The sequence below is a fragment of the Silene latifolia genome, chromosome 3 (assembly GCF_048544455.1).
Source record: "Silene latifolia isolate original U9 population chromosome 3, ASM4854445v1, whole genome shotgun sequence".
Taxonomy (NCBI): domain Eukaryota; kingdom Viridiplantae; phylum Streptophyta; class Magnoliopsida; order Caryophyllales; family Caryophyllaceae; genus Silene; species Silene latifolia.
In genome coordinates this window covers 8,458,246-8,530,034 of record NC_133528.1, presented here as the reverse complement: position 1 = coordinate 8,530,034, position 71,789 = coordinate 8,458,246, and the positions used below count along the sequence as shown (strand labels likewise).

The 71,789-nt window shown below is 42.8% G+C and overlaps 2 protein-coding genes and 2 pseudogenes across 2 annotated transcripts; all 4 read left to right on the top strand.

Moving 5' to 3' along the window:
• The first annotated feature begins 20,775 nt into the window (after positions 1 to 20,775).
• On the top strand, positions 20,776 to 25,126 carry LOC141647064 (cytochrome P450 72A397-like). Its single transcript, XM_074455096.1, has 5 exons — positions 20,776 to 21,167; positions 22,977 to 23,194; positions 23,277 to 23,521; positions 23,617 to 24,013; positions 24,400 to 25,126. Exons 1-5 carry the CDS (start codon positions 20,888 to 20,890, stop codon positions 24,829 to 24,831), a joined length of 1,572 nt encoding a protein of 523 aa, XP_074311197.1. The 5' UTR covers positions 20,776 to 20,887; the 3' UTR covers positions 24,832 to 25,126.
• Positions 25,127 to 28,936: 3,810 nt separating this feature from the next.
• On the top strand, positions 28,937 to 30,505 carry LOC141647063 (cytochrome P450 72A397-like; annotated as a pseudogene).
• Positions 30,506 to 53,136: 22,631 nt separating this feature from the next.
• LOC141647059 (cytochrome P450 72A397-like) lies at positions 53,137 to 57,039 on the top strand. The gene is made up of 5 exons (XM_074455094.1): positions 53,137 to 53,531; positions 55,255 to 55,472; positions 55,556 to 55,800; positions 55,892 to 56,279; positions 56,484 to 57,039. Exons 1-5 carry the CDS (start codon positions 53,249 to 53,251, stop codon positions 56,910 to 56,912), a joined length of 1,563 nt encoding a protein of 520 aa, XP_074311195.1. The 5' UTR covers positions 53,137 to 53,248; the 3' UTR covers positions 56,913 to 57,039.
• Positions 57,040 to 57,719: 680 nt separating this feature from the next.
• On the top strand, positions 57,720 to 61,834 carry LOC141647056 (cytochrome P450 72A397-like; annotated as a pseudogene).
• Positions 61,835 to 71,789: the final 9,955 nt, after the last annotated feature.

Below are 71,789 nucleotides of genomic sequence, written 5' to 3'. Positions count from 1 at the left end.
TACTGCTTCAATCTTTGCCGGATCCACAGCTACTCCATCTTTAGAGATCACATACCCCAGAAAAGCAACTTTCTCTAACCAGAACTCACACTTAGATAGCTTAGCATATAGCTCATGCTCCCTCAAAGTTTGTAACACGATTCTCAGATGCTCCTCATGCTCCTCCTTAGTCTTGGAGTAGACTAAGATATCGTCGATAAACACCACTACAAACTTATCCAAAAACTGTCTAAAGATCCTATTCATCAAATCCATAAACACTGCCGGTGCATTAGATAACCCAAACGGCATCACTACATACTCATAATGGCCATACCTCGACGTGAAAGCTGTCTTTGGTATGTCCACTTCTCTAATCTTCACCTGATGATACCCCGACCTCAAATCAATCTTAGAAAAGACTGATGCACCACTCAACTGATCAAACAAGTCATCTATCCTTGGCAAAGGATACTTGTTCTTCATTGTCACTCGGTTCAACTCTCTATAGTCTATGCACAACCTCAAACTCCCATCCTTCTTCTTCACAAAAAGAACTGGTGCTCCCCACGGCGATACACTAGGTCTAATGTATCCCTTCTCTATCAGATCATCCAACTGTTTCCTAAGTTCCTCCATCTCCTTAGGACCCATACGGTACGGTGCTTTAGAGATTAGCCCCGTCCCTGGTTTCAACTCTACTGTGAAGTCTATCTCTCTTCTCGGTGGCAACCCCGGAATCTCCTCTGGAAACACATCCTCAAACTCTCCCACCACTGGTATCTGATCAACTGTCGGACCCTCGATCCGGTCATCTCTCACATGGCACAATATCAAAGGACATCCCTTCCTCAGATATGACTTCAAAGTAACAGCTGCAATCAACTTAACTCTGGGTTTGACTAGAAACCCACGATAAGACACACTAATACCCTTAGAACCTCTTAAAGACACTTTCTTTTGATGACAGTCTATCTTAGCTTTATACTTTCCCAGCCAATCCATCCCAACTATCACCTCAAAACCGTCAAAAGGAAACTCTAGCAAGTCTACAGAGAAATCAACCTGCCCAACTATCATAGGTACATCCCTATATAACCTCCCACAAGATACCGACTCACCCGAAGGTATAAAAACTTGCTCACTTACAGACTCATATACCCTCAAACCCAACCGTTTAACATGACTCGAAGATACAAACGACTGAGAAGCCCCCAAATCGAACAAAACAAAGGTATGAATACCATTAACAAGAAAAGTACCGGTGATAACGTGTGCATCCTCCTCAGCTGCTTTCTTCTCTATCATGAATAACTTTCCACTGGTCTTCTGTCCACCTCCCCGGACAAGATCTTGGTGAGGTGGTCGGCTTAGCACCCGACCCTTGATTGTTGTTGTTGTTCGTTGGTGGTTTCTGATAAGAATTACCGCCGTTGCGGTTGCCTCCACTCTGGTAGCTCTGACTTCCCCGGTTTGGCCATGACCCAGCCGACCTATTGCTCGCATAGCTCTGCGCAGGTCTCTGGAAAGTTCCCGGTGCACTTGTGCACTCATGTCTCTTGTGGCCTACACCACCACAACTATAGCAGGTCACTCCCCAACTACCACTCACACTTCCACGGCCACGCCCAAAGGAATCCCCAGCACTGAACCCTGACCCAGAAGAAAACCCTTTAGACTGATTGTGGTTGCCTTTCTTGTGATTAGATTGGCCACCACCTTCGCTCTCAGACTTTCTTTTCTCACCACCTAACCTCTCCTGAGCCATCTCCACCAACCTCTCAGCTCTCCCAGCCCTCTCATAAGCTTCCTTAACATCAGTAAGGACTCCCACGGGTAACTTATCCATAATCTTAGGGGTCAACCCCCTCTCAAACCTCGCTAAAATTCTCCTCACTCAAACCCATATCCTCGGCATACCTAGACTTGTCATTGAACTGCCTGTAGTACTCGGCCACCGACATCTCAGCGGTCATCTTAAAACTGTCAAACTCTTCCCTCAACTTACTCCTCACATGTTCCGTTACGAACTCCTTTCTCACAGCCCTACGAAACTCCTCCCAAGGTATAGCAGGTAAACCTTGGTTTGTATATATCTCCTTAGCACTCACTTTCACCGTATCCCACCACTTGCCAGCTGTCTCCCTCAGATAGAACGCAGCCTGTTCCACTCTCATCTCATCAGGACAGTGAACCAAATCTAATATGTTCTCCATCTCTCTAAGCCAGCTATCAAGAAGGTTAGGCTCCCCAACTCCCTTGTACTCTTTCGGGTTAAACCTCGCTATATAGAGGTTGATTTTAGAGTGATCAACCTCCTTCTCCTTACCCTTATCCTTATCTTTCCCCACATTCTTTAAAGCCTCAGTAAGAGCATCCTGATGCTCCAACATCTTAACAATGTCATCTATGTTCATAAGCTCAGCTCTCGCATACAACGCATTCTTCTTAGGCGGCATCTTGAAACTATAACAGAAAAAGGGGTGGATATAAACATACGCGCCAAACCTCAAAACACGAAAACAAACTGTTCAGACCCTACTCGATCGAGTTCCCAAACATACTCGATCGAGTACCGGGCTACTCGATCGAGTGCCCAACCTACTCGATCGAGTGCCCCAACTCCAGACCCCAAACAGACCTTCTGATCTCTGACATACTCGACCGAGTAGCTAGGGTACTCGATCGAGTGACCCCCTACTCGATCGAGTACCCCTAGTTACTCGATCGAGTGCCCAAAAACACGATTCTGGACTCAAAATCGTCAAAAACCCACCCGATCAAGTCAGTCCCACTCGATCGAGTCATGCTAACTCAGAAACGCTACCCGCATGCTATATCATATTCTAACATGCTAAAAACTTTATAAAATCAACATTATATCATATCTAAGCATATAATGTTACGCATCCTTTCATACGATCTACGAAATCATTATATCATGTTATTAAACGCCACATTTTAAACATCCAACATGTTTTCATTCCAACAACGAATCTACATATATCATCCACCTTTCTTTCACATTCTCAGCTTTTACTTCTCCAACAGTTACGCACACATCATCACATTCACACACAAGTTAACCAAACAACACATACGACCTGACATACACCCCCCATGTGACCGGTTCAAAATTGTAGGGCGAGTTCGCGACTTCAGGACGTCTCCCAAGCCTTTGCATTAGCTCCTACAACCTTTACCCCGGGTTCATTTTTATTGACTCCCTATGTTCATTAGGTTCATTGGTTACAGGTTTCAGGATCGTCGCTCTGATACCATTTGTAATACCCCCATACTCCAAGTGCCTTACCAGGACCACTCAGGTATGAAGATATTACCATCTCGGTTACCCGAGGCAATGATAATCAAATAAACAATAAAGAAACAGTGTTTAAATAGAAATACTTAGTGAAGGGTTACAATTCTCAAAACCAAACCAAAAGTATAATACATGTTCTCAAACTGACTGTTTACTGTTCTAAACAAAATGTAAAGAAACTACTAAGCTACAGCGGAAGACTTCTATCATCATATCGTGGCAATCCCAACTATCCCAGTACTCATCTCATACCTGCTCAATATCTGCTCACCATCCCCGAATGGATCACCGCAGGTTTACAAAACAACAACCGGGGTCAGTACTAATCACACAATTCAATATATCAACAATAAGATAAACAGACAGCTTAACTGTCACATACACACAACCACACCAATTCCAACAATCTCAATCACTGACTGTCCACTGGACCAGCCCTACCAGTGGGGGACCGCAGCCGTACCCACCAAATCCCCGCTCCTCATAATGAGCGATAACCCTGTCCATTAATGTGCACATCCTTTCGGTGGCGGGTTCCACAGAAGGCGAAACTAGGGCGTGAAGTCACTCCCGCAAGTGACCCCACTCAGCCGAGGACACGCCTCGAGGACCATAGACAACAATCACAATCACTATCACAACCGTCACAATATAATTACTACATCAAACAATCAATCTCAACACAACAACAATCATCCCATTATGGGACTAATACTGAGTAGGAAATCCTACCTGGAAAGCACACTATCAGACGGTCTCTACTGCTGTATCAAAAAGCTTCCTCTACGAAACCTCCTCCTATCATACAACATACAAATGCTACTGAATCACATACTACTCAAAAACCCCCAAATCCCTATATTAGGGTTTAACCAAATCAAAGGAAAGACAACAAAAAGGGTACATAGATCTTACCCTCGACGCAAGGATCTCAACGGTATAACCAACGATGAGAACTGACCTTCCAAACTCCGGGATTTGCTAATGATGCGATTAGGATTAAGAACGTACTTGCTTTCTCTCTTTATCAGTAATTTAGGTTTTGCAAAAGTGTTTAGAATAGTGACGACGAAGTTTATATATCTTAATCGCATAATTAACAAAACCCGAAAAAAACTCCCCGTAAACCGGCTACTCGATCGAGTACCCAAGGCTACTCGATCGAGTACCCCCTTACTCGACAAAGTAAGGCCTACTCGATAGAGTACCCGAATACTCATAAATACGGAGTATTACAAATATTTTTTAATTTGGACGAAATTTAATTAAATTAGTCCATTTTAATTATTGAAGTCCGAGTCCGATTCATTAAAATGGTAAAGCCCGACAAAATGGGTCAAATCCACCTGAATGTGTTCCGGACAATAAAATGGACCAAAATGACTACCAAGTCCAAGCCCACCAAAGCTTAGGTTTTAAGAGGCTCTTCTCTATAAATATGAGATTTCTCTTCATTTTACAGGGATAGAAAAAATAGAGGAGAAAAGGAGAAGACTAGAAAATTCATTCTCTCTGCAAATCAAATCCTTCTAAGTTCCATCAAGAAAGAAGATCAAAGCATTGTCTACAAGGATCGACATCGAAGCACTTCAAATCTCGTGCCATCGTCGTTTTCACCAAGGAGTCAAATCATCAAAGGAGAGCAAGTCCAACGACCCTCCATCAACTCATCTGCGGAGATCAAGTCAAGCGACCCTCCTCCATCAAATCGTTCTTCTCCTCAAATCCCGACGTCAAGCACTCGAAATCGTGCAGTCAAAGGTGAAGAAAACAACATCCCGTCAAAGGAGAATTAAAGTCATCGCGACCCTCCTTCAAACGCCGTCATTCAAGTATAGTGGAGATCGAATCAGCGGATTACATTAGAGATTGTACTCAAAACATTTAAATCTAATAAAATTATTTTGTTACCATTTTTGTGTTTGTTATTTATTTTACAGATCACAAAATTTGTGTATACAAATTTGGCACGCCCGGTGGGACCATCTCTACCGCTCATCTCTTTCTCCACATCAAAATCGGCAAACTCATCTCAATGGCTTCAGTGAAGAATTCCGCTGAAAAGACGATAGGCGCGCCATCTGATTCTTATGTTGAAAGATCCACCACCCTTGGTGACAACTTCGGCGATCTACTCACCGATGCGAACACAAGAAGTGTTGAAGTGCCCTCGACGACGCAAACCGACATCGTTGCTTCCGTGATGGTGATTAGAGCATTATCATTCGATGAAGAACTGGCGAAAATGAAGATTATCGTCGAACTGCTCCAAAAAGAAAGTCAGGAAAAAGATGCTCAAATTGCCGCTCTCAAAAGAAAGTTGGAGAAGCGACCGATCAATGAAAAATCCGATTTCTCGAAGGCCAGCGGTGAGAGTGAAAAATCGAAGCATGATGACCACTCCATGCATGATGATGGTGATGGCAATCAAAAAATTAACTCTCTTTCTACCCAACAAATCCAAGAGGTGATCGAACGACTCGTCAAAGGAAAGTTCGGCGGAAGTCCAAAAGATAATCACCTCTACATGAAACCGTATACTAGGAGGGTTGATAACTTGATGATGCCTCTCGGATACAAGCCGCCAAAGTTTCAGCAATTCGACGGAAAAGGCAACCCGAAACAGCATGTTGCCTGATGAGTAGTATTTTAGTCGCTTTTTTCCCCGCATTTATACCTAATTCCGACTCGATTTTGTGTGCTTAAACGATTAAATAAGCTCATTTAATTACTAATTTATAATAATTAGCTGTCTTAGTTTTATTTATTAATTAGTCGGATGTTTACTCAATGTTAATATTATTATTACTTTATACAATAACATGTAGGTAAGGAGGCAAATTGACACGGAAATTGAGGAGCAAATTGGGTCGAGACGGAAATAAGACGGATAATGGACGAGTTAATTGAGGAAAATGAAATACGGAGTAACTTGTATAAGGCAAAGTCAAGCTTGGCAGTTGACTTGACCAACACTCGTCCCCTCACAATGAGTTCATCCCTGCATTTCCATTTTTTCCATAACCAAACACCACCATCATCAACTCACCATCCATTATCATGTCTTCATCACCTTCACTACCATTTCTCTACTTTGTTGATCACCATCTTACCACAATACCACCATTCTATCACTATCATTCATCCATATGTATCGCCATTCATGCTCAGACATTCCTGCGTTCGCATACACTGAAAACCCGAATTGGAGCTCCATCGTCCTCCACGACAAACCACAAATTCAGCCACCATTCACACCATCTCGTTTCACCATTACCACGCACCCATTCATTCCGCATCAACAACCCAGAAACCCGACTCCATTGTTGTCCCCTGCATCTCCACCTGAACCGTCACCATCATCATCACCCAATTCACCATTATTCATTCTCACCTCCATTAATAACCACCTTTAACCCGTCATCACCTTGCACCATCGCTGAAATGTTCAAAGTCGAATTCGAACTCGGGATCGAAACCGAGCTTTTATGAAGCTTGGTGCTCCATGCCGGTGCCCCGGCAGCCGACTCCTCAACCGGCAGGAACACACCCATTTTTCCTCCTTTTTGTGAAGACCTCGCTACCGGTATAGGGACCGGCAGCCGTCATACCGGCAAAACGCACCAATTCAACTCCCCCGCATCATTTTTTGTGCTCCATGCCGGTGCCCCGGCAGCCGACTAGCCGGCACAACACACTTCAAGCTTATTTCTCCCCTTTGCTTCATTGACCTCGCTGCCGGCACAAGCCCCGGCCGCCGGCGTGCCGGCAGGACACCCCTTTTGCTGCGTTTTGTTCACGCGTCCCCCTTTTCCCCCTTTTTGTCCTTGCTTTTCTTTGTTTTTGTCTTTGAACCGTGTAATTGTTTTTTGAAGCATTAGGATTAGTATTATCATTAATATTAGTTTAGCATTATTATTATTATTATTATTATTATTATTATTATTATTATTATTATTATTATGATTATGATTATTAGTAATTAGTAGATTAGTAGAAGTGGTATATAAAGACCACAACCTATACACTACCTAATTATTAGACATTACCCATTACTTTACCTTAGAAATTAGACTAGTTCATCTTATTCTCTCTCAATATTGTAAAACCCTCATATTTCCTCTCTTATTTACATTCAATAAAAAGTTGTTATCTTTCTTTAATTATTAGTTTAATTCTTCTTTTGTTCATTCAAGTTCTTCCCTTTTCATTAGTTTACAATTAGTAATTTTGGGTTGTATTTGGGGAATTAAAGAATCCTTTCATTCTTCCAATCCAAGTTTTCACCTTTTGCAATTAAGTGGTATAATTTCTCTTCCTATTTTCATTTGTTTACATTTTGTTTTTCTCTTAATTCTTGTTTAGTTGTTCATGTTAGAATACTATTTCTTGTTGTTTAATTGATGCTAATCTCTCTCTTGTTCATCTTTTCTTTGTTTTCCATTGTTGTTGCTCTCAAAGATTGAATCTTTGAGTTGCTATTGTTAAAGATTGTGTCTTTTTGCATTAATCTTTTTCCATCTTAGATTAATTTGTCTTTCCTCATAATTTTGTTGATTAATTGCATGATTAGTAGTAGAATTTATTCTCCCACCATGTTCATGATTAAAGAATCCATCTTTATTGTCTCCTTTGTCTTAAGAAACATGATTAGTGAGTAGTCTTCCACTAGGACTCGGTTTGACCCAATATGAGTAATTTCACTAATTGAATCTCATAAAGGCAAATTATTTGGGGAAATTGGTGAGGGTAGTTTAGAGGAATGACTTGACTTATGGATTGATTTTGGGTAGTGTCGACTTGTGACCCTTGTCCACCAACGAGAGTTGGTTAGGTTGTGAGTTGGGTACCCGGAATTCGACCTTATTGCTAACCTTGGTTGAGACCGAAAGGGAGAACCGGGTAGGGCACCTCTAAATTAGCGTTTGAAATCGACCCTTGAGAGAGGGAGTGGGATGACCCGGAAAACGATGGGTACTTAATGACCTTGACCGATTTCTTGACCTCCTCGGAATTGTGCATGATTTTTGGATTGTTGAGTGTTGAGTTAGGGATTCCTACCTTCGAACCCGAGAGAGGGGTTGGTGGGTAGTGCTAGTGTCCTACTTCGAACCCGAGAGGGGGGTCTTAGGCGAATTAGAGCCATCTCCTCCTTGCTTGTCTACCCGAGTGATTAGCCTAGGGAATTAGTATGTGGAATTACGAAATGTTGAGGGAGAACCGAGTTCTAGGCCTTTTATTCATTTGATTTACAACTTTATTCCTCTCTTACTCATTTATCATCTTTAGTTAATTTGCATTTTATTTCATTTATGTTAGTTGTTTAGTTTAACAACCTCATCTTATATTGCCGACTTAGCTAAGCACGAGAATTTAGACGATTAGTAATCACCCATGCTCCCTGTGGATTCGACCTCGACTACCCTACTACATTAGTTGAGTTATTTGTTTGATCGGGGGAGTGCGACAAACCCCGCTTATCATTGCCCACTTTGTCGAAACATGTAACAATGCAGGCACCGATGGTGATCTTCTGGTGAAGCAATTCATCCGCATCCTCAAAGGAATGGCGTTCGACTGGTACAACGATTTGGCTCACCAATCCATCGACAGTTGGAAGCAAATGGAAGAAGAGTTTTTAAACCGCTTTTACTGCATCCGCCGAATTGTTAGTGATGGGGCATATTCTGCACCGCTGACCAAGTCAACATATTGAGCAAGGTCAAAGATATCCACAGCAAGTCAACGACTTAGACAGCCTAGCCGATGCAGCCCATCGGCCTGTCAGCCTGGGTCTCGGCATGACAACCTGCCAGCCGGGACACATACCCGCGTACTCACATCCAAGACCCCTCGGCGGTGAGTCAACAGGGCCCGCCGGCCTGCCATAGGTCCCTCGGCCGAGGGGTAGATCAGTCTTTCCACCTGCTAGCCACTTGGCCACTTGGCCACTACGTGACAAAAGGTGAAAGCCTATAAATACTCCTCAACCTTCATTGAGGAAAGGATCCAACTAATCCACAACTAAACCTAAATACACTATTCATCTGGTAATATCCTCCTTATCTCTCTACAATACACATTCAGCCAAGTAACAACTTATCTCTTAAGTTTACTGACTTGAGCGTCGGAGTGAGTACGCTTGGCACAAAGCCAAGCCCTCAGTTCGTTCATTGTTGCAGGAGAGGCCGTGAGGAACGATTAAGACCAAAGGAGAATCCAACTCAAGACATCATTCAACAAGCCACGGGTGGTAACTATACTTGCTCTGGAATTACACCCGGAACAATTGGCGCCGTCTGTGGGGAAGATACTAGAAGCTAGTCAAATTCATTCCCAAAAAAAAAAAAAAACAACAAAAACCCACCCCAAAAAGCTAAGAAGATGTCGAAACAACAAGACGCAGTCGTAACCGACGAAACCGCATTCTACCAGGATGACACCTTCAACAATTCTGGAGTCGTGCAGCCCTCCACCGGCGGGGTAATCCAACCGGAGTTCGGCATGCCAATAATGCCGGACACGCCGCTGCCAGCCAACCAGGTCACCATCATGGGACATGTGGTTGACATAGCAAAACTGAAAATGGTCCTGGACTTAATTAGTAATACGCCCGCTCACACTGTCACGCCGACAAGAGCGGCGGAAACCGTCCAGGAGACCAGGGCCCAAAACGTGACTCCGAGAAATTTGAACGGAGCACTGGGAGAAGCTGACCCAGCCAAGTCGCCGGGGGAGCCCAAAGTGGGCGTGGTAGACCTAAGTCCTTCCCGCACTCATGGGAGGACAGCGTCCCCGCAACACGAACGAGGCTTACCCCGGGAGGAACCGAGGAGTCCGACTCAGCAGAGTTGGAGAAGAAGTCCGAGTCGAAGAAGGAGTCCTTCCCGCTACGAGGAGAGGAGCCGGAGTAGGAATGCGAGGAGCCGATCGCCGCGTGTCGTTCGACACATGGTCGACGACCCCTCAACGCCTACGTCCTAGAAGTCCAGGTGCCAACTAAGCTCAAGTTGCCACCCCTATCGTACAAAGGAGATAGTGATCCAGCCGACCACGCTGAGGCTTTCGAGTCTTACATGTCGGTATGGGAGCAACCCGATGAGGTCTGGTGCCGAGTCTTCCCAACAACTTTGCATGGGATGGCTCAAAGTTGGTACAAGGGGCTTCCCGACGGCTCGGTATACTATTACGCCGACCTAAGAGACGCCTTTCTAGCCCAGTACTCTTGCAACAAGAGAAGGGCCGTGGAGACATCGGACCTCCTAACTATCAAACAGGAGGGGGGCGAGTCTCTACGAAGCTATGTGAAGAGGTTCGACGGAAAGGTCCAGCAGATTCGAGAAATTAATCCCGAATTGGCGGCCTTCGCGCTGATGAAGGGCCTCCCAAGGGGAGACTTAAAAAATGAGCTCATCAAGTGCGGAGGACTGAACTTGGACGCCGCTAGAAAGATGGCCGACCAGGCCATCAAGGTAGAAGACTATCACAAGACCTGGGTAGGCCCCAGCGAGGCCGAGCACTCAGAGAAGAAGAGTCGCCGAGAGGACAACCCGGATGAAAGACGCCGTGATAACAACGGGTCACGGTCCGATGAAAGACGCCGTGACAATAATAGGTCACGGCCGACAAATCGCCAGAAACGGACTCGGCGGGCGCCGGTGGAGTTCGGAACGTATCACCAGAGGCGGTATAACGATAAAACCCCTCTCGTCGTATCAGCCGCCGAGGTCTTCGCCCTGAGCAAAAACGAGGGCCAGAAGTGGGAGAGACCCCCCAAGCCAAAAAGTGACGGTGACACGAGCCGATCTTTGTGAGTACCACGGCCACACCGCCATTTAACCAACGATCACGGCATCCGAAGAATGCCATTGAAGAGCGATCCGGAAGGAAGCCTCGGCAAGTACGTTGCCAAAGGCCAAAAGACTGACGCCGGCAGTTCAGAGAAGAAGTCCGTCTTCGAACGGATAGGAGTGATCCATGTTGTCATCGGGGGCAACGAAAACGGAGGGTCCGCTCATGGGCACAAAAGACACCTGAACGAGCTATATCAAGCCATCAACTTTGTGCCCAACTCAGCGGTTCCCTCTTCCAACATCCCAAACATGACTATTGGAAGGAAGGACTACGAAGGAATCATCGCTCCTCACAGCGACCCACTTGTAGTCAATTTGGACATATCCAACCACCTGTCAAGAGGTGCCCGATTGACACAAAGCGCATACACGAACATCATGTTCGGGAGTGCTTCCTCGCCTCGGCTACCGAAGGTCAAGGACTTAAGCCCCTGCACCCACCCACTATACAGCTTCTCTGGGGCCGGCTTGGTACCACCGGGGTCAATCGACTCCGGTGACGTTCGCGAAAAGAATGCGGCTAAGAATGTCCTAGCCGAGTTCGTGGTCATCGACGGCTCGTCCGCCTACAACGTCCTCATAGGCCGAGTCACCCTGAGTGAGGCTGACGCAGTGATGTCCATCCGGGCCCTAACACTGATGTATGTCTCGGACAGGGAGGAAGCGCATAAGCTCGTCTCCAAAGACGAGAATGACGAGGTGGTCAACGTCCAGATAGCCGCCAGAGGATGCAACATGCAATCCCTCAAAGTGGCAAAGAAATCAGAGAAAGGGAAAAGTCTATCCTTACAACAGGAGGGCGACCTCATGGATGTAACTAGCGGCTGACTAGGACGGTGTGCCTTTGATAGGCCATTAGGACGCTGGTAATCTCGGGAATACTCTATGTAGCGGCGGAGGTGTCCGAAACAGTTGTGGGCACCCCGACGCATGTTTTTACCTAATGAAAAACCGTCCCAAGTCTTCCATCAAAACGTTCATTTTCCCCCTAGTCACTAGGAAGCAAAGCAGACGACCACACTCACACCGTCATACCGACAAGAGCGGTAGTCTTTATCGATAGCGAGATGTCGGCTCACACTGTCATACCGACAAGAGCGGCAATCTCCATGAAGAAATAGGCGCCGTCGCAGTCACCCCAAGTAGTAGACGCCACGGCAGTCACCCCAAGAGGTTTGACGCCGTCGCGGTCACTCCAAGTGGTAGACGCCACGCGCTCCATGAAGAAATAGGCGCCGTCGCAGTCACCCCAAGTAGTAGACGCCACGGCATTCACCCCAAGAGGTTTGACGCCGTCGCAGTCACTCCAAGTGGTAGACGCCACGGCAGTCTCCATGAAGAAATAGGCGCCGTCGCAGTCACCCCAAGTAGTAGACGCCACGGCAGTCACCCCAAGAGGTTTGACGCCGTCGCAGTCACTCCAAGTGGTAGACGCCACGGCGAGCTCCATGAAGAAATAGGCGCCGTCGCAGTCACCCCAAGTAGTAGACGCCACGGCAGTCACCCCAAGAGGTTTGACGCCGTCGCAGTCACTCCAAGTGGAAGACGCCACGGCAGTCAATAACAAGAAGCAAATGCTGGCTCACACTGTCACACGCCGACAAGAGCGGCAATCACCACCAGGAAGCAGACACCTCGATGGTAACGACCAGCGCAGGTGATACTCGCAAAGCGTTCAAAATGCCTCAGAAGCGTTAACACGATTGAGATACGCACTCTAGACCGCCTCGGCCAAGCCGGGGCGGAAACAAAAGAGACACTCAATTAATAATGTAAGGAGACAACCCAGACGAAGACAAAGACGCTAAAGTACGGTTGAGGCTCAAATACTAGCGCAAGAAAAAGAAGTGAGATAAAAACCTCGGCAAGGCCGGAGGCAGAAGAAACGAACTCTTATTAAAAATGTTCAATGAATTACAAGAAATTACAAGGATAAGCCAAAAGACAAAAGGTTACAGATATCATCTCCCTATGTCCGTTGTTGCCATCCATCGCCATGCAGCAGAAGACCTTCTTCCTCGATGGGTAACCCGGCGGCTTCCCTAAGCGACCTCGGCAGCCCCGACCTTAGCCTCGGCGACCTCGGCCCTTGCTCGCTCGGCTTCCTCCTTGGCCGCTTTAGCCTTCTCAGCAAAAGCTGCTTTCTCTGCGGCCGCCTCCTTCTTTATCTTCGCCCTTACCGCCTCCTTGGCCTTCTCCGCCACGGCTTTCTCCTTGGCTTCAAGCTTGTCATCCAGCAGCTTGTCATATCTGCCCCACGGAAAGGAACCATCAAGAGGGAAGAGCTCCCCAATCACTTCCCTAGCAGCTCCTTCGGCCAAATCTCGGAATTCAAAGACACATGTTAGGGAGCATGACGGTTTGGAGCATCTCGATGTCCTTCTCCTTTTGCCGATGACGGCCTCTTTGCCCCGAATCACCTCCGCCCGGGTCTTAAAAAGGTCCCTGGATTCGGTCCTCTTGCTGGAGGTAGAGGTCGGCGTGCCTCCGAACAAGTTTACACTTCTCCAGGAGCTTCGCAGCCTTCGGCCGCCGCGCCTCGGCCTTGGCTCTCTCAAAGAAGACCTCCTTTTCGATGTCCCGCCTGAGTTTTCTTTCAGCCAAGAGCGCCTTCTCAGCATCTCCCCTAAGCCTCTGCTCATTGAGAAGTTCCAGCTTCGCCTTCGCGGCCACCTTCTTAGTGGCATTAAGCTCAAAAGCGGATTGAGCCACGGTTTTCTCCTGCTCTACGATACGAGCACCGGTAAGATCGTTCCACCTCGCCGCCTCCTTGATCGACTCCGTGCCTTCCTCTATAAGCGGGAGACGGAAACCTTCGGGATGAGGAAACAAAGGTGACATTTTGATCACCTACTGTAGGGAGAGGAAGCCTTACGGGATGAGGAGACAGTGGTGACATTTTGATCACCGCCCAGTAGGCCGGGAGAGGGAAGCCTTCTGGGACAGAGGGTTCACGGCGACGTCTTGAGCACCAGCCTGCACAGGATTCCCCTCCACTTGTTGCCCAACCAGAGCGGCGGACGACTACGGCTGATCTACAAAATTTAAAGCAAGCATCAGTATCAACACACACAGACATGCCGGAGAGCCTGTCACCGGCAGCGCCTAAGGAACCGGCTAAGTCTGAGCCACAGGATAGATCAATACCATGCTTGGCCTTTTTGGCCGAAGGGCGCATTTCCTCGTCGGCCAGCGAAGCAACGCGCGGCGTAAAAGCCGTCCGCTTTTTACGGACAAGGGGCGACCCCTCCTCTTCATCGGAGTCATCCCCATTGGAGATATAAACGATCTCCACCGTCTCCTTCTGAACAGGGGGGGTGGAAGGCGGAGCCGATGTCGACGCCATCACCGCCGAGGGCTTTGTTTTTCGCGTGCGGCGCGGCATGTTACTTACAACCCTCGCCTGGGCCTCCACCACATTCAAGCTTTTCAGCTGCTGATCCATAAGATCATTCGGCGACGTCCTGCGGTCATGGGGTAGAGCCTTGGGATGCAAGTTAGCAACAGTTTTATCTTTGTGCAGCCCCATTCTCCGGAGGAAATCCTCAGACAAATCCCGTCCAAAGTGGTCTGCAAAAGAGAGAAAAACAAGAGTTAAGTAGAAGAAATGAATCAAAGTTCGAGACACAATGAGAACGGTGATGGGCCTCACACCGGCCCCACTCACCCTGCGCTAGGGCCGGTATGAGGCCGACATGGCAAAGCGGCTCATCCCGAAGAATGATCTCGCGTTGGGGGATCCATCTTTTCGGCACCCACTCTTGTCCACCTCAAAAAGCCTCATCGCCAACCTCTCGTCCTCCTTAAGAAGGACCTTGCTGACATCCATTTTAAGCTTCTTCCGGCTGACCCATCTGTCATGCTCCGCCTTAGTCTCACACCACAAATTCACTTGGTGTTGAAAGGAGAGGGGCAGCGGATAGTCATCCGGCACCTTAACATACACCCACCGATCTCTCCAGTCTTTGCAAGAAGTAAGTTTGTCAACAGAGACATAACCTTTCTCCGTGTGCACACTGTACCAACCGACGCGGCCAGAAATTGACGGCTGGAGATAATGAAGCCGGCGGAATAAATTTACCGTCGGGGCCTCCCCCTTGAAGAGACAAAGCCACACAAAGCCGACTATCGTCCTCATGGCCAACGGATGCAGTTGGGCCACAGCGACGTTCATAGCCTTAATGATGGCCATGACATACTCATTCAGCGGAAACCGAAGCCCGTACTCCAAATGTCGCATGTATACGCCGGTATGGCCCGGCGGAGGGCAACAGACGGCCTGGCCCTCCTCAGGGATAACAATCTTGTATCCCCTGCCAAAGAAGAAGTGACCCTCGAAAAATTTCTCACCAGAACAACTGGCAAACTTATGTGTCCAAGCTCGGTCAACGCGTAACTTGCAGACCTCACCGTGATCCATAACGTACCGCCTCACCTCTTTGGGGCGAGCCTCTTCAGCATCATCACCAAAGTCGTCTGCGTCATCATCGACATCAGAATCATCCTCCCATGCCTCCAAAATCCGAGGGTCGACTTCAGGAGAAGGAGACCTAGGGCCCCCAGGCACATCAAGACGCGACGGGGAACTCTCCGGCACAGAAGTGCTAGTCCCGGCGTCAGCAGAAGACATAATAGCAATAATTGTTTAACAAAATAAAGAGAAGAAGTTTGTTTGTTTACCTTGAAGAAAAACACTCGCCGGAGTAACAACTGATAAAATTAGAAGACAAAGAAACCTTTGAAAGTTTAGAGAGGAAAAATTTTGGAGAATGAAATTGGTGACCAATTTCACGGAGTAACTGCCCTATTTATAGGGAAAAGCCCATGAAGAAGGACCAATCGAGAGAATGACCCATGAAGCGTCAACCAATCAGCGTGCAGACACGTGTCGGACATGCAACCACGGGATGTCAATCGTTGCAACAGTTAGACGTCAATCAATGCAACAGTGACCAAGCGTCTTCAACACGCCTATTCATATCTCCTTGCCTATTCACCTTCCTCAACAAATTCCCAAGCATCTGCTCTCCGCCGGCCACATAATCAACCAAGCAACGAGCGCGGCGGGGCAATCAAAAACAACCGCACACTTAATCCTGGTCGGCCGCGTCACTTTCTTTTCCACATCGGATGCCCTTTACACATCCATGTGGAGGGGGATATGGTACGGCCTAAGAAAGACCAGGCCGAGGTAAAAGAAGCCGCCGCAGAAGAAGCCGATCTGAAAAAATTTTCCGCAAATTACTTACGCAGAATATACGCTCAAGCATACATCGAGCCCATACCACGGCATGACTACGGCTGGGGCAAATTGATGGGGCATATTCTGCACCGCCGACCAAGTCAACATATTGAGCAAGGTCAAAGATATCCACAAAGTCAACGACTTAGACCCTAGCCGATCGACCCATCGGCTGTCGGGGTCTCGGCATGACAACTGCCGCCAAATGGACACATACCCGCGTACTCACATCCAAGACCCCTCGGCGGTGAGTCAACAGGGCCCGCCGGCCTGCCATAGGTCCCTCGGCCGAGGGGTAGATCAGTCTTTCCACCTGCTAGCCACTTGGCCACTACGTGACAAAAGGTGAAAGCCTATAAATACTCCTCAACCTTCATTGAGGAAAGGATCCAACTAATCCACAACTAAACCTAAATACACTATTCATCTGGTAATATCCTCCTTATCTCTCTACAATACACATTCAGCCAAGTAACAACTTATCTCTTAAGTTTACTGACTTGAGCGTCGGAGTGAGTACGCTTGACACAAAGCCAAGCCCTCAGTTCGTTCATTGTTGCAGGAGAGGCCGTGAGGAACGATTAAGACCAAAGGAGAATCCAACTCAAGACATCATTCAACAAGCCACGAGTGGTAACTATACTTGCTCTGGAATTACACCCGGAACAGTTAGCATGGTCGAACTAACTAACGCCAAGCAAGAGGAAGAAGAGCCCGTCATCGACTTCATAAACCCCTGGCGAGCACTAAGCTTAGAATGCAAGGATCGTCTCTCGGAAATTTCAGCAGTGGAGATATGCATCCAAGGCATGAACTTGGACTTGGTTTATATTCTTCAAGGAAATAAACCAAGGACATTTCAAGAATTGGCGACTCGAGCTCATGATATGGAGATCACAGTTGCAGGTCATGGGGGCAAACTTTTCCGCCACTAAAAATCAATGCAAGAAATGGAGGATTCCCAATAAACTACGACCCCCATCACAACTACACCTTGGTGATGCAGAAACTCAAGGTCAATCCTCCAATCCAAGATAAAGCCTTCATCAAATAATGGGGGCAAAGAAGAAGTCCGAGCTCCTAAGCACGAGCCTAAACTGCGCAAAAAAAAATTCAACAAAAAAAAACAAATTGAGTTTAGTTTTAGAAATTGTTAATTTGATAGTTAATTCTAGCATTTACGACACCTAGTTTTCGCGCATCAGCATCTCGTCATCATTTACCCGTCAACGAGCTAAGATTAGTCAGTTAGTTTTGTTATAGACGGATATATCCGTATATAGCTAAAGACGGGTCAAATAGTTTGAAAGTGGTGACATTTTTTGTCCCCACTACCTCACTTTTTGCTTATTCTATTAGGAATGTGGTATTATATTTGTTCCGTTTTTAGACGAATATATATGTGCCGTCTATAATGAGATTTTGTGAAGATTATTTAAACCATATGCAAAAGTAGAAAAGCATGCATTTACGTAACTCGTGACATGTATAGCATCCATCCACATCATAATTCATGGGCTCATGGCCCCATGCAGATAAAATGTGTGGATAACATACTAGATTTTTGGAAAGAGAATAATAGACCAAATGATATCACTGCTGACGTTAACAACAACCAGTCCACCCTATCACACATCACATATTTTGCCAACAGACCATCTTACTTGTGAGTTACTCTCTCCATTCAACTCCATTTTGCAAATTTCTATTTTGCGCAAACGTGATAAAAAAAACTTATAAAGTGGAGTTGAATGGAGGGAGTATGAGTTATTACCGGCAGAAGCTTGTCCACCATCCTCTTATAGCCTTTCTTCAAGTTATAGCTTAGGAGAAGTAACAAACTTGTGATGAAATAGTGTCATTATAGCTGAAAATTTCCATTTTGCCAATTAAGGCACCAACGACTCTACGAGTATAATCCTATATAACATGGTATGTTAAACTAGTACGTATCAAAATTAATAATCCAACCCTACTCTTGGACACAATGTCAACAAAATTGAATTACAATTATATTTGAATTATAATTATGTGAACTGAGCTGATTTACAATTATGTAACAACTAAATTTTATGAACTTAAATTTAACTAAATTGGACGTAAATTAAATCTTATAAAACATGACTTTATTTCAACCAGGTCACTTGTTTATCGTTTCATTTTCCTTACATAAGAGATACTTTGAATATTTTAAGAATTGGGATTGCTAGTCGATATCCTATATATATAATATGTCTAGCAAAAAAGTTGTATGTTAATCTCTTGACAAAAATTTAATCAGGCCACTGAAATATTCAAAAACTAAATATATATGACATAATTATTGAATTTTGTTCAGATAAAAGATTGTACGTGTGCCGTGCCTAGACTACTTTGATCATTGAAATAACGCAAAGCGCAATTGATTCATGTTGTGTACGCGTGTTAGAGTATAAAAGCTTAGTTGGTCTTACTTAAGATAATTATATGATCTAGCGATCTTATTTACATTTATCGAAACGTTACTTATATTTATGATTGACCTGATAATTTATGGTAAAATTAATGGAATTTATCAATGTCATATACTCATATGGGTCCAATATTTAAATGTTATAGAGTACTCTCTTCGTCTCAATGAATAGTTTACGTTTACTTTATTTTCTGTATTGCGATATGGGTCATGGGATTCTAAATTGTACCAATCAACCCAAACTAATTAAGCTTGTGATTTGTGGATAATGGAAGTTTTCTAGAATGCCAATGTCTTTTTCAGTACTATCCGTCTATCGAATTGGGATCCTCTCCATTTCCTAAAAGAAATGGAGGGTCCATTTCTCTCTCACAAAACCATTTTATATTGGTTTTCTCATTTTATATGCTTTTTCCTTTATTTTCCGTACTAAAAGATGAACCGTTGGATCGCGGCGAAATAGAATCTACACCGTTTAAAGGAAATGGCCCCTCCATTTCTTTTAGGAAATGGAGAGAATCCCAACTCCCGTCTATCCATGCAATTACGTGCGAAAAAAAAATAATACTTGATGTATGACTTCTTATGGTTGAATGCCTTTAATTGATGATGTGAACACAAGGACAATTGAAATTGAACTACACCTAAAAATTTCTAACTTTCCCTTGGATGATCCTACAAAAATAAAGGTCCATCTACAAAATCATTGGAAATTGAAAATAAAAAAATTCAATATGTTTTAGATTGACCTTGACATCTAACTATACCTTAAAATGTTTCAAAATGTCATTTTACATTGTTCTACAATATTACATTTGACTTATTAGCCATCGACTGAAGATGAAAAAGAAAAAGAAAAACTCATTTAGATATGTTTTGTGTTATGTATTTTACATATTGATCAAGGCATTCCATTAATTAATTAATAATAGGAAAATGATAAATACCTCTAAGAGCTGTATTTATCGAGTTAAAAGAGGAAATAAATCCTTAATATATATATATATATATATATATATATATATATATATATATATATTACATTGATTAATACCAAGGATGTCTTAGTCTAGTGGTTAAGACGGAGGTATTGTGGACAATAGGTCCCAGGTTCGAATCCCCCCTCCCCCTTATTGTAATGCGACCATGTGCGCGCTTCGTGAGACCAAAAAAAAAAAAAAAAAAAAAATATTACATTGATTAATGTGTAATCAAACCTCAATTCCTAAATTAATACCATCCTAAATTAATACCAAATTTGGAAGGTATTAAATGCGTAAATACAACCCTAATAATATGATTTATCTAAAAGTATTAAGATCTTACCTAAGATATTTATAAGGAGTATAATTGTCTCAAATGAGAACTTAAAAGTAAGTGTACTTATCGCATGTTATGATTATATCAATTTATGTTATGTTTGGTCTTTCTTAAAATGTTTTAAAACTTTTCAAACTTCCTATTATTTCTAGAAACTGGTTTCTCTTTTCCATTTTATATTTCATCTTATATCCTATTATCCCTCTTTGTGAGTTGTGAGTTGTGACACATCATTAGTTTAATAAAAATGACCGAGTACAATTTTATTTTATGAGAAATGATAATAGATACAAGATGAGATACGTAAACAACAAATAATCTGAATTCTGATTTCCACCTCGATCTATATTAATTCAGTTGTATAAACCGTCAGAAGTTAAGACAATCGTCTTAGATTATGGATTGTCCTAACAAGCCATAGGCATAAAATTCTAGAATATCGACACTAGCTAACAAAAATATAAACTTCACACAAAAAGATAACAAGTGTCAAGTGGGGGACATATATAATAAGAGGAAACAGGACTAATAAATACGTTCAATTGATCGATTATTATTGCCTTCATTCCCTTCACTATATAAAGGCCACGTTTCTCCATTAATCCACAACACCAAAATAATAGTACTCCGTATTCAACTCTATCACCTTACTTGCCTCTTCCACAATTTTTCATAAAACTCATCTTTTAATTAAAAAAATTATAAAAAACCCAATAAATATGATGAAAATATATTGTGGTAGTGCGATAATAATATCATTTGTTGGATTAATTTTGATATGGGCATGGAAATTACTAAATTGGGCATGGTTAAAGCCCAAAAAGCTTGAGAAACAACTTAGAGAACAAGGGCTTAATGGTAATTCATATAGGCCTTTGTATGGTGATTTGAAGGATAACTTCAAAATGCGTGATGAAGCAAGAGAAAAACCAATACCTTTTACTAATGATTATATTACTCGTGTTCTTCCTTTTCTTCATCAACATGTTGCCAAATATGGTTAGTGTTTTTTAAATCTTTATTTTGGTTAATAAAGCGTCACCGAATAGTATGGACTGAATTTAAATATCTGCCTCTCATATGCCATGCATTTGTGTAGGGTCCATTAATTTAGCTGTATGTTTTATTGGTGTAGTTAATCCGGTTTAGTCCGGATTCAATCCGATTAGGACCAACCACTAGGGCAGTAAAGCTCTTTCTCAAGAGCCGTGTTTTAACACTGCTGCATTTCCCCAGTACGTGCTCGAACACGAGATTTCTTATAGAGCTAGAACAACATCTTGCTAGTTGATTAAAGTGCTCGTAAAAAGCGGACATATTGTATGTATGAGTGTGGTACCATGATTATTTATTATCAATTGGTAGCGTCATTTCATTTTCAATTTCATAATTGTCCTTTATTTATCTTCTTCGTGTTGATGGTCACAATCTTATGACCTCTCAGAGCCTCCTCCCAAGTGTCCCTCCCACTTGCTCCTTGTGAGAGGTCATAAGTTTGTGACGGAATAGTGCTGTCCGTATTAGGTATTGGGTTGCAGAGTTTTTAGTGAAGAATTGAGCAACACCGTGCCTTTTAAACTACTACTATTAAGTTGACGTAAGCTATGATGTCATGTAATATCTCATAAATTATCAGGTAAACTACATACCATGGCCTTATAATAGTTGTACGACTAAAACTTAGGAGAGACGGTCTTTCAATAAGTTACTGAGAGACCAACTTTTCGTACTCTTTTATTTGTATTTCGTGACCCTTTTGTTGTTGATCGTAACATAGTAATTTCGTACCTATTTTCATAATAAATGTACCCATTTTATCTATAATACAGAGTAATGATTTGTACCTATTTTATTACCTTTCGTATCACTTTCTCTTAAAATTGTAAAATAGTCTCTCAATAAGTTTATTGAAAGACCGTGTCTCGGTAGACTTACTACTTACTCTAGTTGTACAAGGCATATAGAACTATCATCATCATCAAATAAGGTGTAAAATATACGGTATTATAAGGTTGTTTTACACTAGCGGTCTTATAGGATAATTAGAATTCTAATACATAAATATGCTAGTACGAGTAGTAACAAATCCGTATTCATATGTTTAATTTAGAGAATTTAGCGTTCATTAGATGTACAATTATTACACAAATTCTCTATTATGATCTTGATGCATTATCTATTGATTTAATGTTATCAATTATCATGAAGAGTATGTATGAAGAATTGTAATTGGAAGCATCTCAACATCTACTCATTAGTGTTATTTGACCTATTCATTAATTTCTAAATGTTTATTGATTCTAGTGTTTGTTGACCTTGTTTGTATGCTTTAATCATTGATGTTGTGGTAACCAAAGGGTTATAGCTATCTTACTCACGTACCTGTGTTCGACACTTAATATTCGGATATTAGGGAACTCTTCAAGTTAAAAACATATTTTTGATATTTCATAAAATTGTGGCACTTTTCTAGTCAAAACCATCCAAATTTTTCAGAAAATAGTTGAATGGTGGTCCTTTACTAGATCTTTAGGTTGTATGTAAAATGGTGGAGCTAGGGAGGGGCTAGCAGGGGCAGTTGCCTCTGTTGGAGAACGGATATTCAAAGGCTTTAGTAATAAGAAAACTTAACTTTTTTTGAGTTTCTGTTATACCATTACACGTTTGCTCCCGTTGAAATTTTTTGCCCCCTCCGAGTCCAAATCTTAACTCTGCCACTGTGTATGTTCTTCGCTAATCATATTAATTAGAGAATACGGAGTATTATGCAAAGGTCGGCCAAGTGAACATTGACTTACATGGTTGCAGGTCAAAATTGCTTTACATGGCTGGGCCCTGTTCCGACTATAAACATTACTCAACCGGAGCTAATAAGAGAGGTCTTTACTAGGATAAACGAGTTTCAGAAGGCGAGAACAAACCCGCTTATCCGATTACTTGTCCCTGGTCTTGTTAGTCTTGAGGGCGAGAAATGGGCAATGCATAGGAAGCTTATTAACCCTGCATTCCATATGGAGAAGTTAAAGGTATACCTTATTCCCCTGATTTTGTATAGCTGTTTTTCCAGCGGTTTTTGATTCTAAAATGCTTCGTCAATTTCCGTTGCAGCTTATGCTACCAGCTTTCCGTGCTAGTGTTACAGAATTGACCGATAAATGGGAAAATTCAATGTCTGAAACCGGTTCTAGTGAGTTAGATGTCTGGCCGGATATTACGAACCTAACTGCAGATGTTATTTCTCGAGCTGCGTTTGGTAGTAGCTTTGAGGAGGGAAGACGGATATTTGAACTTCTCAAGGAACAAACTCAGATGACTATACGCCTCTTTCAATCTTTTTATATACCCGGATGGAAGTAAGTTAAAACGAATCATCACATTCTATTCTTCTCGTCATATTGTCGTTTGTAAATTACGCTAAAATTGATATGGTGTTTACATGTGGTTTTAGATATGTGCCAACAAAGAATAACAGGCAAATGAAAAAGATCAATGAGGACATCCAAGGTTTACTAAAAGGAATAATCGACAAGAGGAAGAAGGCGATGGATGCCGGGGAAGCGGCTAAAAATGACTTGTTGGGGATATTAATGGAATCGAATATCAAGGAGACTCGATTAAGCCAAAGCCATGGGAATAACAAGCGTCTTTTAATGAGTTTCAGGGATATGATCGATGAGTGTAAGTTATTCTACTTTGCGGGTCAGGAGACCACTTCTGTGTTGCTTGTGTGGACGATGATTTTGTTGAGCAAGCATCAAGATTGGCAAATGAAAGCTCGAGAAGAAATTTTGTCTGTATTTGGACAAAACCTACCGGATGTTGATGGCGTAAACCATCTGAAATCGGTGAGTTATGGTTCAAAATTCCCCCTTTTTGATATCCCTATTGTGATGGCGTAAACCATCTGAAATCGGTGATTTTGTTGAGCAAGCATCAAGCTTGTCTCATTGAAGACGGGCATGCGTCACAAGCTGTAGACGGATAGTGCCCCTCTCACAGTATCACAAGTGGGAGGGTAAGTGGGGTGCTCCATTTAATTCCCACCTGATTTGCCACTTGCATATTGTGAGAGATGCATTATCCGTCTTCAGCTTCTGACGATAGTAAACGTCTTCAATGAGAATTTGTGTTACCCTATACCCATGCTGTCGTAAACACTTTGGCGCCTCATTTTAGCATAACGATCGAGTTTGACTTACTAATTACTGAAATATTCTGTTGTTTGACATAGGTGACGATGATACTATACGAAGTGTTGAGATTATATCCTCCATTGCTCGCAGTTTCTCGAAGAATATATGATCAAGATACAATGCTTTGTAATAACCTCTGTGTGCCAGAAGGTGCTATGGTGAGCCTGTCGATATACCAAGTACATCACGATCCCAAACTTTGGGGTGACGATGTGAATGAATTCAAACCAGATAGATTTTCAGAAGGTATTTTGAAAGCGACCAAGGGAAACCTATCATTCTTCCCATTTATAGGAGGGCCAAGAATATGCATTGGCCAAAATTTTGCCCTGGTTGAAGCTAAGATAGCTCTGGCAATGCTTTTGCAGCGGTTTTCATTCGAGCTTTCACCATCTTACACTCATGCTCCTACCACTTCTGTGACTCTCCAACCCCAGTATGGAGCTCATCTCATTGTTCGCCGTCTTTGAAGACTGTGCAACTCAGCTTATTCTACGTCGTGTTTGAGGATATGCAGTACTGCGATTAGTATTACATAGTTCGGACTTGTTCGGAGTACTAGAAATTACAGGGTACGGAGTAATGGAGTATTATATAGTTGGGAGTACTAGTCATTTGTTTACTTGTATTATTGTAGAATGTATTAGTCATTTGTTTATCTATCCATTTGTACTTGTTAGTTATTTACCTTTGATTCCAATACTCTTTACAAATAATTAACAAAACGTAGATAAATGATCGAGACGGAGGGAGTAATTGGAAGCATCTCAAGTCTCAACATCTATTATGTGACCTCTTCATTCATTTGAGTTTTCCCAATATATATTTATAAGATGTTAACGGGAGTGTTTGGTAAACGGCATATTGACCGATTTTTAGCATATTTAAGGGTTTTAGCATGTTGACCAGTCAATATGATAATTTTAGTGTTTGGCAAAAAGCATATTGAAACAACATATTTGGGGTCAATATGCTGTTTTACAATATGCTGCTTACCCGAGCATATTTGTTAGCATATTGTAAAATAAGAAAGTTTACTTCATTTTAAAAGAAAACTAACAATCTACTAATCATAATCCGACAATTACCAAACACTCAAATAAATTAATTATGCTAATTGTTATATGCTAGTCAAACCTTCTGATAAAATTTGTTATTTATAATCTGCTTTTACAATCTGCTTATACTAAAATTAATCCGCTGTTTACCAAACATGACCTAATGTTTGTTGACTTTATTGCATAAGACTTCCTTAAAAAAATACTCTGTTATTGCTATTTTTCTATTTCTAGTATTAAACTCATGTAAAATTGCACGGTTATATTGTTATGTGATAATTTTATAGAAAAATTTATAACATGTTATATTTAGAATTTTGGTTATAAATTACATGACAATTAAGAACTTAGAAATCTCGTTTTCTAATCTTTTTTTTTAAGTTTCACGGTTTATTATAAATCCTCGTCTTGTAATCTTCTTTTTGCTTTCCCAAAAAAAAAAAAAAAAAAACCTCAGGTTTTCGACTTATATATATATAAATAAAAAAGCGTTTTTCTAAATTTTTCAACAATTGTCCAAGTGAAAGTGTAATAGAGCTGATCAAATGGCTCAAGTCCAAAGCCCGGCCCGGCCCACCCCGCTTTTAAAAGGGCTTGAACCTTTTATTTTGGCCTAAAAAGCCCATGGGTCGCCGGCCCAAAAAAGCCTGAAGTAATTTAGGGCTGAGTTTTGGGCCAAGCGCGTTTTTTTTTTTCAAAAATGGGGTCAACACAAACAAATTAACGAAATGAGTTTGAAAGTATTTACCCAAAATGAGTCCACGTCATCACCGAAGCTAGGCTCGGATTCAAGTCACTCTCCCGCTCAACGACCTTACCCAAAGTGTCACTTAAATTCCACCCAAACCTTAGTATGCTACTTCAAGGCAAGTCGCTTAGGGAGTGAGCGATTTCAGCTCAAATCGCCCTCCCCCACAGCGACTTAGGTCTGTGCAAAAAAAAAAAAAAAAAAACTGTTAAGCGGAATCGAACCCATAATCTTCAACAAAATAAACACTTATCTTGTAGAAGCTAACCACTAGAACAAACAAATTAACATGTTAAAGTTCAGTGCTTAAACTTTATAATTAGTAAGTAATAACTATTCAAATCCCAAACACCTACTCCCTCCTATTCACTATATTCTTCCCTATTTCCTTATTCGGATTATTCGGGGTTTCTTCCCTATTTCCTTTTTTGGGTTGATTTGTGTGGTCCAAATTAAATTGTATGTGGGGTAGTGTGTTTTGTGTGGTCCAAATTAACTTTCTTATTTCTTGTGTAAAAAGGAAAGGGGAAGAATATAGTGAATAGGAGAGAGTATTAAATACTCTTAGCATTAAATATGTATTTTAATTACCATAATGAGTAAGCATTAAATATGTATTTTAATTACCGTAATGAATCAATACATTATGCTTGGCATTATGGTTAGGGGTGTGAAGTCTAGGAATTCAAATTGCGGGTTCAATTCTTATCAACTTCTCCTTCTGTATTTTTTTTTCATTTTATAATTAGTTTTAAAGTTACCCCATTTCGTTAAATTGTTTGTTATTAACCCCCATTTTGGAAAAAAATTCAAGTTTCGGCCCGGCCCACTTTAATTAATAAATGGATATTTTTTTCTCATAAAGTTTGTGAAAATAGCGTTTTCTCATAAAGTTTGTGAAAGTAGCGTTAAAGTTCAAAATAACTCTTTAAAAACTCATGTATATTTATTGAAATTTTAGAATGGTGTTTACATAACATAGAATCATATTTACTAGTACATGATTTATGATTCTAGTGTGACGATGGTTCTCTTTTATTATACTTTTCTAGTATAATTATATACTTTTCATCAAATTTTATACGATTTTAAAACCTAAAACGGTTTTTAAAATATTAATTGAATGTATTAGGCTACTTAAGTCTTTCAGTATGTCGTAAATTTTACGGCTGGAAAGCTCATTTAGGCCCAAAAACCCGATTTAGCCATAAGGGACGAGTTTGGACTCGCTAAATAGGACCACCCATTTGGCCCGATTTGGCCTAACCCACACATATGGGCCGTTTTCTCATTCAAACCTGGCCCAAGTCCGTATGGGCCTAGCCCATGATCACCTCTAAAGTGTAACTGGAAGTTATCAATTTCTGAAATTTATTCTTTTAATTTTCAAATGATTGTAAGTTGGAAGTCCGTCCATTCATAATTTAGGAACCGCACGCAGTTAATTAGAAGTGTGATCACCCTGCTGAAACTTCTATATTTTGTTCGACAAAAGAAAATAATATACACGGAGTAGATGGAAAATACCGTCAAAAATATGTCTTGAAGACCGCGATAAATCAAAAAGAAAAATATAAAAATTAGAGGAAGTTTGGTGTTGGAAACCAGATTAATTATTGCCTTTATGTTCATCACTAATAATGCCACACGTTTCTCCTTCCCTTCACAACAATATAATAATCAAGTCAAAATAATATAATTATTGCCAAATATGGTTAGTGTTTTCTTATCTTTATTTTGGTTGATACTTAATAAGCACAGTCGAGTAGTACTGAATCTCGATACCAACCTCTTATATGCACTTATGAAGAGATCTAACTTTACATATATTTGATAGATGTTTCACTTATGTTAAGCAACCAAAGCAATTAAGGTTCGTTCGTTGTATCATGTCTTGTAAGCGAGCAAACGTCTTAGTGTAGTCAATATGGTACTGTTGAGACTTGAGAATAACCTTTTACAACAAAGTTTTGCTTTGTATTTTTGATCTGAACCATTTGGATTGAATCTAGTTCTAAAGACCCACTTGACTTTGACCATCCGTATGTCTTGGTCTTTGTGTGAGATCCCAAGTATTATTATTTTTTTCAATCAGGCATCTTAAGCTCCTTTGTCATTGCATGTCTCCATTCTTAATGTTTAGAGGTTTCATGATAGTTGTTAGGTTCATAAACCGCAACATAACATGAATTTTCTTAGATTGTGACATTATTGTCGTACAAATCTTTTACCTTTTGGCCCGGTAGCATTTTGAGAGAATCTGGAGAAGATTCAATTTCATTGCTGGAAGAATTTGCTTAAACTCTCAAAGATAAAGTTTGTGGTGTTTTAGGAGAAGTTGTTGGGGACACACACATTGAAAAACATCCTTATTTTCTCTATTAATGACCGACTTTGGAGTCTTCAGGTTAAGAAGACGATAACTTTTAGATTGGGAGCTATAACCCAAAAAGATGTCATGTTGAACCTTATCTTGCAACTTGTGCCTATTTACTGGATGAACATAGGAACATCAAACATGTATGTAACACAAAGAGCGGAATACTTGTTCACACTAGGCTTGTGATTTGTCCACACTTTAAAAGGAGTTTTATCTCTCACCGACCGATGCCTTTGTTGGACACCGTTAAGAAGATATACTACTGTATTTACAACCTTAGCATATTTTATGCATTTTCTTCTCAAAAAGCTTACACCGCGCCATCTTCATATAACGATTATTTTTATTTTCAGACGCACCATTTTTTGTTGTGATACATTCATCTTCGCAAAATTTATCTAAAAACTGGAAAATAAAATGAAAGTGGTGATGTGGGCCCATTGGTCCCAAATAGTTTGAAATGGACCCTAAATCCCTAATTAGTTTGCTTAATAATCCCCATTATCCAAAAAAAATCGGTAGGCAAAGTGAAGGTTGTGTTACATGGTTGTAGGTCAAAATTGCTTTACATGGTTGGGCCCTGTTCCGGTTATAAACATTACTCAACCGGAGCTAATAAGGAAGGTTTTCTCTAGGATAAATGAGTTTCCAAAGGTGAAAAAGAACCCGCTTGCTCGATTACTAATTGGATGGAAGTAAGTCAAAACGAATCATCGCATTATGTATTTATAGTCGTATTTTAGTTTGTAAATTACGATAATTAAAATTGATGTTCATGTGTGGTTTTAGATATGTGCCAACAAAGAATAACAGGCAAATGAAAAAGATCAATGAGGAAATCCAAGGTTTACTAATAGGAATAATCAACAAGAGGAAGAAAGCGATGGATGGCGGAGAAGCTGCTAAGAATGACTTGTTGGGGATATTAATGGAGTCAAATTTCAAGGAGACTCAAAGCCATGAGTTTCAGGGATATGATTGATGAGTGTAAGTTATTCTACTTTGCGCTGGTCAGGAGACTACTTCCGTGTTGCTAGTGTGGACGATGATTTTGTTGAGTAAGCACCAAGATTGGCAAATGAAAGCTCAAGAAGAAATTTTGTCGGCATTTGGACAGAACCTACCAGATGTTGATGGCGTGAACCATCTAAAAACGGTGAGTTTATGGTTCAAAATTCCGTCTTTTTTATATCCCTATGCCATGCTGTCGTCAGACACTTTGGCACCTCATTTTAGCATAACGATCGAGTTTGAGTTACTAATTACTGAAATGTTCTGTTGATTTACATAGGTGACGATGATACTATACGAAGTGTTGAGATTATATCCTCCAGTGCTCCCAGTTTCTCGAAGAATAAATGACCAAGATACAATCCTCGGTAACTTGTGTGTGCCAGAAGGCGCTATGGTGAGCCTGTCGATATACCAAGTACATCACGATCCCAAACTTTGGGGTGACGATGTGAATGAATTCAAACCAGATAGATTTTCGGAAGGCATTTTGAAAGCGACCAAGGGGAACCTGTCGTTTTTTCCCCTTTATAGGAGGACCAAGAATATGCATTGGCCAAAATTTTGCCCTGGTTGAAGCTAAGATAGCTCTGGCTATGCTTTTGCAGCGGTTCTCTTTCGAGCTTTCACCATCTTACACTCATGCTCCTACCACTTCTTTGATTCTCCAACCCCAGTATGGAGCTCATCTCATTGTTCACCGTCTTTGAAGTATGGCCTAGAAATTACAGGATACGGTGTAGTTCGGAGTAGTCGGACAAATACATGTATAGAAAAATTATCGATTTTGAAATATGTCGAATGTGTTGGCTAAATATGTGTGTTTTGTATTACGGAGTAACTTATATGTACAAGCTCGTTTCAACATTTTACATTTGTTTACCTGTATTATTATAAAATGTATTAGTCATCTGTTTATCTATCCATTTGTGCTCGTTAGTTGTTTACCTTTGATTCCAATACTCTTTACAAACAATTAACAAAACGTAGATAAATGATCGAGACGGAGAGAGTAATTAAAAGCATCTCAAGTCTCAACATCTATAATGTGACCTCTTCATTCATTTGAGTTTTCCCAATATATGTAATGTTTGTTGACTTTGTCTGCATAAGACTTCCTAAAAAAATATATACTCTGTTATTGCTATTTTTCTATTTTTAGTTTTAAACTTGTGTAAAATTACATAGTTATATTGTTATATATGATAATTTTATAAAACAATTTATAACATGTTATATTTAGAATTTTGGTTTATAAATTAAACGACAATTAAGAACTTAGAAATCTCGTTTTCTAATCTTTTTTTCTTTTAAAAGTTTCACGGTTTATTGTAAATCTCGCCTTCTAATCTTCTTTTTGCTTTCCCAAGTTAAAGTTAAAAATTTGTAGATCTATAGTTATGTAAAAAAAAAAAAAATACTCCTGTTTTCGACTTATATAAGTAAAAAAAGCGAATTTCTAAATTTTTCAACAATTATCCAAGTGTACTTATATAAGTAAAAAAAGCGAATTTCTAAATTTTTCAACAATTATCCAAGTGTAAGTGTAATAGTGCTAATCAAATGATCCAAGCCTAAAAGTACGGCCCGGCCCAACTCGTTTTTAAAAAGGGCTTGGGCTTTTTATTTAGCCCCAAAAAAGCTCAAAGTAATTTTGGGCTGAGTTTGGGCCAAGGGCATGGCCCAAGTTTTGACCCGGCCCGCTTTAATTAATAAATGGATAATTTTTTCTCATAAAGTTTGTGAAAATAGCGTTAAAGTTAAAAATAACTCTTTAAAAACTAATGTGTATTTATTGAAATTTTAAAACGATGTTTGCATAACATGAATCATATTTACTAGCACTTGATTAATGATTTTAGTGTGGCGATGATTCTCTTTTATTATGTTTTTCTAGTACTCCGTATAATTATATCAGCTAGTCTTGCTTGTGACGGGCTAATCCCGTCACAAGCTTGTGACCTCTCACAAAAAGGGAGAGGGACAAGGTGGGGCACCCCACGTGTCTTCCCACTCACTTCCCAATGGGTATTTTGTGAAAGGAAACGTATCCGTCACAAGCTTGTGACGGATGCCGATCACAAATGAGAATTTGTGTAATTATATACATTTCAATATTTCATCATATTTTACACGATTTTAAAACCTAAAAAAAATTAATTGAATGCATTAGGCTACTTATGTCTTTCTGTATGTCGTCGTTTTTATGGTTGAAAAGCCCATTTAGGTTCAAAAGCTTGATTTAACCGTAAGGGACGGGTTTGGACTCGCTAAATAGGACCATTCATTTCGCCCGGTTTGGCTCAGCCCACACATATGGGCCGTTTTTCTCATCCATGCCCGGCCAAAGCCTGTATGGGCTCACCCCATAATCACCTCTAAAGTGTATTTGGAAGTGAACATTTTTCTGAATTTTTTTTTTTAAATTTTCAAATGATTGTAAGTTGTAAGTTCGTCCATTTCATAATTTAGGAACCGCACGCAGGTAATCAGAAGTGTGATCACCCTGCTAAAACTATTACTTCCTTCTATTCACTATATTCTTTTCATTTTCTTTTTTGTACAAGAAATAAGAAAATGAATTTGGACCACACAAAACATACTACCTCACATGCAATTTAATTTGGACTACACAAATCAACCCAAAAAAGAAAATAGGGAAGAAAACCCGCATAATCCAAATAAGGAAATATGGAAGAATCTCTATCTCTATATCTATCTATATTATTAAAGGAAGCTTTTTTCTAGTGATTACAGAGAGTCCAACTTTTACGAACTACCAGAAAATAATTAATTAATTTAATTAAGATTAAGATATAATTTAAAGCATCATCCTCTTATCTATTAGTCTATTAGGTAATTGAATTATTCACTAACTAGAATTTTATAGGAATAACAACACTAGAAAAACCCAAGTACCTAAACATGCATATATAATTCCTTATGGCCTCATCGTTTACCAAAACCATTATAAACCTGCATGTTTTTTTTTCCTTATTATTTCTGGTTCTCTAATTGCGTACCATTTGATTTGTTTTGTAGATACTATGAAGTATGCACAATCTATATCCAATATACATCTACCAAGTTTAAACGTAATGTCGTAATGTCGTAATGGAGGTAATAACCAGTTATTATGATAAGTAATGCATGTTTCGTTTGTTGTACTCCGTAGCTTTCACCGTAAACGGGGAGATTTTTTCTTTTTGGTGCAAAGAAAGCGTGAAAAGGAACGACTCGGGGCCAAGAAACACCCCCTGTATCTTGCTCTATCAACTGAAACAATCGACTCGGCCGTAAAAAAGGAACCGTAAACGGGGAAGTTTCAATACTTATTTTGTTGTTTTCTTTATATTCTCCTAAAACTTGCGGATATGACCGTCATAATTATTATCCCGGTTGTTTTTATACTGTTTATAAACGTTCTTCTGAGCTTTGCTAATCATATTTTCAAACTGTGTTTGTAGGATGCAGAATAAAGGCAATGCATGTCACCGAAATCGCGAGCTTGATGGATTGAAAGTAACGGAGACGAAATAAAGAAGTTTGCTAAGCTAACTTATATGTGTTAAGAATATTACTTGATAGATTTTATTCATTGTAATTATCTAGTAAATATTCTTCATATTATTATCTTCCTAACTTAGTTAGTTTGTTCCTATTTTGTAGTTAGATTTTATTCATTGTATCTTTCTTGTTATTCTAGGGTTAGCTTCCATTAGCCTTGTAATCACATATAAATACTTGTATCTTCTTCATTAATAATATCAAGCAATTCACAAATCTTCATGGTATCAGGAAAGTCGATCTAAACTCCACGACTTCCTCCGCGCTACTCCCGGCCTCACGCCACCTTCATCATGTCGAAAGAACTCACCATTCCAAACAAAAACGACCCTACTAACCCGCTTACCTTCCTCAACTTTACCAATTGCATCCAACTAAAGGATGCTCAAACGTATCGTCAATGGGAATTTCAAATCCGCTCCATTCTTAACGGTCTCGAACTGTTCTCGTATCTCGACGGCACACTCACTCCTCCGTCCAAAACCATAACCGCCGAACCCATCCCTCCTGCCACCACGTCCACCATCTCACCCAACCCAGCCTACTCCACTTGGTACCGACAAGATCAACTCCTTATCGGTGCCTTAATCGGTACGTTGTCCTCGAGTGTTGCCTCCCTTATCACCGATGCCAAAACTTCTCGCGAAGCATGGCAAATTCTAGCCCGCACCTACGCTAATCCGTCTAGAGGACATATCCTTCAACTTAAGGCTCGCCTAGACTCTATTACCCATACCGACACCATCACCGACTACATCCATGCCATTAAAACCTGTTCCGACTCCCTTCGCCAACTAGGTAAACCCGTTGACCCCGAGGACATCACTGATAAAGTCCTCCGCGGCCTTGACCCCGACCTTTACAAATCCATTATTGATGTTGTACGCGCCCGTGACTCACCCATCACTCTCGACGACCTCCATGAGAAGCTCATTCAACATGAGCTCTCTCTCACCCACAAGAAATCCTCCACCACCACTGCCTTCCCCCCCTCTGCCAACCCCGCCTACCCTCGCTACAACAACACCAACAACAACTATCGCCACAACAACAACAACTACAACCAAAACAACAACAACAATAATAACTACCAACGTCAATCCTATACACCCCGCTCCTCCAACACCGACAATACCAACACCTCCCAAAAGAAACCCTATAAGGGTCGTTGTCACTACTGTGACATCGTGGGGCATGTCGCCCCGATTGCCCTGATCTTAAACGCGACCATCCCACTATTGTCTTCCCTACCCGTAACCGCCCACCCCGTTCCCAAGCCCCACAAGCCAACTTCGCCACCTACCAACCCGCCCCTTCATCGAAACCCTGGCTAGTCGACACTGGTGCTTCCCACCACATTACCAACGACCTAAACACGCTTGCCCTACACTCCCCCTATGAAGGTCCCGATGACCTTGTCATTGGGGATGGGTCTTCTCTTCCGATCTCTCATATAGGTTCCTTTTCACTCACTTCTAACCCCTCTTCTTTATCCTTCACTAATGTTTTACATGTTCCGTCCATTTCCCGTAATTTATTTTCCGTTTCGCAATTTTGTTATGACAATAATGTTATTGCTTCTTTCTCACACGATTCTTTTGTTATTAAGGAAATCTCCACGGGGTCGATTCTCCTTCAAGGCCGTCGCACTAACGGCACCTACGAGTGGTGTCCGGTCAACCCGCACCCCCCCCCGCCATCTCCTCCGACACTCAACACTGGCACCACATGCTCGGCCATCCGAATGAGGCCGCTCTCAAGATTTTAAACTCGCAATTTCAATTCCGTATTTCCCGTTTTTCTTCATGTCAAGCGTGCTTAATTAATAAGAGCCACAAGCTCCCCTTTCATGTTTCAACATTAAAATCTACTGCTCCCCTCGAATTAATTTATTCTGATGTTTGGTGTGCTCCTATTCCATCTCATGATTCCTACAATTATTATGTTATTTTTATTGACCACTTTACTCACTACATTTGGTTATACCCAATTAAACGAAAATCCGACAATATTACTGTCTTTACACAATTTCAAGCTATTGTCGAAAAATACTTCAATTTACCTATTAAAACCTTTTACTCCGACAATGGGGGTGAGTTGAAGAAACTCACTCCCTCCCTCCTCGACAACGGTGTCATGCACCTCACCTCACCTCCGCATACGCCCGAACATAATGGCTTTGCGGAGCGTCGTCATCGCCACATAGTTGAAACCGGCCTTTCACTTCTCAGCCACGCACACATGCCCATCGCATATTGGTCTCACGCATTCACCACAGCTGCATATTTAATCAATCGACTCCCCACCGTTACTCTCCAAAACGACACTCCTTATCATCGCCTATTCTCACAATATCCCAATTACAACAAACTCCGTTGCTTCGGCTGTCTGTGCTTCCCTTGGCTCCGTCCTTACACCCAACACAAGCTCGATCCCCGTTCCCTTCCTTGTGTTTTCCTAGGTTACTCTACCACCCAGTCCGCCTATCTTTGCCTCGACCCCACCACAAGCCGCATCTATGTCTCTCGCCATGTCCGCTTTGTGGAATCCGAGTTCCCCTTCTCCAAGCTGTCACCCACAACCCCGATGACCCCTGAAACATGGTGTACGCTCACCCTCCCTCTCCTTGGTCCATCCCCTCCTCCACCCTCTACCTCGATCCCACCCGCTGATGCTCCTCCCTCACCCCCTCCCCAGCCTCCTCCCACGACCCAACCCTCCCCAACAACACCTGCTGCTGCCTCCCCCCCCATCTCCTCCCCCACCCCCCCCCCCACCACCACCACCTCCACCTCACCCTCATGCTACTCGTTTATCCCATAACATCCGCAAGCCAAACCCCAAGTACGTTAAAACTGCCAAAACAACTATAGCCCAAGCCTCCCCTAGCCCTTACATCACGCCCAATACCATTAAACAAGCGCTCGTCGATCCTCAATGGCGGGCTGCCATGATCGCTGAACACGATGCACTACTTAAGAATGGCACGTGGTCCTTAGTTCCCAAAGAAGATAATCAAAACGCGAGTCAAATATAATCCGGATGGTACCCTCAAGCAACACAAGGCCCGCCTTGTGGCTAAAGGGTTTCATCAAAGACCGGGGATTGACAACTCCGAAACGTTTAGTCCCGTAGTCAAGCCCACAACGATTCGCCTAATTCTCTCTATCGCGGTCAATCAAGGTTGGCCCCTCCGACAAATTGATATAAATAACGCTTTTCTGCAGGGCTCTCTTTCGGATACGATCTTCATGGCCCAACCTCCTGGGTTTGTGGACCCCGTGATATACGATTAATTTACTCCTATTTTCCTTCTTTCTTTTATGCATACCGACTCGTATCGAGTCGGTTTCGGGTGTCTTTCCTTGCATTTTGTGCCCAATCCCCGTACTTGTTACCTTGTGTCCCCTTTTGTAGGAGACGATCCAAGTATAGAGGAATTGGGGCAAGAAAGGCACCCCATTGCCTTTACATGAAGAAGAGGTGAAGAAATGGTGAACATTGTGTTCTGCCGGCAGACCGGCAGCCGGTCTGGCCACCGGCAGAACACACCCCAAAGTATTGCCAAAGATTTTGAAGAAATGCTGAGTGCTGTGTTTTGCCGGCAGGCCGGCAGCCGGCCCACCGGTAGAACACAGCAAGAGGAATTAATTGAAGATTTTGAGGAAAAACAAGCTTGACCTCGCTGTCGGTAGGAGCACCGGCAGCCGGTCAACCGGCATTACACACTCTAACAAAGAAGAAGAAGTCCTGAAGGTGGTGTTTTGCCGGCAGGCCGGCAGCCGGCCCACCGGCAAAACACAGTTACCAGATATTTTATTTGATTGCACGGTTTTGCCGGTAGGAGAGCCGGCAGCCGGTCCACCGGCAAAACGCAGCAGCTGCGGATTTGGGCTTTTCTCTCTTTTCTTCCTCTTTTCTTCTTAATCTTGTACAAGCCTATAAATACCCCTCCTTAAACCCTTTTGGACACCCAACCCTAGATCCAATTTATTTCCCCTTTCAAGTTTCAAACTTTGCTAATCTTATTGTTAATCTTTCCTTAATTAGAGAATTTCTTCAATTAATTAGTAATTGAATTTGGGTTTGTAAGAAGATTGAAGGTTCTCCTTCTTTATTATTTCTATCCAAATTCATCTTTTGCTATTGAGTTGGTATTAATTCTCTCCCTATTTTCATTTGTTTACATTTTGTTCTTCCTTCAAGTTTGTTTGATTGTTTATGTTAAATTTGTTGTTGTTGTTGGTTTGTTGTTGTTGGTTTCATCATTGTTCATCTTTTCATTGTTCATCTTCTCTTTGATTCTCTTTCCTTTGTTCATCTTTTACTAGTTGTCCTCAAAGACTTAATCTTTGAGTTGATTGGGTTAAAGATTGTGTCTTTTAGTTTAACCAACCTTGTTAGTAGATTAAATTATCTTTCTTTACAACTATTGTTGGATTGTTGCATGTTTAGTAGTAAAATTCATCTTTCTACCATGTTTATAACCAAAGTTTCCATCTTTATTGTTTCTCTTGCTATTAGGAACATGATTAGTGAGTAGTCTCCTTCTAGGACTCGGTTTGACTCGGTATGGGTAATTTCACTAATTAATTATCATTAAGGCCAATTAGTTGGGGGAAATTGGTGAGGGTAGTTTAGAGGAATTGCATGCTTAAGGTTTGGTCCTTGGGTATTGTCGACTTTTGACCCTTGCCCACCAACGAGAGTTGGTTAGGTCGTTAGTTGGATATTTGGGAACCGACCCTTGTCACCGACTAAGGTTGAGACCGAAAGGGAGAACCGCGGGAGGGTGCCTCTAAATTAGTGTTTGAAATCGACCCTCGAGAGAGGGAGTGGGATGACCCGGAATACGATGAGGGTTTAATGACCTTGACCATTTACTTGACCTCCTTGGGAAAATGCATGTTCATGGGGTTGTCGGGTTTTGAATTAGGGATACCGGCTTTCGAACCCGAGAGGGGGGTTAGTCGGGGTAGCTAGTGTCCTATTTCGAACCCGAGAGGGGGTCTTAGGCGAATTAGAGCCATCTCCCCCTCGCCTACCTCCCCCTCTTGATTAGCCGAGACAATTAGTATGTGGAGTTACCCATATTCATGGTCGAACCGAGTTCTAGTCCTTCTCTTTACTTGATCTATCCCTTATCTTTTAGATTGGTCTTGTCTTGTCTAGTTTATAGTCTTTAATTTTGTTAGTCTAGTGTTAGTTCGTTACCGCCATCTTTGTTTCTTATCGACTTAGCTAAGCTCAAGAATATAGACAATTAGTAATCACCCCTACTCCTTGTGGATCGACCCTCTAGAGTGTACAACGATAAAATCGTGCACTTGCGAGGTTTAACTTGAGACCATCACCGCGCCAAACCCGATCACGCTTGTAAGTTAGTTAAAGCTATCTATGGTTTAAAACAAGCCCCCCGGGCTTGGTACGTTGAGTTAAACACTTACCTGTTAACCTATGGTTTTCGAAATTCTATCTCGGACTCGTCATTGTTTATATACACTAATGGGTCAGTTCATATTTATGTCTTAGTTTATGTCGATGACATCATTATTACCGTGTCGAGTCCACCTGAGATAGAACGATTTGTCACTACTATATCCTCTCGGTTCTCGCTCAAGGACCTCAGCCCACTCTCTTATTTTTTAGGTATCGAAGTGACACCCACCTTATCCGGTCTTCACCTAAATCAGTCCAAATATTTATCCGACCTTTTAACCCGATACAATATGGCCGATTCCCGCCCCGTATCTACCCCGATGTCTACTGAAACTTTGCTTTGCAAACAACCCGACAAACCCATCGAGGATGAGTCCAACTATGGAGCCATTGTTGGTAGTTTACAATACCTGTCTTTAACAAGGCCTGACATTGCGTATCCTACCAACCGCCTAGCTCAGTTCATCACTCATCCCACCTCCGACCATTGGACGGCCCTTAAACGTTTACTCCGATATCTAAACGGTACACTGCATCACGGTATCCAACTCCACCGCGCCACTCCGTTGTGTCTTCATGCTTATTGTGATGCGGACCTTGGCGGTGACAATGTCGACTATGTTTCAACATCCGGGTTCATTGTCTATCTGGGTCGTAATCCGGTTTCATGGTCGTCCAAGAAACAGCGAGCCCTCTCCCGGTCCTCCACCGAAGCTGAGTTTAGGGTCGTAGCCGACACGACAGCCGAGGTGTTGTGGCTTCGCAACCTACTGTTAGAACTCGGCATCAAGGTCTCCACTGCCCCTACCATTTATTCGGATAATCTTGGTGCCACATCCTACTCCGCTAACCCTATCTTTTATTCCCGTATGAAGCACCTTGCCCTATCTTTTCATTTTGTCCGTGAACAGGTCCAGCTCGGTACCATTCGCGTTCGCCACATATCCGGCAATGATCAGCTCGCTGATGTACTTACGAAGCCCCTTCCTAAAGCTCGGTTTCGTCTACTTGCTTCCAAGATTGGCCTATCTCTTCGACCGTCCATCTTGAGGGAGCCTGTTAAGAATATTACTTGATAGATTTTATTCATTGTAATTATCTAGTAAATATTCTTCATATTATTATCTTCCTAACTTAGTTAGTTTGTTCCTATTTTGTAGTTAGATTTTATTCATTGTATCTTTCTTGTTATTCTAGGGTTAGCTTCCATTAGCCTTGTAATTACATATAAATACTTGTATCTTCTTCATTAATAATATCAAGCAATTCACAAATCTTCAATATGTTCGTTCGGTTTACCCTTCATGGAATTTATTTTGTTTGACATACATTGCATCAAAACCAAACAAGTCCATTATTTTCTGCGTAAAGCATATCATGGCATTCATGCTATAAAATGTTTTAAGGCATAGTGCTCCAAAAATAAGCAAAAAGAGAAGTCTTTGGATTTGTGTTCTTTCGTCATTATTCCTTTAGTTTGACTAAACGACGTGTATGTAAATTGCTAAGAAGGAATCTATTGTTTACAAACTTTGTGTCAAGTGTAAAGTTAATATTTTATTAATATTCTAACCGTTACAAATCTTACCCTTACATAGATAGTATAGAAGATTCGTTATTCTATTTTTTTATTCAGGGTATGAACAAGCCAGGACGTTGTATTGAGTTTTTCACAAAAAGAACACACTTTTATAAGGATACAAAACTGGTTGAGCACAGAAAAACATCAAATAGTGCACTTCAAATACTAATCTCCTACCATTACTCAATAGTCATTACGGAGTTATCAATAGATTATAAATGTATAATCCGAAAAACCATTAATTAATAGTGTACTTTAAAACATACTCCACCACCGAATATAATGCTAAAACAAAACATCACAATAATAAAGGATTTAATGTCACCTAGGTAGGTTAAGTAATCTAGCTTGGAAGAATAGCGTGTTGGAATTGGACGTAAAATACAAGTAACAATGTTTTGACAATGTTAGAACATTGGAAACACACAAGGAATGTTATGGATTATGAATTACTTCCTCCGATCCAGACAAATGGTAATATAAGGAAAAAGAGGTTATTTAAGAAAGTTGGAAAAGTGAGAGGTAAAGTTGAAAGCTAAATAAAGGTGGAAAAGTAAGGGGTAAAGTTGGAAGCTTTGAATGGGACCACAAGAATCCTCCTTAAACTAAAAGAATAAGAAAATCAAAATTTTCCCGCCTAAAATGCTTTTAACTAGAAATTGGGCCTAACTTTATCTAGATATGTATTGGACCTAATATATGGTCTTTATGTGCCAAAGTATCTTATCAAACACCGCAACTTTTATAGTTGGGCCAAATTTATTTTATTCATTATTATCTCATTAGTCAAATATATGTATTTTAAATGTCGTAATTTTTCTATTTAAAACATATGCAGATTTTACTCATATTATTAAAATCAGTGTGTGGTTTTCATTTTTTTATTCTTTAAATTTTTTACTCCGTTTAAACGGTTACACCGTATATTGTAACAAAAATTACAAAAATAGTATATGCTTCAAATGCGTAAAAATAAACATAAGTTTTTATAATTAAACTAACAATCTTCTTTTTTTAATCATAAACTTATTCCGAGTAAAAAAATGTAAAATTCGTTTTATTTTAATTCTTACTCCCTCCAATTTCATTTATTGTTCCTCTTTCCCTTTCTATCCATTTTCCTTATTATTCTCTCTTTCCTTTTTTGGACAACTTTGTGTAGTTCAAAATCAATTTGATGTGGGGTCATGTGTATTGTGTGGTCCAAATTGATTCCCTTATTTCTTATGCCAAAAAGAAAGGGGAACAATAAATGAAATTGGAGGGAGTAGTATTTTTGGACATTAACAATTGTAGATAATTACAAATAAAATTCAAAGTTCATTTATATATTATTATTATTATTATTATTATTATTATTATTAGCTCTAATTGTTAAGTTCTCTTAACATGACATTCTAAAATACCGTGCATTCGCACGGGCTCTATACTAGTAATGTATTGTGTAATTAAACATTGAGTGAGTGGGTAAATGCCCATTCGATGACAAACATGTAAATAGACAGTGGGGTATAAGGGTAACTTAGTCATTTTTAGGCCAAATAAGGTATGTTACCATTGGTGTGGATCGTCCGTTTTAGGTAAGTGTTACCATTTGTCTAGATCGGAGGGAGTAATAACGAGCAGTCATGAAACCCAGAGGTTTTTGATGATATTGATAATCCAATATACACCTATAATTTTTTTTGCACCGGGCCTCCACATTTTTTGAGATGGCCCTGGTAGTTTTGAATCCGAGCATATATATATGTTGACTACGACTATCAGCCTTAAACAAAATTTAAATAACACGATATTACTACTAGGCCCGTGCATCGCACGGGCATTAAATCTAGTATATATATAAAAGAAAGTTTTTTCGAGCGATCTGAGAGCGTCCACATCATCAAAAATCAATTTAGGAAAGTATAATTTTTGATGTAAAAAATAAAGTGGAAAATCTTTTAATTATTATAATATGTATATTTCCTAAATTATATTCAAGTGATATTTCCAATTTTTATATCAAACTTTTACATTTTATTTGGCAAAAAAATATCGTTAAAAAAATTATGAAAATAATAAAATTAGCTTTGTGGTAAAAAATGTTATCATTAGAATATAGATTTCATATTATTTGCACATATTAAAGATGGTGTACTTCTTAATATGTAAAATTGTGTACTTTTTAGTATTTTTGTCCCATATTGAAAAATAATATAAGTAGGTGTGGTTAATATACTACATATATATAGTAGAATTGTCCCATATCGAAAGATTAATATAAGGTGATGTGATCCTATAATTATAAATAGGAGACATATTTGGAACTTATGTATCCACCCAAAATCTTTTGAGTCTCTTAAGTATTGTCTTGGAGAGCTCTTAAAAGTTTATATCATTATATTTTCTGCCTATAGATTTTATATGTCCCACATTGAAAAATAATATAGGTGTAGTAAATGTACTACGTTTAAATAATATAATTAGAATTGTGTTAAAAAAAATTCTATCATTAGAGTATAGGTTCATATCATTTGCACATATTTTAATTATGATAAAAAAAAATAAAAAACAAACATATGAATATTAATAGATAATATAGTATTTGCTTATTATTAAATCGGGTTGGATTTCGAATTAGGTTCAAAAAATATGGTGTACTTTTAAATATGTTATTCGTCTCACATTGAAAAATAATGTTGGTGTGATAAATATATACTACGTATAAATAGTTGAATTGTCCCACATCATAAGTGATGGGGCATATTCTGCACCGCTGACCAAGTCAACACACTGAGCAAGGTCAAGGATATCCACAGCAAGTCAACGGCTTAGACTGCCCATCGGCCTGATAGCCAGGGTCTCGGCCAGACAGCTCGCCAGCCGGGACACATGTCCGCGTACTCACATCCAAGACCCTCCGCCGGCCTGCCGTAGGTCCATCGGCCGAGGGTAGAACGGTCTTTCCACCTGATAAGCCACTTGGCCACTTGGCCACTACGTGCCAAAAGGTGAAAGCCTATAAATACTCCTCAACCTTCATTGAGGAAAGGATCCCACAACATAACCTAAAATACACTATTCATCTGGTAATATCTCCCTTATCTCTCTACAATACATTCCTAGCCAATTAGTATACAACTTATACCTATAAGTTCACTGACTTGGGCGTCGGAGTGGGTACGCTTGGCACAAAGCCAAGCCCTCAGTTCGTTCATTGTTGCAGGAAAGGCCGAGAGAGGCGATAAGAGCGAGAAGGGTTCAACCAAAGACATTATTCTACAAGCCACGGGTGGTAACGATACTTGCTCTGGAATTACACCCGGAACAATTGGCGTCGTCTGTGGGGAGAGACACTAGAAGCTAGTCACATTCATTCCCAAACAAAAAAAAAAAAAAAAAAAAAAAAAAAAAAACCCACCCAAAAAGCTAAGAAAATGTCTAAACAACAAGATGCAGTCGTAACCGACGAAACTGCATTTTACCAAGATGATACTTTCAACAATTCTGGAGTCATACAGCCCTCCACCGGTGGAGTAATCCAACCGGAGTTCGGGATGCCATCAATACCCGACACGCCGCTGCCATAACCAGTCACCATCATGGGACATGTGGTTGACGTAGCCAGTGAAAATGCTCCTAGACCTAATTAGTAACACGCCCGCTCACACCGTCACGCCGACAAGAGCAATGAAACTGTCCGGGAGACCGGGACCCAAAACGTGACTCCGAGAAACTTGAACGGAGCACTAGGAGAAGCTAACCCAGCCAAGTCGCCGGGGGAGCCCAAAGTGGGCGCGGTAGACCTAAGTCCTTCCCGCACTCGTGGGAGGACAGCGTCCCCGCCGCACGAACGAGGCTCACCCCGAAGGAGCCGAGAGGAGTCCGACTCGGCGAGTTGGAGAAGAAGTCCGAGCCGAAGAAGGAGCCCCTCCCGCTACGGGGAGGAGCCGAGTTAGGGACGCAAGGAGCCGATCGCCGCGTGTCGTTCGGCACGTGGTCGGCGACCCCTTAACGCCTACGTCCTAGAAGTCCCGTGCCAAATAAGCTCAAGCCGCCACCCCGTCATACAAGGGGATGGTGATCCGATCGATCACGCCGAGGCCTTCGAGTCTTACATGTCGGTATGGGAGCGGCCCCGATGAGGTGCAGTGCCGAATTTTCCCAACAACTTTGCATGGGATGGCTCGTAGCCGGTATAAAGGGCTTCCGATGGCTCGGTGTACTACTACGCCGACCAAGGGCGCCTTCCTAGCCCAAGACTCTGCGCAATAAGAGAAGGGCCGTAGAGACGTCCGACCTCCCGACTATCGACAGAGGGGGCGGGCGAGTCTCTCCGGTGCTACGTGAAGAGGTTCGATGGAAAGGTCCAGCAGATTCGAGAAATTAATCCCGAGCCGGCGGCCTTCGCATTGATGAAGGGCCTCCCAAGGGGGCCTTAAAAACGAGCTCATCAAGAGCGGAGGCACGGGCCGGACGCCGCCGAAAAGTTGGCCGACCAAGCCATCAAGGTGGAAGACTACCACAAGACACAGGAAGATCCCCGCGGCCGAACAATCGGGAAAGAAGGGTCACGAGCGGGACGATCGGACGAAGGACGCCGCGACAACTTAGGCTCGCGGTCCGACGATGAGACGCCGTGAGAATAACGAGATCACGGTCGGACGATCCGACCGAAGCAAGACTCGGCGGCGCCGGGTGGAATTCGAACGTACCACCGGAGGCGGTATAGTGAAAAAACCCCTCTCGTCGTATCGCCGCCGAAGTCTTCGCCCCGAGCAAAACGAGGGCCAGAAGTGGGAAAGACCTCCCAAGCCAAAAAGCGACGGTGACACGAGCCAATACTGTGAGTACCACGGCCACACCGGCCATTCAACCAACGACTGCCGCCATCTGAAGAATGCCATAGAGGAGCTGATCCGAAAGGGAAGCCTCGGCAAGTACGTTGCAAAAGGCCAAAAGACTGACGCCGGCAGTTCAGATAGGAAGTCCGTCTTCGAGCGGATAGGCGTGATTCATGTTGTCATCGGGGGCAACGAAAACGGAGGGTCCGCTCATGGGCACAAGCGGCACCTAAACGAGCTATATCAGGCCATCAACTTTGTGCCCAACTCAAGGATCCCCTCTGCAAGCATCCCCGATATAACTATCGGAAGAAAGGACTACGAAGGGGTCATCGCCCCTCACAGCGACCCGCTTGTAGTCAATTTGGACATATCCAACCACCTGGTCAAGAGGTGCCTGATTGACACAGGTGCATACACGAACATCATGTTTAGAGAGTGCTTTCTCGGCCTCGGCCTGAGGATCAAGGACTTAAGCCCCTGCACCAACCCCCTATACAGCTTCTCTGGGGCCGGCCTGGTGCCGCTGGGATCAATTAAACTCCCGGTGACGTTCGGCGAGAAGAACGCGGCTAAAAACATCCTAGCTGAGTTCGTCGTCATCGACGGCTCGTCTGCCTACAACGTTCTCATAGGCCGAGTCACCCTGAGCGAGGCTGACGCAGTGATGTCCATCCGGGCCCTAACACTGATGTATGTCTCGGACCGGGGGGAAGCGCATAAGCTCGTCTCCAAAGACGAGAAGGATGAGGTGGTCAACGTCCAGATAGCCGCCCGAGGTTGCAACATGCAATCCCTCAAAGAGGCGAAGAAGTCCGAAAAAGGAAAAAGCCCGTCCTTACAGCAGGGGGGCGACCTCATGGATACGACTAGTGGCTGATTTGGGGGATGTACCTGTGATGGGCCGTTAGGGCATTGGTAGTCTTGTAAAATTTTATGTAGCTACGGAGGTGTCCAAGATGGTCAGGACACCCCAACGCATGTTTTTACCTAGTGAAAAACCATCCATGCCTTCCATCAAAGCAAAGTTCTTCCCATCAGTTATCTATCGAGAAATAGACGCCGGCTCACACTGTCATACCGACAAGAGCGGCAGTCTCCATCAAGAGCCTAGCGCCGTCGCAGTCACCCCAAGTAGTAGACGCCACGCGCCACCCCAAGAGGTTTGATGCCGTCGCATCCTCCAAGTGGTAGACGCCACGTAACACGCTATCGAGAAATAGACGCCGCTCACACTGTCATACCGACAAGAGCGGCGCTCCATCAAGAGCCTAGCGCCGTCGCATCACCCCAGTAGTAGACGCCACGGCAGTCACCCCAAGAGGTTTGATGCCGTCGCAGTCACTCCAAGTGGTAGACGCCACGTAACACGCTATCAAGAAACAGACGCGCTCACACTTTGTCATACCGACAAGAGCGGCGCTCCATCAAGAGCCTAGCGCCGTCGCATCACCCCAAGTAGTAGACGCCACGGCAGTCACCCCAAGAGGTTTGATGCCGTCGCGAGCGCTCCAAGTGGTAGACGCCACGTAACACGCTATCAAGAAACAGACGCCGCTCACACTCTTTGTCATACCGACAAGAGCGGCGGGTCTGTCAAAAAATTAGCGCCGTCGCAGTCACCCCAAGTAGTAGACGCCACGGCGGTCACCCCAAGAGGTTTGATGCCGTCGCAGTCACTCCAAGTGGTAGACGCCACGTAACACGCTATCGAGAAATAGACGCGCTCACACTGTCATACCGACAAGAGCGAGCGGTCTCCATCAAGAGCCTAGCGCCGTCGCAGTCACCCCAAGTAGTAGACGCCACGGCAGCCACCCCAAGAGGTTTGATGCCGTCGCAGTCACTCCAAGTGGTAGACGCCACGTAACACGCTATCAAGAAATGACGCCGCTCACACTGTCATACCGACAAGAGCGGCATTCTCTGTCAAGAAACCAGTCTTGCTCACACTTTGTCAATCCGACAAGAGCGGCAATCACCCTCGTAAGGCGGATACCATGACGATTACGGCCATCGCACACTACACTCGCAAAAACAGACGAAGTGTCTTGGAAGCGTTGAAACACAGGTTGAGATACGCACTTAAAACGGCCACGCCAAGCCGAGGCGGAAACAAAAGGGGCGCTCAATTAGGAATACGGGAAGACAATTCGACAAAGATGAGATAAAGACCTCGGCCAAGCCGAAGGCGAAAGAAACGAACCATTATTAGAAGATAAGTTACAAATTACAAGTGAGAAGAATACGGACGACGGCCGCCCCCATAGGGATAAGCCGAAACACAACCTACCGAGGTTGTACAAAAAGAAGACAAAAACTACTATTATGTTCACGTACAAAGAGATAACGGGAGGAAGGGGTGAGTAATCGGCCCCGGACAAACCGGTAAGCAGATCTGTCAGAAACTTGTTCTCACCAAGCAACACATGGTAACATGTGAGGAGCTGAAACAGATCTGCTGTAAACTTGTTCTCATCAAGCCGCATCTTCTTCTACGGCGGGCAACCCAAAGAGACTATTCTAGCGCCTCGGCCTCGGCTTCGGCGGCCTCACCGCCCTCATCCTTTCGGCTTCTTCCTTAGCCACCCGAGCCCTCTCGAAGAGTCGCTTTCTCGGCCGCCGCCTCCCTCTCCGTCTTTGCCTTCACCGCCTCCTTGGCCTCCTCCACCGCGGCTTTCTCCTTAGCCTCGAGCTTGTCATCAAGCAACGCGTCGAACCCGCCCCACGGAAGGAACCATCAAGAGGGAAAAGCTCCCGATAACTTCCCTAGCAAAGATCTTCGGCCAAATCCGGAACTTGGCGCACGATTTGGGAAGCATGTCGGTTTGCGATCTCGATGTCCGCCTCCTTCTGCTTGATGACGGCATCTCTGCCCCGAACCACCTCCGCCCGAGCCTTAAACAGTCCCGGGACTCGTTCCTCTCGCTTAAGGTAGAGGTCGGCGCGCCCGAGCGAGCTCACATTTCCTCGCCTGATTCAGCCTTCAAAGCGCCGCAGCCTCGCTTTAGCCCTCTCAGCAAGGACCTCCTTTTCAGCGTCCTCCCTAAGTTTTCTCTCGGCCAAGAGCGTTTTCTCAGCTTCTACCCCGAGCCTCTGTTCATTAAGGAGACCCAACTTCGCCGCTGGCAGCCCACCGCTTAGTGGCATTACGCTCATGAACAGCCCCGAGCCACGGCCTTCTCTTGCTCCCCGAGACGAGCAAATGTAGCCACGTTCCACCTCGCCGGCTCCCCTAATAAGCTTCGTGCCCTCCTCTATAAGCTCGGAGACGGAAGCCTTCTGGGATGAAGGGACGATGGTGGCAATTTGGCCACTAGCCTGCGGCTGGGAGACGAAAGCCTTCTGGGATGAAGGGTTGACGGTGGTGCCTTGATCACCAACCTGTCCAGAGGACCCCACCGCCTGCTGCCCAACGTGAGCAATAGCCGACCGCGGCTGATCTGCAGGAATTCAATTAAAACATCAGTATCAACACCGACTTATCAGAAACACCTAATGGTTCGGCTAAATTTAGGCCACAAGCCAGATAGGTACCATGTTTGGGTTTCTTGGCCGGAGGAGGCACTTCCTTGCCAGCGGTAGAAGTTGCTCTCTTCCTCCTACAGATAAGAGGAGATCCCTCCGCATCAGAGTCCCCCTCATCGGGAATTTCAACAACCTCCACCTTCTTAGGGGAGGGGATGGGAGGTGGAACCGGTGTCGACACTGTCGCCGCTGAAGGCGTTGTTTTCCGCGTCCGACGCACCACACCGCTAACAACCCTCGCCTGCGCCTCCTCCTTGCTCAAGACCTTTAGCCGCTGTTCCATAAGATCATTCGGCGACACCCTGCGGTCATTGGCTGAAGCCTTGGGATGCAAGTTAGCGACGGTTTTATCTTTGTGCAGCCCCATTCTCCGAAGAAGATCCTCAGATAGGTCCGGTCCAAAGTGGTCTACAAAAGAAACAAAGAGTCAAGAAGAAGAAATGAATCGAGATTCGAAAATAAAGAAACATCAAGAGCGGCGGTGGGCCTCACACCGACCCCACTCACCCCGTGCTAGGGCCGGTATGAGGCCGACATAGCAAAGCGGCTCATCCCGAAGAATGATCTCGTCGGGGAATCCATCTTTTCGGCACCCCACCCTTGTCCACCTCAAAGAGCCTCATGGCCAGCCTCTCATCCTCCTTCAGATGGACCCTGCTAGCATCCATTTTAAGACGCTTCCGAGTGACCCATCTGTCATGCTCCGCCCTAGTCTCACACCGCAAATTAACCCGATCTTTGGAAGGAACGGGCGCGGATAGTCATTCGGCACTTTAACATATACCCACCGACCCCGCCAAATTCTTGCAAGAAGAGAGTTTGTCAACGAGAGACGTAACCCCGCTTTCGGTTTGTACGCTATACCATCCAACGCGGCCAGGGAGTGACGGTTTGAGATGATGAAGACGGCGGAATAAATCCACCGTCGAGCCTCTCCCTTAAAAAGACAAAGCCGATTTAAAACCAATTATGGTCCTCATGGCCAGCGGGTGCGATTGGGCGGCAAAGAACGTTCATGGCTCTAATTATGGCCACAACGTACCCATTCAATGAAACCGGAGCCCGTACTCCAAATGCCGCAGTACACGCCAAGATGGCCCGCGGAGGGCAAGATACAAATGACCCTCCCCGGGATAACGATTTCGTATCCCCTACCAAAGAAAAAATGATCCTCGAAAAGTTTCCCGCCGGAACAACGGGCAAGCTTACGGGACCAAGCACGATCAAGGCGGATCTTACAGACATAGCCGTGATCCATGACGTACCGTCTCCCCTCACTAGGGCGAGACCTTTCCATATCATCACCAAAATCATCACCAAGATCACCAAAAGAGTCGAATCCTCCCATTCCTCCGAATTTGAGGATCAACTTCGAGAGAAGCGGACCTAGGACCCCCGACGCAGTTTACTAGGCCCAAGATCGTGAGAAGACATGGTTCACAACAAATTATTAGCAAGGAAAATAAAGAGTTTGCTTGTTTACCTTAAAGAAAAACACTCACCGGATCAAATACTCCGAAGATTAAGAAGAAGAAAACCCTTGAAAGTTTGGAGAGATGAAGATTTTAGAAAAAATTTTTGAAAATAAAATGAAGGCCAAAATCACTTTAATAACTACCCTATTTATAGAGAAAAGCCCATGAAGAAGGACCAATCAGGGCACAGACCCATGAAGCGTCAACCAATCAAAGAAACACACACGTGTCAAGCATGCAACCGCGGGATGTCAATCGTCGCAACAGTTGAATGTCAATCAACGCAACAGTGACCAAGCGTCTTCAACACGCCTATTCACATCTCTTCGACTTGTTCATCTCCCTCAAACAAATCCCTAGGTATCCAAGATCCGCGGCTACCGATCAACCAAGCCAGAGTACCCGGTAAATGGGGCAATCAAAATCAACCGCACTCTCGCCCTGGTCCCGGCCAAATAATATAGTCATTCTTTTTCCACATCGGATGCCCTTTACGCATCCATGTGGAGGGGGGATATGGTATATGGTGCGGCCTAACAAGAGCCACGCCGATGCACAAGGAGACACCGATACAGAAAGATTTTCGAAATTTACTTAGTGCAGAATATATGCTCAGCATACATCGGAGCCCATACCACGGCATAGACTACGGCTGGGGCAAATTGATGGGGCATATTCTCGCACCGCCGACCAAGTCAACACACCGAGCAAGGTCAAGGATATCCACAAAGAAGTCAACGGCTTAGATCGCCCATCGGCACGATAGCCGGGTCTCGGCCAGACACTCGCCAATGGGACACATGTCCGCGTACTCACATCCAAGACCCTCCGCCGGCCTGCCGTAGGTCCATCGGCCGAGGGTAGAACGGTCTTTCCACCTGATAAGCCACTTGGCCACTTGGCCACTACGTGCCAAAAGGTGAAAGCCTATAAATACTCCTCAACCTTCATTGAGGAAAGGATCCCACAACATAACCTAAAATACACTATTCATCTGGTAATATCTCCCTTATCTCTCTACAATACATTCCTAGCCAATTAGTATACAACTTATACCTATAAGTTCACCGACTTGGCGTCGGAGTGGGTACGCTGGCACAAAGCCAAGCCCTCGCCTTCGTTCATTGTTGCAGGAAAGGCCGAGAGAGGCGATAAGAGCGAGAAGGGTTCAACCAAAGACATTATTCTACAAGCCACGGGTGGTAACGATACTTGCTCTGGAATTACACCCGGAACAATAAGATTATCATAAGGTGGGGTGATCCCATGATTATAAATAGGATTTATCCTTGGAACTTAGGTATCACAACAAATATGTTGAATCTCTCAAAGTATACTTATTATATAAGAGACTTTAAACATAATCTTGAATTAAATGTTAAATTTTTAAAGTTGTAACATTTTTTTAGGTGGGAGAAAGATCGATAAAATGGTTAATATTATAACGGAAATTTTTCATGGTACCCTCGAATTTTGTTAGATTACACATAATACCCCTAATTTTAAGTTTGTACATATAATACCCTTGTGTTTACTTTTTTCATAACGTCGTTACTCCTATGAGTAACTTGAGTAATTGAGCATGCCATGCTATTTGTGTTTTGTTATTTAGGTATTCAATGTTAGTTTATTAAATAAAATTTGGATTTAAGAATTAGATGATGAAGTGTTTGTGTACTAGATAACAAAAGAAAAAGGGGTCAAAAGTCATAGGAGCAATGACGTTATGACGGAAGTTGTCAAATGGTATTCTGGGAAAGAAAAAGGTGAACACAGGGGTACCATTTGTAGAAACTTAAAATTAGGGGTACCATGTGTAATCTATCAAAGTTCAAGGTTACCATGAGAAATTTCCAATATTATAATGATATACTTAATTAAATTTTCATTTAAAAGAGAGAGATATCCGTACCAATAAAACAATAAAGGAGGTATTATATTTTAATTGTTATTTTATTGCCACGCCATCAAACTTAACGTCTATTTAACAAATTTTTACATTAGGGGTACCATGGGCAAAAAAATGGAACCTCAAGGATACCATAGGCTGATTCTTAAAAGTAGGGGTAACATGGAAAATCTGACAAAATTAAGGGGTACCACGGAAATTTCCGTATCTCAATTATGATAAAAATGAAAAAAAAAAAAAATGTAGAAAAACAATGACAAATATTAATGGAGAGTACTTGATCATATTATTAAATTTAAATATAACTATTAAATATAATGAGTAACAATTAACTGTATTCGGTATTCGGGATCTGGTTGAATGTCGAACTAAGTGCAAAAAAGATGGTGTAATTCTGAGTATGTTATTTGTCCTACATTGAAAAACAATGCGGGTTTGATGATATACTACGTATAAATAGTAGAATTGTCCCACATCAGAAAAATAATCCAAGTTTGGTGAATATATTACTTATAAATAGTAGAATTGTACCACATCGAAAGATTAGTATAAGGTGGGGTGATTATATGATTATAAATAAGAGTTAACCCACGTATATATTAATCTTTTATTTTTTTTTAAAAGAGATATTTTAATAATATGTAAACAAATCATTAGACATATAATGTAAACATTAAACCCTTATGTTTTTTTTTTGCATTATAAATAAGTTAATTACCCCGTTGAAACGCACGGGCATTCAAACTAGTATAATGAATAGGAGGGAGTATATTTTACCAGATAAAAGAAAGGGGAACAATAAATGAAATTGGAGGGAGTATAATATATATCACAAATTCTCATTATAGACGGACATTATCCGTCTATACGTATAGACGGATACCATTTTCCCTCATAAAATACCCATTTGCCATAAAGTGTGAAGCACATGGGGGGTGCCCCACCTTGTCCCCCCTACCCATTTTATTAGAGGTCTTTACCCGTCTGTTCGCCCCACCCGTCTATACCAAGACCTATTGAATATATATAGAGTAGTTGGAAAATGCGGTCAAAATTATGTCATGAAGACCGCAATAAATCAAATACAAAAATATAAAAATTAGGGACAAAAATATAAAAATTAGAGGAAGTTTCGTTTTGGAGACCAGATTAAATTATTGCCTTCATGTTCATCACTAATAATGCCACGTTTCTCCGACCCTTCACAACAATAATAATCTAATAATCAAAATAATATACGTACCACTCTCTCAACTTAGTTACTTGCCTCTCCCACAATTTGCATACCCATTTTTCTTATTCTCATCTTTTCATTTTCTTCCCAATTAGTTCATCACAAAAATTACAAAAAAAACCCAATAAATATGATCAAAGAATATTATACTAGTGCAATAATAATATCATGCATTGCTTTAATTTTGACGTGTGCATGGAAATTACTAAATTGGGCATGGTTGAAACCCAAAAAGCTTGAGAAAAAACTTAGACAACAAGGGCTTAATGGTAATTCATATAAGGTTTTTTATGGTGATTTGAAGGAGACTTTCAAAATGCGTGATGAAGCTCGACAAAAACCAATTCCTTTTACTAATAATGATTATATTACTCGTGTTCTACCTTTTCTTCACCAACAAGTTGCAAAATATGGTTAGTGTTTTCTTTTATTTTTATTTTAGTAAGCTCAGTCGATTAGTACTAAGACTTGATATCAGCCTCTTATATGCCATGCACTTATGAATAGATCTGGCTTTACATATATTTGATAGATGTTCCACTTATGTTAAGCAAATAAGCAGCCAAAGCAATTAAGGGTCGTATAATATCGTGTCTTATAGTAGGGGCAAACGTCTCAATGTAGTTAATATGGTACTGTTGAGACTTGAGAATAACCTTTTACAACAAAGCTTTGCTTTGTATATTTGAACTGAACCATTTGGATTGAATCTGGTTCGAACGACTCACTTGACTTTGACCATCCGTATGTTTTGGTCTTTTTGGGAGATCTCAAGTATGATTTTTTTCAATCATGTATTTTAAGCTCCTCTTCCGTTGCATCTTTCCATTCTTGATGTTTAGAGGTTTTATGATAGTTATTAGGCTCATAAACCGCAACATAACATGAATTCTCTTGGATTGCGACATTTGTCGTACAAATCAACTACAAGACTTTGAATCTGTAGAAGATTCAACTTCATTATATAATTGTATGACTCCTTGAAAGTCAAAGTGAAGTTTGTTGTGTTTTAGGAGAAGTTGGTGGGGACACATATTCAAAAACATCCTCATTTTAATCCTTGTTCCTTGTGATGAATTTTCATCTTCATGTATAAAAACTCCAAGGTGTTAATTGGTTAGGTTTCTCCACCTTGTCTTCTTCCCAATTCCAGTATGAATTTTCATCGACTTCGATAACTCTATAGCTCTACCGTTGACCGACTTTCGAGTCTTCAAGTTAAGAAGACGATAACCTTTAGATTGGGAGCTATAACCCAAAAAGATGCCATGTTGAACCTACTCTTGCATGCAACTTGTGCTTACTTAGGCCCTGTTCTTTTTTGGATTTCAAGTCACTTAATTTAAGTTCATTTCGATCCTATAAGTTTAGTTCGATTCGATCCTATAAGTTCGATTCGAGATCTAATAAGTTCGATTCGATTCGATCCTACCTATAAGTTCGATTCGATTCGATTCGAGATCCTATAAGTTCGATTCGATCCTATACCTCACTTAATTTAAGTTAACTTCGATCCTATAAGTTAAGTTCGATTCGATTCGAGATCCTATAAGTTCGATTCGATCCTATAAGTTCGATTCGATTCAGATCCAATAAGTTCGATTCGAGATCCTATAAGTTTAGTTCGATTCGATCCTATAAGTTCGATTCGATTCGGATCGATATAGTTTCACCAAAAGAACAGGGCCTTACTAGAGGAGCACGTCTGTAACACAAACGCTTGTGATTTGTCTTTTCATTTTATTCTTTTCATGCTACAACCTTTATGCTTTCGTTTCCAATCGAAATTGTTGTAACTATTTCTACTACTAAAAGGGTTATTGCTATGATTTATTGTCACATTAGTGTCGTTATTTGCGTACTGCACTGTGTTTCGACACTCGTATATATTAATTATCACGATACTAGGAAGCTCTTCAAGCTAAAAAAAAAAAAAAACATAATGTTTGAATATCATCAAGTATCGGCACTTTTCTAGTCAAAAGACTCAAAACCATGCACATTTTTGATATTAAAGTTGAATGGTGATCATAATCATTTTAGAGAATATATTATCGTTAAATTATCGATCTTGTTTATGTTAAGATAATATTCTGCAACGGAAGGCAAAGTGAACATTGTGTTACATGGTTGTAGGTCAAAATTGCTTTACATGGTCGGGCCCTGTTCCGGTTATAAACATTACTCAACCGGAGCTAATAAGGGAGGTTTTCTCTAGGATGAATGAGTTTCCGAAGGTGAAAAAGAACCCGCTTGCTCGATTACTTGTCCCTGGCCTTGTAAGACTTGAGGGCGAGAAATGGGCAATGCATAGGAAGCTTATTAACCCTGCATTCCATATGGAGAAGTTAAAGGTATACACTATACATCTACTTTTGTATTGGCTGTTTTTTCGGCAGTTATTAATTCTAAAATGCTTCAACAATTTTCGTTGCAGCTTATGCTTCCAGCTTTCCATACTAGTGTCACAGAGTTGATTGGTAAATGGGAAAATTCGATGTCTGAAACCGGTTCTATTGAGTTAGATGTTTGGCCGGATATTACGAACTTAACTGCGGATGTTATTTCTCGAGCTGCATTTGGTAGTAGCTTTGAGGAGGGAAGACGGATATTTGAACTTCTCAAAGAACAAACTCAGATGACTGTACGCCTCTTTCAATCTATTTATATACCCGGATGGAAGTAAGTCAAAATTAATCATCGCATTATGTATTTATAGTCGTATTTTAGTTTGTAAATTACGCTAAAATCGATGTTCATGTGGTTTTATTAGATATGTGCCCACAAAGAATAACAGGCAAATGAAAAAGATCAATGAGGACATCCAAGGTTTATTGATAGGAATAATCAACAAGAGGAAGAAAGCGATGGATGGCGGAGAAGCTGCTAAGAATGACTTGTTGGGGATATTAATGGAGTCAAATTTCAAGGAGACTCGAAGCCATGGGAACAAGCGCCTTGCAATGAGTTTCAGGGAAATGATCGATGAGTGTAAGTTATTCTACTTTGCTGGTCAAGAGACCACTTCCGTGTTGCTAGTGTGGACGATGATTTTGTTGAGTAAGCACCAAGATTGGCAAATGAAAGCTCGAGAAGAAATTTTGTCGGCATTTGGAAAGAACCTACTACCGGATGTTGATGGTGTAAACCATCTGAAATCGGTGAGTTATGGTTCAAAATTCCTCCCTTTTGATTAATCAGTAAGGTTGCCAGGATTCGAACTCGTGACCTATGGTCACGTTGACTCTGATACCATGATAGATGAACCATCAGGCCCAACTATTATATTTATTCCTTATTATTGATATCCCTATGCCAGTGCTGTCGTCATACTAATTACTGAAATGTTCTGTTGATTGACATAGGTGACGATGATACTATACGAAGTGTTGAGATTATATCCTCCAGTGCTCTCAATTTCTCGAAGAATAAATGACCAAGATACAATGCTCGGTAACCTCTGTGTGCCAGAAAGTGGTATGGTGAGCCTGTCGATATACCAAGTTCATCACGATCCTAAACTTTGGGGTGACGATGTGAATGAATTCAAACCAGATAGATTTTCGGAAGGAATTTTGAATGCGACCAAGGAAAACCTATCATTCTTCCCCTTTAATGGAGGGCCAAGAATATGCATTGGCCAAAATTTTGCCCTGGTTGAAGCTAAGATAGCTCTGGCTATGCTTTTACAGCGGTTTTCTTTCGAGCTTTCACCGTCTTACACCCATGCTCCTACCACTTCTTTGATTCTCTATCCCCAATATGGGGCTCACCTCATTGTTCACCGTCTTTGAAGATTGTGCAACTCAGCTTATTCTTAAATATAGAAATGGAATCATGTCAGGACGGTCTTTTTCTAGAATTGAGGACCCCTTAAAAATAACACACTTTATTCAATAAAATATCACAAGTTGTTCGATGAAATAACATACAATTCATTTTTAAAATAAACAGTTTTATTAAAGTGACGCTAAACATGCTCAAATTCTCATCATATTGAGCAATTATGATTAGCTCATTTCAAAACGGGTCAATGTAGATTAGGTTCAAAGTTTGACTGAAATTACCTTAATTTAATTCATACTTCGACGGCCACTATCAGTCTATAGCTATAGACGGATAGTAGCCCTTTCACAAAATTAAAGTGGGAGAGCAAGTTGGGTTATCCATTTTCTACCAACTTGCACTACCTACTTTTATTTGTAAGAGGAACACTATCCGTCTATAGTTATAGATGGATAGTGTTCATCTATAATGAGAATTTGTGCTTCTAATCTCATTTCAATTTTGCAATTTGGTCTTTCAAATATCACGATAGATCATTCGAGTAGAGTTAGGTTCGTTTTTCGTGGTCTACCCTGTTCTAGTACCATAATAAATAAACAGTAAGTCTCCTTTTGATAGGTATATCTGTTATAAGCTTGTAACGTTTCAAATATATTAAAAAGAAAAAATCAGAATACCTAAAAAATTATAAATGACTTATTTTTATCTATTCAAGTGGGTTATATTTGACCATTACAAGCTTGTGACGAATATTGGAATTTTTGATAAACAAATTACTTCCATATATATTGGTCGACTATATATATGACACGTTGGTCCATGCAAAATAATCTAATCTATAAGGAACTACTACTCCCTCCACTTCTTCTTTCTAAATTTTTGGTCTTTTTTTCCAAATTTCTTCCCAATTAAATCACAAAAAAAATCTAAAAACCCAAATGAATATGATGAAACAATATTATGTTATTTCAATAATAATATCATGTATTGCATTAATTTTGATAGTAGCATGGAAATTACTAAATTGGGCATGGTTGAAACCTAAGAAGCTTGAGAAAAAACTTAGAGAACAAGGGCTTAATGGTAATTCATATAGGCCTTTATATGGAGATTTAAAGGATACCTTTAAAATGCGTGATGAAGCTCGTAAAAAACCAATACCTTTTACTAATGATTTTATTACTCGTGTTCTTCCTTTCCTTCATCAACATGTTGATAAATATGGTTAGTATTTCTTTAATCTTTTTTTTTGGTTTAATTCGCAATTAATTAATTAATTGTCTTTTTATTATAGAGTACTACGGAGTATGTATTAACTGTTAAGTAAGATATCCCCGTCTATAATGAGGATTTGTGTAAGTATAGTAGTTTATAGATGTTAGTTAGGCTAGCTGATAAAATCACGAGTCACAAAGGATGATAGTTATGATCTGAGTAACTGAGAGTTCAATAGCCGTCAGCATAATATTCGCCCCTCCATAAAAATAGGGTAGGATTATGTTTGGCAATGTATTTCATTAGCAATTGATCAAAATAATAGTGTTTGATAAATAACATTTCGGCTTATATAAAAAAGTTAGTCCAAGTCAATTTTTAAAACAAAATACAGTAGGTTATTATATTTTGGTTCACTTTCATCTCGAGTTTTTATGTTAGTTATCTTTTCATGATTTCATCTAATTTACTAAAAATATAATTTATTATATTTTGTACTAGAAGACAATATTAAAGGGGACAAAACAGTTATTATTGTGGTATGATTGTATGTACGGAACTACAACCATTGTTATTATTATGGTTTATAAATCGCCAAATCGGTCTTTAGGGATAATTATTGCTAACCACTCCGTATAATATTGAGATTTTATTCAACTGTTTATGTTTAGGTTTTGAATTTAATTATTCATCTGATCTGATGTATAAGTCTGATGTTGACGCCTACATGCATTAACTATTGATTTAAAAAAAAATGAGATGGCGTCCGAAAGAATACAAAGCCACAAACTGATACGATTCAAAGTATATTGGCGTAATCAAGATTTGTAGTAAGGGATGAAATTCTTTAAGGAAAAACTAATAGTACTTTAAAGTAAACTAAAACATTACAGTTGAAATTTTCAACTAAAAGTTACCTATTCATGGTCTAGGCATCGCCGGCACCTGGACCGTCGTGCGTGCGTGGGCCATTGACGTGTCTTGAGGCGACCTACTACTCCGTACAATTGAGGAATTTTGGAGGTTTTTGGCTGTTGGCCCACCCTGCAGGCCCACAATATATGGACACAACCCATTCTCCCTTTTACTTTATGTTTTCTACTACGGGGGTGCCCGAGGGTCACCCACCGTACTGACCCATGAGCCGTCGGTAGGGCACGCGGGTGGGGCCTAGACACGGTTATTTGTATGTTCATAAGGCCTTCAAACGGCCCGAGGCCCCGAGCGTGATATGCCCATGAGATGTCAGTGGGTCGTGTCATCGAAATAAGACCTTGGCACGGCCTATCGTGTTGGCCGTGCAAAATCCCGTGTCATGCCATAATGAGTCATGGTTCGTGTTAGGGCGTGCCGGCCACGTGCTCATTTCCATCTCTAAGCACACCCTTATTATCAACTCTCACTTAACAATTAAGAGACCATTGTCGAATGTCGGTTTTTGTTAAATAGATTGGGAGCCGATAATTAGTAGTAGTACCATGGTCGAATGTCATTTTAAGAGACCAAATAATTTTGTTATCAAAGATTGAGCAATAAACATTGTTTTGTACATGGTTATAGGTCAAAACTGTTTTACATGGATGGGCCCTGTTCCGGTTATAAACATCACTCAACCGGAGCTAATAAGGGAGGTATTCACTAGGATGAATGAATTCCGAAAGCCTAGCACAAACCCACTTATTCGATTACTTGCTCCTGGACTTGTAAGCCTTGAGGGCGAGAAATGGGCCATGCATAGGAAGCTTATTAACCCTGCATTCCATATGGAAAAGTTAAAGGTAGCTACTCCTTGGATTTGTAAGTATATAGTACTCTTTAGTTGTTTTTTCAAATTTTTTGACTCAAATGCTTCCAAAACGACGCAGCTTATGCTTCCAAAGATTCCGTGGTAGTGTCACGAGTTGATCGACAAATGGGATAATTTGATGTCGGAAATCGGTTCTCATTGAGTTAGATGTGTGGCCGGATATTATGAACTTAATCTGCAGATGTTATCTCGCGAGTCGCTTTTGGTAGTAGCTTTGTGGAAGGAAGAAGGATATTTGAACTTCTCAAGGAACAAACTCTAATCACTATACGCCTCGTTCAATCCGTTTATATACCTGGATGGAGGTAAGTTATACGAATCACGGCATATATATTGTGTAAATTGGTTTGTGAATTACGCTTAACTAGGTTTGGTTCCCGCTATGCTCGGGCTACCTTTATCTACCATTTAAATTTTATTTTCTATGAAATGTGATTCGCTAAATTTGGTTAACATATACATTTACAATTTATATCTTGAAATTACGATGAAATGTAAAATTATGAGACACGTTCACCACTCCCGTTGTTAATAGTATTACTTTCACTACATCCCCTGTTAATACTATTAGGTTTACTGCTTACTCCTGCTATTTTTACGGTTAATCCGTTAGTTTTGTCAAACTCATATATTTAAATAAATTAATTTCATAATCCACTTTTTTCATTTGCCCCCTCCCCTGAATCCCCCTCCGTCATGTATTGTAATAATGCCCTTGCTGCTCATTTGACACCGAAAAAAATATTGTTCTAGATATGTGCCAACAAAGACGAACAGACAAATGAAAAAAGTGGATGATGAAATTCAAAGTTTACTTAAAGGAATAATTGACAAAAGGAAGAAGGCAATGGATGCCGGGGAAGCGGCTAAGGATGACTTGTTGGGGATACTATTGGAGTCCAATTTAAAGGAGACTCAAAGCCATGGGCGTAACAAGCGTCTTGCAATGAGTTTCAGGGATATGATTGATGAGTGTAAGTTGTTTTACTTTGCCGGTCAGGAGACCACTTCTGTGTTAATAGTGTGGACGATGATTTTGCTTAGCAAGCACCAAGATTGGCAAACGAAAGCCCGAGAAGAAATTTTGTCTGTATTTGGACATAACCTACCGGATGTTGATGGCGTAAACCATCTAAAGTCGGTGAGAAAATTGGTTTTCGTTCTTGTTTATGTACCTTGTTTATTTTGGTGTTGGCCAGAAGTATTTTCTACCGATAATAGGAGAGAATATTGCTAATTTACTGTAAATGTTGTCGTGTTTGCATAGGTGACGATGATACTATACGAAGTGTTGCGATTATATCCTCCGGTGCTTACAGTTTCTCGACGGGTATATGACCATGATACAATGCTAGGTAACCTGTGTGTACCTAAAGGTGCTTCGGTTGGTCTATCAATATACCAAGTGCACAAGGATCCGAATCTTTGGGGTGACGACGTGATGGAATTCAAACCAGATAGGTTTTCGGAAGGTATTTTAAAGGCAACCAAGGGGAATCTATCATTTTTCCCTTTTTCTGGAGGGCCAAGAATATGCATTGGCCAAAATTTTGCCCTGATTGAAGCTAAGATTGCAGTAGCTATGCTTTTACAGCGGTTTTCCTTCGAGCTATCACCATCTTACACCCATGCTCCTACCACTTCGATACTTCTTCGACCCCAATACGGAGCCCATCTCATCATACGTCGTCTTTGATGATAATGCGTCTCACCTCATCCTACATTGTCTTTGAGGATATGCCTGACTGTGATTAATATACGGAGTAATAGTTTAGAATACCATCGATACACTCTAAATAAGTACTCCGATAATGGTTTGTAGTGAAGTTTACCAATTACTACGGTATTATTATTATTATCTTCAGCTATTCTTGCTTGTGACGAAAAGATGTTCGTGACATCTTACAACCACCTTCTTTTTTAACATTATATATTGTTTGGTTGTGAGACTTTACACTTGTGTCGCGTCATAAATGAGAATTGTTGGACTGTGATTAGTATAATGCCGGAATGTAATTACTATTCTGTATATGTTATTTTATGTACTTCTCTTTAGCAACTTCGACTTTCTGATATGTGGATGTCCAATCCAAATTATAATTGTACTTGTTTCCTCTTGATTTCGAGCAATGTTGTATCATTGAAAAACTTTTGCCGATTCACATTCCATCTATGTTACAGGTTCGATTCTCCATCCCCTCCAAATCCCTCTATCTAGACAATGTTAAAAGATCGAGACGATGTCGAGTGTCACAAGGAAGTCATCACCTAATGACTAGGTTATTAGTAGACCTGTCAAACGGGTCGGGTGGGTCGGGTCGAATACGGGTTGGGTCAGGTACGGATTGGGTCATACGGGTCACGGGTCGGGTTAGGGTCAAAATACGGGTCAAGAAATAATTTCTATGCCTTTTTTAATCGATTTTTTTAATTAAAAAAATAATTTTTAAAAACGTAAAACATATTTAAAATTAATATTTTAATCTTCAACATTTACATTAATTATATCGACACAATTATTAAAATAAAGCTTTTTTAATAATTATTTTATTATTATGTATTATAAAAGTTAGTGAAAATGGTTATTTACCACCTAGTATTTAGCGTATTTTACAAACTACCACCTTGTATTTTGTTTATTACAAATAACCACCTACATTACACTTGATATATCCGAATTCCCACCGTATTTCATTCTCGATCATCATCTTATTCAATACTCGACTCGTTAAGTTTATATACTATAAAAAGACTAAAATACCCTCATTTTAATTCACTCAAAACACATACTAAGCACCTAAAACATCTCGAGACATTAATCACCAACACCCCCAAGTGAATCATTCATCATCATCATCATCATCAAATTGTATTGTCCGACCACCACCAACAACAATAAGAAGAAACTCAAAGCATCGCTTGCCACCGCCGCGTCAATCCTTTCCACACTATCGACCACCACCGAACGATTCTAATCTCTTCTCGGTCAACCACCCAACTCCGCTACCATATAAAAAACCCCACCCTTATCTTCAAAACCTCTACTAAACCTCCCGAAAACCCCACCCAACCAATGAAACCGTCTTGAACCCATAAAAACCCTAGATCTTGGGATTTCATGTGTGGGAAAGGGGATTTCGTGGGATCGGAGCGATGGTGGCGACAAGTTGGAAATCGACTAGGGGTAAGGGAGGTGGCAAATCTGGTTGTGCAATAAGACAAGAGGGGCATAGGTTCGCGGTGCGGAGGGCGATAGAGTAAGGTGGCAATGGTGAAAAAGTTGTCAGTGAAGCTTTGGGGTGACATGGCGATGGCGATGATATGGTGGGAGGGATGATGTACATTGATTGTTAGATTCACTTGATAGACATTCCGTGTACGCATGCCTGACATGTGTCTCTTCGTTGATTGGCTGACGCTTCATGGGCTGCGTTTTGATTGGTCCTCCTTTATGGGCCTTTGCCTATAAATACCAGATCTCTGAAGTGAAATTGGTTAATAATTTCATTCATTCTAAAAAATTTTCTTCTTTCCAAAATTCCAAGTCTTTCCCTCTCTTCCGATCTTCAGAATTTTTACGTCGGCGTAGCACTTTTCTTCAAGGTAAAACGAAAAACCTTTTCAACTTTTTGTTTTGTTTAAGTAATTGTTGTGAACCATGTCTTCTACGATGCCGGTCCCCAAGATGCCGTGCGCCGGGGTTCCCCGTCGCGTTTTGATGAGGAGGAGGCGGTAGCCGCAATTCCGTTAAGGTCGAGGGGCCCTAGGTCTCCTTCCCCCGAAGTTGACCGCAGAGTTCGGAGCAAAGGAAGATGATGTCGATGATGAGGGAAGGAATCCTTCCGGTGCGGAGAGGGCGACAGTCTTGCATCATTACGATGCCTGCACCATCGGCCCCAATCGTGCTTGGACCGATGGGCTCGCCACGCTTCCTGCTCAATTTTTCAAGAGCACTTCTTTTTTGGCAAGGGGTACAACATTGTCATCCCTGGAGAGGGTCGGGACCGTCTGTTGCCCTCCCCCGGGTCACATCGGCGTATATATGAGGCATTTGGAGTATGGTCTCCGGTTTCCTCTCAATATGTACGTCTCTACCATAATTCAGGCGATGAACGTTGCGGGCGCGCAGCTTCACCCTTTGGCCGTTAGAACTATAGTCGGCTTCGTGTGGTCGTGTCGCCGGGGGGTGATCCCAACGGTAAACTTATTCCGCCGAATTCATTTTCTTCGAATGAATGTTCAAGGTGGCCGGGGTGGTATAGCGTCCAGATCGAGCCAGGCTATCTCACCGTGCCTAAGCTCACCTCTTGCAAGGGCTGGAAGGAACGGTGGGTGTATGTCGAGGTCCCGGATGATTATCCGTTGCCTCGGTCTTTTCAAAGACCACGTTAACTTGCGGTGCGAGAGCAAAGGGGAGCGTGAGAAGATGATCCCCAAGGGCAAGAATAAGATGGACGCCGCGAATGTCTATCTTAATGAGGACGAGAAGCGAGCACTCGAAGCTTTTCGAGGTCGATGATGATGGGGCGCCGAAGGTTTGGTTGCCCCCGACGCAAGTCATCTTGATGGACGAGCCGCTTTGCTATGTCGGCCTCATACCGCCCTAGCACAGGGGTGAGTGGGGTCGGTGTGAGGCCCATTTCTGCTTTAATGTTTTTCGTTGTTTGTTTCTTGACATGTCCCTTCGTCTAAGTTTTACTTCGTTTCTTTTACGAGCACTTTGGTCCCGTTAAATCCGAGCAACTCCTCGAGAAGATGGGGCTGGACAAAGACGGAAACGTTAAGGAGAAGAATCCGAAGGTCGATGTGCATGACCGCCGTCCGTCGCCTCTCGACCTCTTGAAGGGCTTGGATGAGACGGCGGCCCAGCCAAGGTAGCCGCCTTGCCTCGCCGGGTCCGAAAAGCCAAGTCTACGGCGGCGACGGTGTCAACCTCGCTTCCGCCTCCACCGTGGGTGGAGGTCGTTGACATTGTCGATGGAGAGGATTCCGATCTTTGAGGGATCTCCGCTTAGGCGTAAGAGGAAAAGATCTACCCATGCCACCGATGCTTCGCTTCCGTCGCTCATGTTAATGCCGCGCCGAGGAAACGGGTCAACCGCCAAGAAGAGCAAGCCCTCCGGTGACAGGTCTAACTTGCGGCTCAGATTAGCCGGCTCATTAGATATACCGATGACCGCTCTCCGGTATGTCCATGAACGTTGACGTGGACTCTTTGGTTGAATTTTTGTAGATCAACCGGCGCAGTCTGTCCCAATTACGAGCGGCGAGTTGAGAAGAGGCCTATGCGGACGGCGGGAAAAATGCCGACTCCGTACTCGCGTCGATATCCAACGACCAGCTCACAAAATGGGGGGTACAAGGTGAGCAAGAGGATTGGGATTTGGTCCGATCTGGCCGGCTCTCGTATTAAGGAGCAAGAAAAGGCCTTGGCCGAGACGGGACCGTTGATAGAGCAGCTGAGGCTCGATGTTGTTGCCGCAAAGGGGGTGGCCGGGAAGGCTAAGCTTGACCTCCTTGCCGCACAAGCGCGGGTCGAGGAAATTGAGAAGCTGTTGTCGGCCGAGAAGGCCAAGGTAGAGGCTGCTGATTCTGCCGCCGCCAAGTTGAAGGAGGAACGGGACAGGTACAAGGGCGGCTACGACGTTGTTGTCGCCCAAAGGGAGGAGTCGAAAAGGGCGTATCGGCTCCAAGCGGAGTCGCATAGGGAGACTAGTGCTATCCTTGCCCAAAGGGAGAAGGATATTGAGACGCTTCAAAGCACGATTCTCCCTCGCATGTGTGCTCAGTATAGGGACCTGACCGAAGAGGCTTTCAGGGAGGTGATAGATGAGGTCTATCCGGATGGCTCCTTTCTGTGGACAAAATTTGACGAGCTGTTCGACGATAGGCTCGAGGCTAAAGAGAAGGCTGCGGCGGATAAGGCTGCCGAGGATGTGAGGGCCAAGAAGGAGGAGGAGGCGACCGCTGCAGAGGCGGCCCTTGCAGAGAAGACGAGGGCGGCCAAGGAGGAGTCCGCTAGACTGAAGGCAGCTGAGGATGCTAAGGCTGCTAAGAAAGCTGCGGCGGATAAGGCAGCTGAGGATGCTAAGGCTGCCAAGAAAGCTGAGGATGCTAAGGCTGCCCAGATTGCATCTAAGTCGCTCACCGAGGGTAACGCTGGCGATGGCGGTAAGGGCAAGCGGCAACAGGCATAGGGAGACGGGCGGTCGTCACCAGGCTCACCCGGCGTCTCGGATAGCTTCAGCTATTCGGGGGCCAACTATTAAGCCTTTTCTCCCTGCCATCCTTTTGGCGCTTCAAAGAACCAGTCCGAAACCTTTTGCTTTACTTTTCCTTGTATTTTGTAAGAACTTGGTAGGTAGAGTCTTGGCTTATCCCAAAGGGGACGGCCGTCGTCTGTGTTTCTCCTTCTTGTAACTCGTTATCTTTTTCTTAATGAGAATTTTGCTTGCTTTGCCTCTGGCTGGGCCGAGGCATTTGGTCTACCCCTTCACTTGTCTTCTGGCGTTAATTAATTGAGCGCTTTTCGTTTTTACCTTTGGCTTCAGCCGAGGCGATTTAGAATGCGTATCTCAACCGTGTTTAACGCCTTTAAGCTCGGTCTTAATTTGCCGAGGGCAGTTGCGTTAATTAATTGAGCGCTTTTTCGTTTTTACCTTCGGCTTGGCCGAGGCAGTTAGAATGCGTATCTCAACTGTGTTTAACGTCTTTAAGCTCGGTCTTAATTTGCCGAGGGCGATCGCGTTTCACTCGTCTCTTCCCGGCGATTCGGGCAACGGAGTTTACGTTTTGACCGCCGTTGAACATATGTTAGCATATCGGCTCGTCCCCCCCACTCCCCGTTAAAGGCCGGGATGATCGAGGTTTTGCTCTGTCTGCTTGTGTACATATGTTAGTATGCCTTCTGATTGGGGTGGATTAACACTTTGATGAAAAACTTGGATGACTCCTCATTAGATATGAATATGCATTGGGGTGCCAACAATTGTTTTGGGCAACTCATTTGTTATACAAAGTATTTTCTGAGATTGTCGGTGTTCCAATGGCTCATCAAAGGTACATCTCCCATGTCCGTCGTCCGGTATGTACCCCTCATTTCTTCAACTACCTTGTAGGGACCCTCCCGATTGGCCGTCAACTTGCCATGGATGTTTCCTTTGTTGGTGGCAATGACTTCCTTAGGACCAGATCTCCTACTTTTAAGTCCCTTTTGTGGACTCTTCGGTTGTAGGCCCTTTTCATTCGGCTCGATATACTCGCTAAGTTGAGGCGTGCCGTATCTCGGCTCTCTTCGACCAGGTCCAGGGAGGTTCTTAGGCCTTCCTCGTTTTCATCCGGGTTAAAAGTGGCCGTTCGAATGTTGGCACCGTTGCTTCAATCGGCAGGATCGCCGGACCCGTAGACTAGGTGAAAAGGATCAGACCGTGGCTTCTTTCTCCGTGGTCCGGAGGGACCATAGAACGCCGGGTAGCTCATCGGCCCATCTTCCCTTGAGGTCTTCAACTGTCTTCTTCAAGCCGTTGAGGATCGTTTTATTGGTCAGCCTCCGCCCGTCCGTTGCTCGGGGGTGGCGGACGGAGGAGTATGCAAATTTGATGCCGAGTTCTTCCAACCAGCTCATTATTGTGTCACTCCAAAATTCTCGGCCATGGTCGAACACCATGACTTGGGGTAACCCAAAACGAGTTATGACATTTTCCCAGATCACCTTTCTTACGGCCGCCGCAGTTTTCGCAGGCACTGCCACGGCCTCAACCCATTTGGTGAAGTAGTCGACGGCGACGATTAGGAACTTTCTTCCTCCGGATGCCGTTGGAAATGGCCCTAGTAGATCCATTCCCCACTGTGCAAAGGGAAGGGGATTAAGCACTGTTGCGAGTCTCGGGAAGGTGCGTGTATCACCGGAGCGTGCATCTGACAGTTGTTGCATTTTCTGGTTTTGTTTCTGGAATCTTCAAGCATGGTGGGCCAGAAGTAGCCGGCTCGGAGAGCTTTGTGGGCTAGTGTTCTTGCCCCCATGTGATGACCACGATGCCTTCGTGTATTTCTCACAGATTAGTTCGCATCGGGTGGACCGACACATTTTAGGAGTGGCCTTGTCGCGGACCTCCTATATAACTCTCCTTCAAACACCAAGTACCTTGCTGCGATCCTCTTTATCTTTTGTGAGAGGTTGCGGTCCTCTGGTAATTCATTTGACAGTTTATACCCCTTTATCGGAGTCATCCATGTCGTCTCGGTTTCCACGTCGCACACCATGCCGATGGTTTCGTCAATGCTTTTAGCGTTCTCGATGTCCACCAAAGACGGTTCGGTGATATTCTTTATGGTTGAACCGCCAGCTTTGAGAGAGCGTCGGCCGGTTGTTCTCGGACTGGGGATGTGTCGCATTTTGAATGACTTCAATTTTGAGGTCTCGGCTTTTACCTTTTCCAGGTATCTTACCATCCCACCGTCCCGAGCTTCAGACTCTCCTTCGTATTGGTTAGTCACCAAGAGAGAGTCCATTTTCAAAATGATGTGTTACGCCGGCGGCTCAAGGCTAACTCAACTCCGGTTATCACTGCCTCATATTCGGATTCGTTGTTTGAGGTCGAGAAGGTAAATTTCAAAGCGTACTCGAACTCGTCCCGTTTGGGCCGATGATAAGGATGCCGGCTCCCGAGCCGTTCGTTGTGGAGGATCCATCGGTATATACCTCCCACATGCCGGACACGATTCTTCCCGATACGTGCACTCGGCCAAGAAGTCTCGCCAGCGCGCTTTGCCCTTTATCGAAGGCCTTGGTTTGTATTGAATGCCGAAGCCGGATAGCTCCACCGCCCATTTGATAAGTCTGCCTGATTGTTCGAATTTTTCCAGTGTTTTCTCCAACGGCTGGTCGGTTAAGACCGTCATGGGATGTGCGTCGAAGTAGGGTTTCAACTTCCTTGCGGCAACAACCACGGCAAAGGCGCTTTTTCAATCGGCGGGTAGTTTCTCTCGGCAACAACGCAGTGTATGGGCGATAAAGTATATTGGGTCTTTCTTTGCTTGTTTTCTTCTCGACGACATTACGATCGACCGTGGGTGGCCGAGGTTACTTGCTAAATATAGATATAGCGTTTCCCCCGGCCCGGTGCAGGACAGTGGGAGAGTTTGCGAGATGGGCCTTCGATTGTTTGAAAGCCGTGCTCTGTTCCTCCCCCCCAGCCAGAAGTCTTTATTCCCTTTTAGCACTTTGAAGAATGGGGTGCTCTTGTCGGCCGACCGAGAGATAAAACGGGCAAGGGCCGCCATCCTCCCGGTCAAGATTCATAACCTCTTTGCGATTCCTCGGCTCCGGCAGGTCTAGAATTGCTTGGACTTTCTCCGGATTGGCATCAATTCCCCTGGCGCTAACAAGCACGCCGAGGAATTTGCCGGCCCGGACACCGAAGTTGCACTTTGTAGGGTTAAGCTTCATCTTGTATTTCCTTAGTGAACAAAATGTCTCGTGTAAATCGGCTAGGTGCTCGCCGTCGGACTTGCTCTTGACAATAGCATCGTCGACGTAAGCCTCAATGTTTCGCCCTTTTTGATTTTGGAACACTTTGTCCACCAGTCTTGTGTAAGTCGCGCCGGCGTTTTTCAAACCAAACGGCATCATCTTGTACATGTAGGTGCCGTGTATGGTGATGAATGCGCATTTAGGCATGTCTTCCTCTCGCCATGAATACCTGATGGTATCCTGAAAAGCGTCGAGCGTGCTCGGATTGTGTAGCCTGCCGTTGCGTCTATTAAGCTATCTATCCGAGGCAAGGGGTAGCAATCTTTCGGGCATGCTTTATTAAGTTGCGTAAAATCAACACACATCCTCCACCCCCCTGATGACTTTTTAACCATTACAACATTAGCTAGCCATTCAGGGTATGTACAAGGGATGATAAAGCCTGCCTCTAACAATTTATCAACCTCGGCCTTGATGGCATCCTCCTTTTCGGCCGAGGAATTTCTCATCCTCTCGCTTCACAGTATGGCGGGCGGGGGGGAGTACGTTCGGCTGTGAACGATGACCTCCCGGCTTACACCTGGCATCTCGGCGGCTGAGTACGCAAAGACATCTTTGTTCCTCCTCAGCAGGTCTAGGAGATCGGCCCTGAATTTTGGTTCCAGGCCGACACCGACAGTTACGGTGCGTCCTGGACCGATCTCTATCTGCTCGGTCTCCGCCCCTTCGACCATGCCGACGTGGCTGGTGCTCATCGGTTCGTCCTCCTGTCGTAAGGATGGGTTCTTCCCTTTTTCCTCTTTCTTTGCTACTTTGAAGGATTGCATGTTGCATCCTCTGGCCGATATTTGGACGTTGACCACCTCGTCTTTTTCGTTCTTTGAGACGAGTTTATGAACCTCCCCGCGGTCCGAGACATACATCGTTGTCGGGGCCCGGATGGACATTACAAAGATCGACCTCACTCAGGGTGACACGACCGATGAGAACGTTGTATGCGGATGAGCCGTCGATGACCACGAACTCGGACATCACATTCTTGGCCGCGTCGGACCGGCCGAACATCACCGGTAACTTGATAGACCCCGGGGGACCAAGCTGCCCGGAGAAGGCTGTACAATGGGTTGGTGCATGGGCTAAGGTCCGCAATTTTCGTGCCGAGCCCTAGAAAGCACTCCCTGAACATGATGTTCGTGTAAGCACCCGTGTCAATCAGGCATCTCATGACCAGGTGGTTGGCTATGTCTAAGTGGACTACGAGTGGGTCGCTATGCGGGGCGATGATTCCTTCGTAGTCCTCCTTCCCAATAGTTATGTTTGGGATGTTGGAAGCGCGGCCGCTTTGTAGTGGGCACGAAGTTGACGGCCGATACGATCCGTTCAGTGTGCCGCTTTTTGTGTCCGCGAGCGGATCCGCCGTTCTCGTTTCCCCCGATGACAACATGAATTGTCCCTATCCGTTCAAAGACGGATTTTTCATCCGAGCCACCGGTGTTAGTCTTTTTTAGCCTCCGGCAATATACTTGCCGAGGCTCCCTTTTCGGATCGGCTCTTCAATGGCATTCTTCAAATGCCTAGCGGTCGTTGGTTAAGTGACCGGTGTGGCCGTGGTACTCACAAAGACGGCTCGTGTCACCGTCCCCCTAGGTTTGGGGGCCTTTCCCACTTCTCGCCCCTCGTTTACGCTCGGGAGAAGACCTCGGCGGCCGATACGACCCGGGGGGTGTGATCTTTGTACTTCTTATGGTAGTACGGACCAACTCCCCGCGTCCGCCGGGTTACGCTTCCTGGCGGGCCTGTCGGTCCGCGACCTATTATTGTCACGGCGCCCTTCGTCCGGCTTGTCCTCCCGGTGGCTCTTTCTTTCGAGTGCCGGCCTCGCCGTGGCCTATCCATATTTTGTGATAGTCTTCGACCTTAATGGCCTGGTCGGCCAATTTCTGGCGGACTCAAGGCTCGGGCCACCGCACTTGATGAGCTCGTTTTTCAAGTCCCTCCGGGAGGCCTTTCATCGGTGCGAAGGCCGCTAGTTCGGCTGTTCACTCCCTAATCTGCCGAACCCGGCATCGAACCTCTTCACATAGCTTCGGAGTGACTCGCCTCCCTCTCGCTGATGGTCGGATCCGATGTCTCAACGGCTCTCCTTTTATTGGTAGAGTACTGGGCCAAAAACGCGTCTCTTAGGTCGGAATAGGAGTATACCGACCCATCGGGTAGCCCCTTGTACCAGCTTTGCGCCATTCCAACCAAGGTCGTTGGGAAAATTCGGCACTGACCTCGTCGGGTTGCTCCCACACCGACATGTGAGACTCGAAAGCCTCGGCATGATCGGTTGGGTCGCCCTCTCCTTTGTATGATATAGACGGTAGCTTTAGCTTTGGCGGCACTGGT

What these genes read in the sequence shown, in the direction of transcription:
- LOC141647059 (XM_074455094.1), top strand. Translation starts at nt 53,249, where the DNA reads ATGATCAAAGAATATTATACTAGTGCAATAATAATATCATGCATTGCT. An exon ending in ATTTATATACCCGGATGGAA is followed by an intron (nt 55,801 to 55,891) that starts GTAAGTCAAAAT and finishes TGGTTTTATTAG; the next exon opens with ATATGTGCCCACAAAGAATA. An exon ending in GTGTAAACCATCTGAAATCG is followed by an intron (nt 56,280 to 56,483) that starts GTGAGTTATGGT and finishes TGATTGACATAG; the next exon opens with GTGACGATGATACTATACGA.
- LOC141647064 (XM_074455096.1), top strand. Translation starts at nt 20,888, where the DNA reads ATGATGAAAATATATTGTGGTAGTGCGATAATAATATCATTTGTTGGA. An exon ending in TTTTATATACCCGGATGGAA is followed by an intron (nt 23,522 to 23,616) that starts GTAAGTTAAAAC and finishes ATGTGGTTTTAG; the next exon opens with ATATGTGCCAACAAAGAATA. An exon ending in GCGTAAACCATCTGAAATCG is followed by an intron (nt 24,014 to 24,399) that starts GTGAGTTATGGT and finishes TGTTTGACATAG; the next exon opens with GTGACGATGATACTATACGA.